This window comes from Myodes glareolus, chromosome 6 (assembly GCF_982192425.1).
Source record: "Myodes glareolus chromosome 6, mMyoGla1.1, whole genome shotgun sequence".
NCBI lineage: Eukaryota > Metazoa > Chordata > Mammalia > Rodentia > Cricetidae > Myodes > Myodes glareolus.
The window spans coordinates 21377782-21441927 of record NC_142031.1 but is presented as its reverse complement, the minus strand read 5'-3'; the positions used below and the strand labels follow the sequence as shown (position 1 = coordinate 21441927).

The window sequence follows — 64146 nt, the reverse complement described above, 5'->3', positions numbered from 1 at the left end:
CAATCCCAGGTCATCTGCAGGAGCAACAACTGCTCCTAACCCCTGAGCCATCTCTCCAGGCCTTCTTTGATATTTTTCAGATGTGTATATACATCTATGTGGTTTGAATGGGAATGGACCCCCAACTGGTTGATATGTTTGAATATTTTGTCCCCAGCTGGTGAAAGTGTTTGAGAAGGATTAAGAGGTGTGGTCTTGTTGGAAGATGCATGTCACAGGGGTGGACTTTTAAGTTTCAAAAGCCCATACTATTCCCAGTTAGTTCTCTCTCTCTCTCTCTCTCTCTCTCTCTCTCTCTCTCTCTCTCTCTCTTTCTCTCAGTTGTTGTCTCAACATGTGAGCTCTCAGCTACCGCTCCAGCACCACGCTTACCTATCTGCTGCCATGTTTCCTGCCATGATGGTAATGGACTCACCCTCTGCCAACAAACTCTTTCTTTCTCAAATTGCCCTGATAACGTGTCTTGTCACAACAATTTAAAAGTACCTGCGACAACATCTCCGTCGTGATACTACTTTCTGACCCTCTTGAGTCATTTAGATGCAGAGAGAAGCTGCGGTAGCAGAGAAACAATGCTGATCATTTCCTCAGCATTGCGGCCACATCTATGAAGAGCTAAGGTGGGTGCTGTTGTCCCAAGGGGTTCATAAGAACACAGCTGCCTGCCTGGGCTTGGTCCTCACTGCTGCAGAAGAAGCTTAGGGGCCGGCAGGGGGTTGCCACTGACTGTTCTTACTCTCCCCTCCATGACCTGGCAGCTCAGTAGGAACTGGCTCTTCGGCTTTGCTTCTGGCATGAAGACAACATAAACAGAGACCTAGCTAGGCTGAGGGCCACATAAATAAAAGCAGGACGGAGACATTTGTTCTGAGTTTCTGGGACTCAGGGATGTCGGTCACCACAGGACAGCACTGTAAGCTGTGTGTGGAGCAGCGAGATTTGCAGAAGAAACTAAGCAGCAATAGGCTAGCTATGATGTCTGTACAAGGAATAAATGCCGCCTCCGCAGGGAAGATCAAAGCCGCAGGGCTAAGGCTACAAGAATGGAGAGATGTGCTGTCAAAATGCTAAAACTAAAACTGAGGTGCCAATCAGATCTCCAAAGGCATTGCCAGGTGTGTGGTTGGATGTAGGATTCTGCCACTCAGACAAGGTGGACATGTGCAATGTGTGGAGCCCAGATTGACAGTTAGGAGCCGTGTACTGGGGAGAGAGAAAGTAGCCCGTTCAGTCCTCAAATGCAAGCTTTTAGAAATGCACAAAAGTGCTAAGAGGAAAGCATAGCTGGAGGTGTCTGATGTAAGGGATGGAAAGAAGACTCCTGAGGATGTGTCCCCATATAGTCCAGGCTGTCCTCAAGTTCACCATCCTCCTGCCTGTGCTCCCCCAAGCTGCTGTGAGTACAAGAGGTACCTCTACATTTGACCTAGGATGTTTAAGTTACCAAAAGAGAAACTCCAGATAATCAGGGGCTTGGAGGGTTGAAGTCTGCATAAGCAGTGGTTCACAGCCGACCTGAGAGGACCCTGTAACATACGACAGTGGGCTGTGCAGGTGATTTCTGTTTGTGATCCATGAATTGGTTTCCTATATTCACTGGTGATGTGCAGTAATTTGATTTAAAGGAGTCTTAATAATTCTACCTATGGCACATAAAAATATGCCACAAAAATGGAGGACTCAGTTATGACATGTAAATTCTCACTTAGTTTACCATGGGTCTGAATTTACCCGTACCTGGCAGAGAGCCCAGGGCTCCCTCTAGTGGCCAGTACAGCTTAGTGTGCCTACTCTACCCCATCTGACATCTTGCTTGAGGCAAGATGTCCCTTCCTGTCTTTCCACAATGGCTCTAGTAAGCGCTGTGATCATTTCTGGAAATGCCTCTGGCCTTGCTGACTGTCGAGGAAGAAGGGGCTAATGTGCACAAGCAAGTCAGCCGGAGCCTTAAATAGCCCACCTCCCAGTGGGACAATGTGTGATGGGAACTGTGAATTTGGGGAGACTAGAAGGAGAATGGAGAACATTTGGCCACTGAAATTATTTAAAAAATCAAAAACAAAAAACCCAAGACCTAGCCCAGGCTTTATGGAAACCAAGTACTCATGTGCCTGGCCTTTACCACACCGCAGGCTTTAGTTCCAAACCACAGCAATAAAACGAGCGACAGAACAGTGTCGTGTGGCCGTTTTTGGAGACTGTCATCTGCATCTCCATGCCTTCTTGTGGTCTCATCTCTATTTTTACTGGACGCATAGTTGTTGCACATGGGCAGTGTGATATTCCAACACTGGTCACACCCCCGTCCCTTGCGGCTCCCTCCCTGCCTTAGCCCCGTTCCTGCTGCCTTGCTTTTTGGTCCTGCCCTTAATGACTTGCTTGTCCAATGGATCAAGGTAGAAGTGCCATTCTGAGGCCAGGGTCTAAGAGGTCACAGCTTCTGCCTGGATCTCCTAGCAGTGGCTGGGTTAGGAGTCTGCCGAGGCTCTTAGTGACAGTAGCCCAGCTATCGCGAGACATCCAGCTGTCTCCAGTTAATTGACAGTCCCAGCTGGCACTGACTGCCACCCAAGGAAGAGCAGATTCACTCAGCCACCTGCCTAGGCTCAGAGCACCATGTTTAGGAGTGGTTTAAAAAACAGGAGGAGACGCCTAGAGGAACTGTATAAGGCCGTGGTTCACTAGCCAAAGGCTGCTGTCCTCAGAGCAGAGAAGTATAGCTCTCCCTTGGAGAAGCAGTAGACATTCCCAAGTCACAATAAGAACAGTGAATATTGACGGGGTACCAGTACACACAGGGTGCGCTCATGTGTGTATCCTAGCAACCACCCTTTAAATAAAATGAGTATAGATACCTCTTGCAGTCGCAATAACAAAACCGTCTGGAAACAGCATCAACTCGTTGGGTACATCCAGCTCCTGCCACAGCCCTCCAGGGAGGCCGGGAGAGGCTCCACGATGAGATCATTGGCAGGCCTTGGGTATTGGGAAATTTCCAGGAAAGTTGGAATTTTGGTGTTGCTTCTGAAGGACTGGACGTGTTCTCCTGTGCCATCGCAACGTCACGGCACACTGAGCTTGAGATAAGATGGCAGCAAAGGCTGGCTGCTCTGGTGGGTCTGGAAGGGAGACATCAAGCACATGCCAATGATGGAAGTAGTGGGGAAACGTAGCACCAAGTGAGCGAGTCACCTGAGCTCTGTGCCAAATGTGGCGGTAATGGAGAGCCACGTCGGTGCCAAGTGAGAGAGTTGCTTCAGTCCTGCCCATGAACAGCTGACCGTGGGCAGCTCTGCCAAGCCCTGAGTGCCCAGTCCAAACGGGCGATGACCTCCCAGGAGAAGCCAGCAGCCCCCAGGTAGGACCTTTCTGGCCTGGTAAGGGTCTCTAACCGCCCCTCCTCTACAGTTGTGAATAAATCACTGTGTTAACGAGTGACATTGGCCAAGGCAATGGTACCTCGGCCTATGGAGGGAAGACTTTATCTACAGGTGTTACTCGTCTCTAGTGAAAACTCCATTGTGCTCAGTGTGTAAGATTACAATGGCCTGACTCTGAGTCTTCTCCCCAAAGCCAAGGGGGAAAGAGTCTGTGTTAGAGGTTTGAACCAAGGTGGGGGAGGAGATGACATGTAAGACAAAAATAAAAGAAGGGATTTTTAGGTTTTTTGGGTTTTTTTGTTTGTTTTGTGTTGTTGTTGTTGACCCAGGCATGCATTTGTAGCAAGGGATGAGTGTGTAGCAGACGAAGTCCTGAATGAATGTGTGTTATTGGCATGGGCACAGCCGTGTCAAGGACCCTAATGTCTCAAACTGAGAGGAATGGCAAAGCCTTTCCCCAGTGAGGTTCAGAAGCGTGACAAAATCTGCCTCTGGTCCAAGTACCAGGATTTACAAATTACTGACCAGTGGGTGCAGAAACTAGCAGCTGTACTTCCCCCTGTAGGTGACTGCAACCTGAGACGGCTCCCCCACAGAGACCTCCTACTGATACTGCCTAATCCCTCTGTGCTGCTGTACATAATAAAGACTAAGTGTCTGGGTTGGGTAACAGTGCCCTCCATCAGAGCAAGCACAGGCCGCCCCAGCCCAGCTTTTCCGTTTGTGTGTCTGCTGTTCTTCATCCCTGCGTTGCCCTGGTCAGGTTTCCAGGACCATGCCAATCAGGACGTGCCAGGGACACGCTGAGGGGGAATAGGCAATGGCGGAAAGAGGTCCCTGAGCATCTGAGGCTGTAGAGTGGGCAGGAGGCTTCCTTTCCCCCTGGAACTTAAGTGAAGGTGAAGAAAAGGCACAGGTGGGGGCCTGTGCACATGCACAGACTCCTGGAGCTATGCCAGATCGGGGTACTCACCAAGCATCCCTGTGCACATGTCCTCTCACATGCACAGACTCCTGGAGCTATGCCAGATCGGGGTACTCACCAAGCATCCCTGTGCACATGTCCTCTCACATGCACAGACTCCTGGAGCTATGCCAGATCGGGGTACTCACCAAGCATCCCTGTGCACATGTCCTCTCACATGCACAGACTCCTGGAGCTATGCCAGATCGGGGTACTCACCAAGCATCCCTGTGCACATGTCCTCTCACATGCACAGACTCCTGGAGCTATGCCAGATCGGGGTACTCACCAAGCATCCCTGTGCACATGTCCTCTCACATGCACAGACTCCTGGAGCTATGCCAGATCGGGGTACTCACCAAGCATCCCTGTGCACATGTCCTCTCACATGCACAGACTCCTGAAGCTATGCCAGATCGGGGTACTCACCAAGCATCCCTGTGCACATGTCCTCTCACATGCACAGACTCCTGGAGCTATGCCAGATCGGGGTACTCACCAAGCATCCCTGTGCACATGTCCTCTCACATGCACAGACTCCTGGAGAATATACCAGATCGGGGTACTCACCAAGCATCCCTGTGCACGGGTGCTATTCCAGGAGCCAGTATCCGGCCTCGGGAGTCAGACCATGTCGCTCACAGGCAGTATCCTTTTCTTCTTCTTTGCTCTTTCTGAGATGTGGTCTCACTATGAAGTGGCTGGTCTGGAACTCACAATATAGACTAGGCTGGCCTCGAACTCAGAGATCCCACCTCCCCAGTGGAAGGATTAAAGATGTTCACCACAATGCTTAGTAATACCAGAATTCTTGCAGGCTGCAGGTTGTAGGGAGGGCGGTGCCAGGTGAACAGCAAAGAACAGAATCTGCATGTCAAAGCAGCAGTGTAGGAGGCCTCCCTGGGGATTCAGGGAACCATAGTTGAGAGGAGCCATAGAGGACCAGAGGGAGGAGACAGCAGCACAGAGCCCCGTGGGGCCCCAGGCTGAGCATCTGCTCTCAGCAGAAGGCTCACTGCCAGCTGCCATCGGTCAGAACAGATGCTGACCGCCATAAAACAGGAGAGGTGAAGGAAGAAACCATGTTTCATACTCACCTGGACAGGACTCGGTGCATCATGTAGTCCTTGCTGTTCACCCCTCACCTGTACCCTCCTCGCTATTCTGGAGTTTTCCAGGCCCTCTAAGCCTACTCCTGCCATGCTCTTTCATTGGGCAGACCCTTTTCCCAAGGTGTGTGTTTCCCCAAGTTTGTCTTTACCTGGGCGTGCTGTATCCTTCCCCAGGTGTGCCCTTCTCCAGGTCCTCTTTCACCCAGAGTGACCTCCACCCATACATACCGCCCCCCAAAGGCTCCCCCATCTGCGGGACACTTGGGTCTGAACTTTCTCTAGGATTCTGCTTGGCTCCACTGCCACGCTCTTCTCCCCACCTGCTGAAAGCACAGCTCCCATGGTCTTCCTGCCAAGTCCATGCATCCAGTGACGGTCTGCTCCTTATTCAGGTGTGGTCAGTGATAAAGTTCCTTAAGGTGCATTTTCCAAAAAATAAATTCTTCACTGTGTCTTCAAACTCAAAACAGTGCCAGCCCATCACGGTGCTCAGAGTTTATCCAAAGTTCACAGATCTGGGTACTGCCTGCCTCACTGCACCGAGCTTCTGGGATACAGGGTTCCACATCTTTCACAGTGGCTGCTTGTTCCAATGCTGGCGGAGTTTGATGGCCTATCTGCCACAACATGGCGACGCGACAACGGGAGTGATTCTCCCAGGTGCCTGCAGTCATGGGAAACTGGTGTGGGAGAATTGTCTGTATTCTGTCAATCTTATTTTAATAAAACGCTGATTGGCCAGGCATGCAGTATAGATGGGAAAGCCAGACAGGAAGTAGGGGTGGAGCAAAGAGACTGGGAGTATTCTGGGTCACAGGAAGCTCCCTCCGCCACTCCTGTGCAGAACACCGAAGCAGCAACACGTGAGCTGACAACTGAAAAAGGTACCAAGCCACAAGGCTAACATAGACAAGAATTATGGGTTACCGTAAGATGTAAGAATTAGCTAATAAGTAGCCTGACCTAATGGGCCAGTCAGCTTTATAACTTATAGAGATCTCTGTGTGATTGATTTTCTCTGGGACTTGCCAGCTGTGGGGTACTGGGCGGGACAGAAACCCCAACAAGCCGGCCCCTCATGTTACAGGGCACTAATTTCCTGCACCAGTTTTGTGTCTGTGAACGTGGTTTCTCTGGAGTGTGGAAGAACTGGACTTGTGCTCTGTGACCAGTAATGACATTCTATGAGCCCACAGTGCCAGTTCCAGAGGGAGCCCACAGGTTCCCACACAGAAGGAGTACCCATAGCCACCCTTACTGGAACAGCCTTAGAGCACAACAGAGCCTGGGTCTTTGACATGCAGTGGTGGTCACTCAACCTGAGTTACCAAAGCCTAGCCTGACTTGGAAACCCGAGCCTGCCCCTTTCCCTCCCTCCCTTTCTCAGCTGAGACCCAGCTTCCCAAGCCAGCAGGACCTACCAGGGGTGGGTTGTCCTGTTCTTGCCTAACTGGATCCTGCCTGCCAACCCTCATAGCTATGTGCAATTGAGAACATTTCAAATTGCTGGGACCCAGGGGGCTGTCTGGGGTCATGAATTTATCTATAGAAGGAATGAGTTCATCTCACTGCAAGCGGGGAATGCATGGGTGTTATGGAGACTGAGGTGAGCTAACAAACGTCCCTTTCTGGGCTCTGCTACAGGAGGGAGACTCATGAGTCAGGCAGCTAACAAATCCACAGGACACATGGCAACTCTCACTGTGCCTGTCTCCTTGGATGCCTTTGTTCTCCTCTGAGCTCCCTTTGCTGAGGCGGCAAAGTCTGAAAAGCCGGCTGCCTGTGAGGAGAGAGAGAGAGAGAGAGGTAACACAGGAATCCGCCCATCTTAGTAGCTAGTTTCCCTGCTCTAATCTGTCCTGGGGCCTGATTCCCAGGACAGTGCCCTTCCAGGCAATGGCTGCCTGCTGCGATGTTCTGTGCCTCCGCCACTTGCCTTTGGAGTGAGGGAGCTAGGGAATTTGCAGCGTTGGCATTCTCAAATGCTTCCACCTAGAAGGGACATTCTCAGAGCTGCTGGCAAAGACGGACTATAGAGGAGAAAGGCTTCCAGGGAGATATAAAAAAGCATTTGGGCTGTTGGGGTGCAAATGTCTACACCGCCGCCACCTCACATATAAATAAATATGTTAACACCTCATGGGACTCAAAGCGGAGGCAGACGGTGCCTGTGGAGGAGCTCCAGTGGTCAGGACAATGACACCCACAACGGGCACTAACTCCACACCTCTGACAAGAGTCCAAGCAGAGATGGCTTAGTGGCCTCTGAACTGTCCAAGAGGACCTCATATTGGCTATGACTGACATCAGTTTGGAGGCCTTTTAACTAAGTAATAGCTTTCTGTGGGATCAGTCCCATGACAAGCTAGCCAGTCCTTTTCTGTGGTCTCTGTGGGAGATGGGGTGAGCAGAAGGAGCCAACTGTACCTGTAGGGTGGGTTTGCTCACCCACTCAGAGATGCCGGGTGGGTCTGAACACTGACTAGCAAAGGAAAGGGACATCCACTCTGAGAGGGACAGGCCAGGAAAGACACTGTGAGGAGGGGCTGAAGGATCAGTGACATCGTGGAAAGGGGTCCTCAGGCCCCTGCCTCCCACTCTCTGTCCGATTTCAATCATCTGCCCCAGTGTGACCCTTGTCAGCCTCAAGGAATCGGTTACCTCATCCAGGGTTGATAGTGTCATCCACAACCACCCTTGAATTTGACTGTCCCACTTCAGCAGATGACTTCAGCAAGAACGTCCCAACAAAGATGACCTTCCTTTGTTCTTCAGAGAGAACAGAGAAACCATAAGGTAGAATCTCTTTTACCAACAGAAACGCAGACAAGGGAAAGCTACCATCCATCTTCATACCCATCCATGGTGGCTGGAAAGAAGACGATCCAAAGGGAGTGGCACTATTAGGAGGTGTGTCCTTGTTGGAGGAAGTGTCATGGAGGCAGGCTTGGAGGTCTCATACATGCTCAAGATTCTGCTCAGTGTCATAGACTACTTCCTATTGCCTATGCAAGAAGTAGCCCTCTCAGCTACCTCTCACGCACCATGTCTGCCTGCATACTGCCATGTCCCACCATGATGACAGTGAACTGAACCTCTAAAAATGTAAGCCACCGCAATTACATGTTTTTCCTTTATAAAAGTTGCTGTGGTCATGGTGTCTCTTCAGAGCAATAGAAGCCTCAGCTAAGATACCATTGCTCCTCCTCATCTCCTCCTGCCCTTCTTTCCTTCCATCCATCTGTCCATCTATATGAATTCACTCATCTATACATCTATTCTTACACTTGTTCTTCATCCTTTTCTCCCTTCTACCTATCCCTACATATCTACACACACATCCACTCCTTCCTCTTCCTTCCTCCCCCCTCCTTCCTCCCTTTTCTTCCCTCCCTCCTTCCTTCCTATTTCTTTCCTTTCTTCCTCCTTCATCCCCCATTCCCTCCATTCCTCCCTCCAGCCCTTTCTTCCTGTTCTGTTTTTTTAAAAATATTTTTATGGTTTATTTATTTTATGTGCATTGGTGTGAAGGTATCAGATCCCCTGCAGCTGGATCTTCAGACAGTTGTGGTCTGCCATGTGGGTGCTGGGAATTGAACCCGGGTCCTCTGGAAGAGCAATCAGTACTCTTAACCACTGAGCCATCTCTCCAGCCCCTCCTGTTCTGTTTTTTGTTTTTGTTTTGTTTTTGTCAATTTTACACAAGCTAGAGTCATCTGGGAACAGGAACCTCAGTTGAAAAATGCCCCATCAGATTGGCCTGACTGATGTGTAAGGGTGCAGTCCACTGTAGACAGTGCTAGCCCTGGGCAGGTGGCCCAGGGTTATTAAAGAATATGACTGAGTAAGTCATGGGGAATATGCCAATAAGCAATGCTCCCATGGCTTCTGCTTCAGTTCCTGCCTTGAGTTCCTACTCTGACTTCCCTTCATGTTGGACTGTGATAGGGATGAGTAAGCCAAATAAACCCTTTCCTCCCCAAGTTGCTTTTGGTCATGGTGTTTACCACAGTAATAGAAAGCAAACTAGGGTGTTTCTCCTAGTTAGTTGTCTGTTCATCCATCTATGGGCTTCTCTATCTATCTATCTATCTGTCTGTCTGTCTGTCTGTCTGTCTGTCTGTCTGTCTGTCTGTCTGTCTATCTATCTATCTATCTATCATCTATCTATCTATCTATCATCTATCTATCATTTTCATTTATTTTTCCTTCTACCCACCCCACACATATCTTCACTCTCCCTCCCCTCTCTCCTGCTCTCCCAGTTAAGGTGTCAGGAAGACTCCTCCCCAATCTCTCTGTTGATGGCTTCCCCCACCCCACCTCACCTCCACCCCATCCTTCTCAGGAGCTGCAGAGATAGCAAATTCTTTCTTTTCTTGTACAGCCAACTTTCCCCTCTCCATTTGGGTCTTTCCCTGTGGCTTTGAGACTCTGCATCCCCTCCTTAAGCCCATTCCCCTTCTCACTTGCCATCTCTTTACCTTCCCCTCCCAGGTCAGACACTTCAAAAGCACCCAGCCTCTGCACCGGCTCTGGTCATCAGTGGAACGCAGTTCCCTCTCTGAGGTTCCAGAGAACCTCCAGCCAGCCCTCAGGCAGCCACTCTATCCCCCAACCTAACCTGCTGGTCTCACACACCTACCTGCACACGGTCTCGGCACTCTCTCTGCCCCAATACCATACACTGCAGACCTCAGCTGACTAGGCTGACTGGTTTCCTTTGCCTAGCAGGTGGCTTCTAGCTCACTCAGCAACTGGGAATCTCTGGGTACAAGGACGAGTGAGCTGAATGGATGAGCTTCCCCGGACATCACATGCCAGGTAAATGCTGTGCCACAGAGCCGCATGCCAGATGCATGTCTAGGTCTGCCTGCACCATGTCCTCTCTTCCTGGAGTGTCCACGGATGAGCATGGCTTCCTGCTGTCATTGTCTCCTTAACTCTACCACGTGCCTGTCACTATAACATCACGTGAGCCTCCTTCATTGTGTCTCTGGGGTTGGGCTCCCTCCTGACCCTGACGCAACCTCTGTGCTATGTCCATTCCTAGCCTTCCCTGGGCATGTGCCAGGAGACTGACCTGCAAGGCCTGTGCCTGCAGCTGAGTCAAAGAGAAAGTTCTAGCTAGTCAGAGGAGGGAGGGAGGGAGGTGTGTTAGGCAGGCCGCCATCATAGTAACAAAGTCACTGGCTGACGAAGAGAAAGGGTTGTTTCAGCTCACTCCTTTGGATGTTTCAGTCGGTGATCACTTGGCCCCTTGTATGGGCTTTGGATGAGGGCAGCACAGCGTGGCAGGGGCACAGGAGAGCGAAGAGCTTCCTCGTGGGACAGGGAGCAGAGGAAAAGGCAGATACCAGGGTCCCACAGTCCCGTTGAACCAATGTCCCTAGACCTTCCACGGAGTCTGCCACACAAAGGTTCCTCCGCTTCCCAGTGTTACCAGTCTGAGGATCAAGCCTTGAACTCATCCTATAGCAGAACAGGAGGAGCTGGGGTGTCCCCTGGGTCCCCTGAGGCTGCGGTGTCACTTGACTGTGGCCACCCCATGTACTGTCCTCTGGGATCTAATGCTCCAGACTCCTGCTCCTCAGGGCCTTGGGGACTGGAGACCACAGCTCTGCCCCTGGCTCTGGGATGGGCTGCCATCCTGGGCTCCGGGTCTGGTACTACATCTTGTCTCGGCGTGCCGGGCTCCTGCCTCTACTCCTGTAGGATTTTATCACTGTTTCTGCTCCAGGGGTAGGGACACAAGGTCAAATGGATCTTTTATGTTTTTTCTTTTTAAATGCCAAATGGTTGGGTTATGAAATTGAGGTGATGGTTGGTGGAAACCACCTTTTCAGTTTTTGTTTTGTTTTATGAGACAGCATCTCATGTAGCCTAGCTCCCTAGGAAACCAAGGATGACCTTGAACCTCTAATCCTCCTGCCTCCATCACGTTAGTCATTTCCAAACCTCCTGTTCTCCACATTCAGCGAGTTCCCTGTTACGTAGTGGTTCCTGCCACCCATCACCCATCCGCTCACCCCTCATCCTCCTGCCCCCATCGTCCTGCTCTGCCCATCACCAAGGTTTTCCAATTTTCCAAGTTGAAACCATCCACTTGAAACCCAAGTCTCCCCAGTCCCGGCTCCACAAACTCCCCTCTTGTAACTCTGAGTGCTCAAGGGGCCTCACCTTTGTGGAGTCATTAGGTCCCTCTGATTCTGGCTTATTCCAGTATATTTTAGTTAATATGACTTAACCTCATTCAGTATAACAAGCTCAAGACTCATCCAAGCCATCACTGGACCGGATTTCCTTCTTTTTTAAAGTCTGAATTATATCCTCTGAATATAATTTAACATTAGATTCTCAATTACTTTTTCTTATATATAAGAAAAAGTAATTGAGAATCTAATGTTAATTACCAAGATGCTTTGTGAACTATCTTACAAAATCGTAAGTGTTATTACTACTGGGACACAGGGTCCAGTGACACTGTTGCCAGTGACCCCTGACCTTTCTAGCTCCTCTACTGCTGGCTGGTGACCTAGATTTCAAACTTTACAGCTGACCCCGCCCCTCCCTCCATGCACCCTGAACCTTCCTCTCTGCTATCCTGGCTGGGATGTCCTCATTTCTTCTTGATAAGTTTATTGCAGCCCTGCCCAACCTGTGATCCAGACCTCTCTCTTAGCAGCTCTCCTCTCTCCTCTGACCCCTGCTGTGTACCCCTGGGTGGGGAAGGCAGCACCTGTCCCTCTCTGTGTCAGACTCAGTGGTCATTTGCAGGTCTCCTGCTCTCTTGGGCACCGGGATGTTCAGAAAAACACTGAGATTTGACCGAGCATGGCCCACAGGCTCCGCCCACCGTTGCAGAGATATGGCATTACGAAAGACCTCGAACTTTCTGAACACACCTCATCTCTTTAAAAAGAGAGATGTTGTGTTTTCAGGTGGTCACATGGGCTGTGGTTCAAGGCAGAGTTACAGCGAGGCCTGAGGCCAACACCCATTTTACATTCTGTGTCAAACACATGGTGGGCTCTTCTAGGGAGAAGTGAGGTGGACCACCGTCACCTCTGGAGAAAGGTTCCAAGGAGTGGGGTGTTAGCTGTGGCTTACAAGGTGGGATGCCAGTGTCTGAAGAGAAGGTCCCAAGAGAGGAGAACTCTGCCCCCAAAAAGAAAGTTTGTAGCTAGGCTTGGTGACACACACCTGCAATCCCATTCCCAGAAAGCTGAGCTAAGGGATAAGTCTCCAGGTTCAGGCTAGCCTGGACGTACATGGTGAGACCCTGTCTCCACAAAACCAAACAAAGTTTGGGTCACTTACCCTGCTCACCTTGACTTCCCAAGGCCACAGTCCTGGTTAGGTTAATGTTTCCTCGTACTTGGTGAGTTCCAGAACCAGCTGAATCATGCTTATACAACAGAAAGCGAAGCTGGTCTGCCCCTCTACTCACCTGTGCCCTTGCCTGCAGCCGGGCAATCCCTCATAGCTACCTCAGGATTAAGCCGCAGCCCTTCCACCATCCCACCATCCCCTGCATCTCCTCACGCCTCCATCCCCTTACCCACAGCCTAGAAACAGGCCAGTACCTGCCATTCTTCCTGGGGACCTAGTCGCAGGGTCCGACAGAGAGCTCCAGCCCATCCACAGCCCCCACGATGCCTCTTTAGCATCCTTAACAGAGACGGTTGTTTAAGACAAAACAGTGAGTTCTTGCTCCCATAGACAGAAAATCGTTCTGGAACTCTGATGTCAGAGTGTGGTTTACGCTAGGACACATGCACCACCCCCAAATAACTGCTGGACACTGCTAGCATGGTGACCTGGGGTGGTCATTTGGTGAGCACCATACGGAGCAGGAACACGGGTGGCTCTGCCACTCTCTGACTTCAAGCCTGTTTCTCTGTCTGCCCCTGAAGACATGGATCCAGAATCTGCACAACACGCCGTCCACCGTTTTCCTTTGTTAGAAACAAGTCGGAACACCCAGCCCATACTCATGGGAAGACATGAGACTCCACAGGCCCTAAAGAAGGGGTTTCAAAGCTTTTTAAACTGCCATCGCCTATGTACCAGCCCCAATCATTGACAATTCCCCCATGGACAAAATCAACTCCCCAGTTGGGCACTGTGAGGAGAACCATAATCCCACAGTTGGGAGGCAGAAACGGGAAGAACCCCGGTTCAAGGTCAGTCTGGGAAACCTTAACTCAGAAAACAGGCATTCACCCGCCTCACTTCGCCTAAAACCCACTTAACCGGCAGTAAGTATCGCAGAGGCAAACCTGGGCTACTTTCCACAGAGGAGGATAGAGAGGGGAACGCCAAAGGGCAAGACCAAGAGCAAGAGCCGAATTCACCTCATAGCCCAAGCCCATACCTCGGAGGCTCAGATACACCCAGCCTCCTGGTGCAGTCCCTCAAGCGCGGCTCCATGGGGACAGGTCTAGCACCAGCGCTCTGTGCCTCCTGTTCAAATGAATGTGGAGGACAGCGAGTCCTGTGCTCTCGGTCATCTTTCATGACGCGTAGCCCAGGTTTGCATCTCTGATGCTTCCTGCCAGTTGATTTGGGGAGCCAACGGTATCTGGTGCTCTTGCTAACCCTGGACGTCCTCACTGAGCCTTCTCTCCGAGTCTCCTGAAAAGTTTATTGTCTCTTATGAACCTCATTGTGACAGCTGATCTCCATTGTCAACTTTATGGGATTTCAGCTCTCCATGGAAACAAACTCCTGGGCATATCTATGAAGGGGTTTCTTGATTCAAGTTAACTGAAGACCCACCATAAGCGTGTGTGAGTGGCACCATCCAGGGGCTGAAGTTCAGTACTTCGTAAAAAGGGGAGAGCGAGTTGAGCCCAGAATTCATCTCTCTCTACTTCCTGGCTGCAGATGCCATGTTACCAGTTCCCACATGTTTCTGCTGCCATGTCTTCACGGCCATGATGGACCAGCCCCTCAAACCATGGGCCTTAGCAGGCCCTTCTTTCCTTATGTGGCTTTTGTTGGGCATTTATGTAAATGAAAAAAGTAACATAGAGGTCCCTCTTTACTACAAGGAACTCTTCTTATGCCCCCCACTTCCACTCAGCACCTCTAAAAGGATGGATTCCCTCAGACTTCCTGGCACCTGGTTGGGACAGTCAGCTTCCAGGCTGCTCTTCGGGGATTTCCTGGCACCTGGTTGGGACAGTCAGCTTCCAGGCTGTTCTTTGGGGATTCCATCACCCATCCTTCTGCTGACTCTATCCCAGTTTCAGAGCACAGAGCTCATTAAGACCCTGGCGTTTAATCATAAAACCTGCAAGTTTTATGGAGCCCGTTTTACACACAAGCACGCCACTCAGTGTTGGGGAACTACCAGGGGGCCAGGACCATCTCATCCTCCTGTGGGTGGCATAAGATAGATAACACTGGAATTGGAGAATCATAAAGGAAAATTAGAGGCTTCCCTCCCCAGGGACTGCATCAGGAACGGCTTCCCTGAAGACCTGGTGTGTTAATGGGAGCATCCTAACTCATGGGGAAAGTAAACGGTATGCAAAAGTCCGTGACTCTAGGTTGGTTTATATAAACGACAATAGAGGCCTGGAGAACAAGGCCACAGGACTCAACCAGGAACCACCATGACCATGTCTGTCCATGCTGGTACAAGGGCAAAATACACACATTAAATCCCCTCCACAACAAGCATTTGTTGAGCAACTACTATGTTCCTGCCCTCAGAGAGTTTACAGTCTGGTGGGAGAGAGATATAGAGAGGACAGGGACCTGGTTATATATACAACCAGGGGGTGTGGTCAGTTCTTTGCGGGCAATAACTGAGAGTGGCTGGCATGGAGGAGCCCAGGAGGCTCCTTAGGTTGTGTGGAGGGGTATACTATGTTTGGGCTCAGCACCCAGAGCCTGATATTGGCTGGCGGAGAAGAGACAGGGGTGCCTGATATTGCGGTCTGAGGTTCTGCTCAAGGCAGAGCTGGCACAAAGGCTGTGGTTAGCGCGAGATTGGTGTACTGAAGTGGGGGGACTGGAGCTTGGGAAGAAAGGGCCTGAGAACTGGTTTCAGTGATAGGGCAGGCAATGAAGGGCACCCACGGAAGGGAGCCTTCGGAATACAGCTTTCGTCAGGAAGTGATGGGCATGTTACTGGACCCTGTATTTTCTTCTGACTTACCTCAACCGGGAGGAAAATGGCCCTGCTCAGGGAGGGGGTCTGTGGTATCTAGACAAGGCGGAAGGGCCAGCAGAGAGAACTCCTTTGAAAACCTGAGCTGTGAAGAGGTGGGAAGGGCACGGGATTCAGAACCTTGGGCCCACCAGAACACAGTCCCGGGTTCGCAGCCAATGGGTGACCTTGTTTGTCTCAATCCACAGCGCGGGGAGGCCTCTTGCTTATCACTCTCTTGGGTTTGAAAATGGCCCAGGTAATGTAAAGCCCTTTTAACATGCTAGGGATGCTTTATGTGCCCCGTGTCACCATCAACGCAAGAACCAGGCCACAGAGCCAGGGCTAGCCCTCTGACTCCCCACCCAGCTGGACTTTCCATTGGTCCCTCCCCCAGCAGGTTTGGCCTGAGATTGGTGGGCCCCGCCTCCTTGCCTCCTCGAGCTCTTCGGTCCAAGCTATCTCCATTCTCGGGACAGAGACTCGCTGAGGTCCCATTGCGTGGACTGTGGGTGACCAGCTGGGCTCCGGAGATTCCCAGCTTGGAACCCAAGCCTGAATTGGGGGCGGGAAGTCTCCAATCCAGCTAGGGATACTCAACCTTTTGAGATCGACCCGGGGCAGCACGGTTCTTTGTAGGCGTTGGTGGCCCATTTTGCAGAAGAAAAAGCTGGGGCCCTCCAGGAAACGAGGCACCTGCGAAAGGATCGCCTGTTCAGGTTCCCTAGTCCACTTTCCAAAGCCCTCGCCCCATTCTCGGGATTGGGGAAGGATCCTCTGATTGGTCAGATCTAGGGGCCTGGCCCAAGGGCGTCCTGTGATTGGAGGGGTCCGGGCTGGGCGGACCCCGATGTCCGCTCCTCCCCTGTGCGTGGAGTAGGCGTGCTGACCCCAACCAGCTCCACCCCAGACTAGAGCTAGTGCACTGGTCTGGGAGCTTCGCTGCTCAGTGCGGACCCTCTCGCAGCTAGCTGGTACTTCTGGCTTCCAATCCCAGGACTCCGAGTCGGTGACCTTATTCTCCTACTCTCCCTCATTGACCTTGGGTAAGTTTCCTTTTGCTTTCGTTGTTTTGAGCGGGGCACCCCGAGCCTCTCCCCAACAGGCAGGCGCTGAACCTTGGAACCACAGCTCTTGCCCTGGGAAGTTTCTTTTTCCTTTTCTTTTTTGGAAGGAGGGCTTCCCTGAATAACCCTGACTATCCTAGAACTTGTTCTGTAGACCAGGCTGACCTCGAACTCTAAGATCCGTCTGCTTCTGCCTCCGGAGTGCTGGAATTATAGGAGTGCATCACCACGTCTGACTCATGCCCTGGGAAGTTTCTTAAGCGCTACTGAATCTTGGCTTCTTGATGTAAAATGGGGGGACAGGACACAACAGTGTTACAGTTCTGGCCCTAGGCAGCTGGTGGTGAGTGTTGACACTGTCTTCTGTCTAGATAAGTTCTCCGGGCCCAGAAGACAGCATTGTCATACTTTACAAAGGCATTTGAGACCCAGGGAAAGTGACAATTCACCCAGACCTAAGTTTAAGTCTGCAGGCTTATGAGATAGGTTGTCCTACCTTACCCTCTAGCTATAGAATCATGGAAGTGTCTGATTGATCATGGCGCCCTGAGGGACATACCCATTCTCTGCCTGGAGCCACAGCAAAGAGACCAACATATGAGAGGATCAGCCTTGGGCAGTTGTGGGTGAACCTTGATAGCCACCAGGTCTGCTCCAGCCTGGGACTGCAGTAGGTTATGAACAGAGGGCCCCTGCTGCTGTTCTGCTGCCTTGAACCAGGAGCTGGAAGTGGGGACATGCAGAACAGGAGCCCCCTGAGTCCTTGAAGGCCTGATGCCACAGCAGTCCCTGGGGGTGCCCCAGCGTAAGACAGGGCTGGAAAGCCACACCATATCCTTGGGGCTCAGAGGCTCCCCAGCCCCTCCCATGTTATCTCTGTGGCCAAAGGCAAACTTTAAGTGAAGGACCCTCACTTTGTGTTCCTTCCTCTGCCTTCCTTCTTGTCCCTGAACTGTGATATTGGCAGATCTGCAGCAATCCTGACTGCCCCCCTTCAGCCAAAAGTGGGGTTTGTTTTGTTTGCTTGTATTTTACTCCTTTAATCTTTCTGCAAGAGATGTTCAGCAGGGGATGGAGGCAGGTGTGCTAGCACAGATCTGAAACCTGGGCGCTCAAGAGGCTGAGGTGAGAGAATGAGAAAGTCCAGGGCAGCCTGTGCTAATGCACTAACACTCCCTTGACAGAAGTCAACAGACACACAGAGGTAAGTGCAGACACACAACACACACACCACACCACACACACACACACACACACCACACACCACACACACCACACCACACACACTACACACACACCACATACACCACACACACACTATACACACACACCACACACACCCACCACATACACACACCACACCACACACACACACCACACCACACACACCACACCACACACACACACACACTATACACACACACCACACACACACACACCACACACACCACACACACCACACCACACAGAGAGAAAGAGAGAGAGAGAGAGAGAGAGAGAGAGAGAGAGAGAGAGAGAGAGAGAAATTGCAGTGAGTTGTTAACTCCTGGAGCATCTTGGTTTACATATTCCCAGCCAGCAACAGTTTGCTGCATCCTAATGGCATGGTTTATGCACTGTCACACCGTGGTGTAAAACCCAGCAGTATAAAACGCCCCGGTTGTCCCCTGGTCCCCCCATGGTTTATAAGAGAGACGCCGAGTCAGGGCTGAGCCATTTTTCATGTTCCCTGCGAGAATTTCCCCTTGCTTGCTGCTTTGCCATAACCTTGCCAGTGCTGGGTACCGTAGTATCTTCAAACCTGTCAGTTTCATGGGAGGAAGGTGTACCGTGTTTAACTCTGCATTTAGAGAAATGTTCCAGTTTCCTATAACCGCACCAGTGCTGGGTGCTCGTAGTATCTTCAGGAACTGTCAGTTTTACGGGAGGAAGGCATACTGTGTTTGACTCTGCGTTTTAGAGAAATGTTCCAGTTTCATTATTTGTGATTGGAACATGTTTTTTTCTATTGGCTGTAAGTTTTTCCTCTTAATAAGGTGCTTTATGTGTGAAAACTTATCATGTTTAATGTGCATTCCATGGTTAGAGTCAGGTCTGTAAAGCCCACTCTCCACATAGTCCTAGCATAGTCCTCCTCTCTCTCTCTCTCTCTCTCTCTCTCTCTCTCTCTCTCTCTCTCTCTCTCTTTTCCCCTGCTTGTCCTCCTCCCCTTCCTCTTCTTTTAGGGTCTCAGGTAGCCCAGGCTGGCCTCAAACACTTATGTAGCTGAGGATGGCCTTGAACCCCACACTCCTGCTTACAGCCTGCACCACCACACTCGGCTTCTGTGGAGCCAGGACGGGAACCAGTGCTTCAAGCACCCTAGACAGGTGCTGGATCAACTGAGCTACCTACCTCCTAATCCTTATTATGTTTTCTTCCTGTTCTGGTGTAAAAATATTTATTTTTAACTCACTTGTACTTTGTGGAGCAAAATGTAGGCCGGAGAGCTATATTTGTTCCATTAAGTTAATAATCAACCTTCAGAGTTTGTTTTAAGTCTATGCCAAGCCAGGTTCCCATATATTCATTCTGTCCATGCCTCCCATTGCTAAACATTTACCACACTGTGTGAACTGAACCCAGGGCAATGTGATGACCTCAGAGCCGTGTCCTGTGTGATCTTCATGTTTGGGCAGTGTGTAAAGACAGGCATCCACTCCTGTAGTCTTAGATGCCATGAGTGTTCTCACCTCAGCCCTGGCAGCTGCTCATCCTTTCTTTGTCTCTGACTCTCTGGGTTGACTCTTCCGAGTGCCATGCGATGGTGATCATAGCGGGTGGCAGCTTTGCAGACTGGCGTCTCTCGCTCAGCAGTTTGCATTGGGGTTTCCTGAGTGTCTCTTCACAACTCCCTAGCGCATGTCGTCTCGATTCTGGCTTAGGTTCCATTATCTGAACCCCGTCACCACAGGTTGGTGTTTCTCCATCCACTCACTAATGGTGTCATGACTGCTTCCAGTTTTGAACAGTTCGAAATAATGCTGCTGTCAACATTCGTGTGCGGACATGAATTTTCTGCCCACTTGAAGAAATGCCTATGAGAGTGTGTCCTAGTTAGGGCTACCATTGCTGTGATGGAACACGGTGACCCATAGCAACTTGGAGAAGAAAGGGTTTGTTTGGCTTACGTTTCGTCATCTCTGTTCATTGTCTAAGGAGGTTAGGAACTCAAACAGGGCAGGAACCTTGGAGGCAGGAACTGATGCAGAGGCCAGGGAGGGGTGCTGCTTACTGACTTGCTCCTCATTGCTTGCTCATCCTGATTTCTTATAGAACTCAGGACTTCTTGCCCAGGGGTGCCTCCACCCACAATGGGCTGGGCCCTCTCCCATCAATAACTAATTAAAAAAATGCCTCACAGTCTTGCCTATAGCCCGATCTTATGGAATCATTTTCTCAACTGAGGATCTTCCTTCTTTCATACTCAAGACTTGTGTCAAGTTGACCTAAAGCTAGCCAGTGCAGAGTGGTTTCTGAAACTGGTGATTAAAAGGAGCTTGGCATTAGAACAAGAATGCTGAAGGCTGGGAAGGTGGCTCACTGGTTAAGACCGCTCGCTGCTTTTGCAGAGAACCTGAGTTCTCTTTCTAGCGTCCAAGCGGTCTTAACCAGTGAGCCACAACCTCTTACAACTATAGCCCCAGGGGAACCCGACGCCACCTTCTGGCCCCAATGGGCACTGCAGGTTGATGGTTTAGATCTTTAGTTCACGTTTTAATTGTATTTCCCCCCTCTGACTGAGTTTTGAGAGTCAGTTGTTCTTTCTCAGGTCTTCCAGTTTATGGAGTTGCATTTTATTTTCTCGATGGAGTTCTTTGAAAGTAGAAATATTAAACCGAATGAAGTAGTACTTAATTCTCCTTTTCGTGAGCCCTCCTCTGCAGTGCTTGGAAAGTTATTGATGAATGCAAGGCTGTCCACATTTCTCTTTTATCTTTGAGAGGTTTATAACCTCAGGTCTGTGATCTATTTGGACTTGATTTTTATAAATGCTGTGCAATGCTTGAGTCAACATGGACTGCTGTGACATATTCACACACTGACCCCTGAGGGTTCACGTGTCGACAGGCTAGCAAGGAGAAGGGAAACAGACATGGGTTGGGGCCTGAAAGGCATATGTGTGAGGTTAGCCAAGACAGAGAGAAGCCGCTGCTCTGTGAGAGGTCTGGGTGTTTAGTGACCAACAGCGTTTCTGGGTCACAGCAACATGCTGTATGTGGGGAGATTCATGAGGCTACCACACATTTGACCTTTCTGTACTTCTGAGTGTGTGAAGTCCGCACTGCAGACTTTCCCTAAACCGTGCATATGTGGTAAATAGACAATCTAAGGAAAAATACCAGCAAGTACCTCAGGGTTTACAGATACGAGTGGCAGGAAGTGCTGAATTTAGTAGCCATTGACACTGAGTTCTCCATTCCATCTGTCCCTCTCCTTGGCCTTTCCCATAGGTACCCCCTCCCAACCCAGTCACCCTGTGCTGTCACTAGAGACTGGCATCAAACAAGGCTTCTTTTGCCCCTCTGTGGCTTCTAGTGCAATAAGCCTGGTATGCCTCAAGAGAAGTATGATAGTTTTTTCATTAACAGTGAGGGGACAGAGGCTAATGTGACTGGACCAAGGTCACAGAACTGGTCACGTGACCACTGTGTGTTCTAAAATGTCACCGAGGACTGACACCAGGTCTGTGACAATTTTCAGGGACTAATGAAGGGACCCTAAAGCTACAGCCGCCGTCTGATCCACCAGCCACCATCAGAGTCTCCGCATCCACAGATGTCAAGGTTACCTGTGTCCATGACCCCCAGCCCCTCACACAGTGGCATTTCCCTGAAACAGCCTGCTATTCATGGAGTCCCCAGGGTGACCAAGGCAGGGACATACTGACTGGAATCTGGATGGTTTCCCCTGACTTCCGAGAGCCCTTCCTAACTCTGTGGCTGCCCCTTCAACAGGTGCCTTCCAGCCCTCTGCTGCCATGAAGATTGCGGTAATCGGGCAGAGCCTGTTTGGTCAGGAGGTTTACTGCCAGCTAAGGAAGGAGGGCCATGAGGTGGTGGGTGTCTTCACTATCCCAGACAAGGATGGGAAAGCAGATCCCCTGGGTGAGTGACAGCTCAGGGGCAAGGCGGAGGGTGGGAGGAAAGCCCACCTGCTGGGGCAGAGGCGCTATAGTGGGCAGGTGGGTAAAGTATGGGGTCTCACGGTGTAGCCCTTGGTAGAGCGCACTTACGCTCCTTACGCTCTGCATCCACACTGATGCCAAGTGGCTGCTGGACCATCCTGGAATAAAGCAACCCACAGTTGACTGTGGGGTAGGATTTGTGTTCTGACCAAGGGCCATGGAGAAGCCCAGCTTGTCCTACAAACTACTCTTGAACTTCTCTGATCCAAGAATCTAGGCTCTCAAGGGTTGGGGGACATGTTTCATGTTGCCATTTCTGGGGCTCTCTTAGCTCCAAGTGCTCAGCCCGCCAGAGGGTTCCTGGTACAGTGAAGTGAGTGGAGCTGAGAGGTTTCTGGAGGAGGAGCCACTTGAGACTCACAGTCCTGAGTGAGGCTTGGAGCAGGCAGGTGCTCAGTACACAGGATGCTGGGGCCTCCATATGATGAATAGGTCCTCCAAACCTGATGGTGAAGGACTGTAGGGCATGACTTAACGATGGGAAACAGAGATTAGGAGGGAGGCTTTGAGGGACCAGCCAGATCCAGGGCAGAGCAAGAGGTCACAATCTGACCCCTGGACTCTGCTCTAACGCTGGACTCTGCTCTAACGCTGCTGTCGCCTGCCTGGCCTCAGCCCTGCACCTGACCACAGCATGAGATCCAAAACCCACAGTCTGAGCTCTGCAAACAAACACTAGCTTCACCTTGACCTCGGAAGACCTGCCGGACTGTCTCACTGGCCATAGTGAGGCTGCTTTAGAAGTACATTCTGATCTCACAGCTGATCACATTGCGATTGAATCAGAAACAGAGATGTGTCCTGGTGCTCAGCTGGCTTCCTCCCCCCCCCCTTTATTTAGCCTGGGACCCAGAACATGGGATGGTGTTTCCACATTCTGGGGTGTCTCCTCTTTTTTAGTTAACACCCTGGAAACACCCTCCTACTGATTCCAAACCCAGTGACCTTGACAATGAAGATTGTCGTCAGGACAGGTGGCAGAGATGAGGACAGTCAGCAGAGTCAGGCCAGTCCAGTTGTCTCGAGAGACTTGCTGAGAAGAAAGCCCTGCAGGGTTGGGGTTGTTCCTTCCAGAGGCAGCTGCTACCACCAGGCTGGGGATAGGAGGGGCTGGGGCTGCATAGGAAATTGAGCCTATGATTCAGGCCTGTAAGGAGGCAGGAGGGGCCCTGCACGCCGGGTCTGGGCCTCTGGGCTACAGGTGTGAGAAGCAGAGTGTACACGCTGGGGCCAAGTCTGCAGACTGAGAATGGAGATTCAGTTGCTGCCCTGGGTAGGAACTCCTGTGGCTGGGGTGAGGCAGCAGGCTAGGGTGGTGACCAGAGGACAGGGTCCCCACAGGAAGGACCAAGCCCGTTCCCACCTCTCTTCCCCTCCCCCTGGTAAGGAAACAGCTGACAGGGGAGAAATTTGATTCCCAGGGGCCCCAGTGTCCAAGAAGAGATCTGAGGAGGAGAGGGGGTGGAGGAAAAGGAATGGAAGAAGAGAGAGATAGTGAAGGAGAGGAGAAAGACAGTGTTGGCCCTGGCTGGGCCTTTGGAGAGGACTGTGAGCACAGCAACTTTGGGGGAACTATGGGACCTGAGCAAGGAAGGCACATGGAGGCCTTGGTACTCAGCAGGAGGCAGCATCCAGGCAGCGAAGTCCCTGCCCACCACTCACCCTTGGTCAGTAGCCATACCCACATCCCGGTAGAACCTTGCTGGGCAGTGGGGACAAGAAGGGAAAGGGCACCAAGAACAGGCCGTGAGCCACGTTCTGGGCAGGCACAGCTGACAGTGTGTGCATAGCACAGAGAGGACAGTTTCTCACCTGCTCTCCCCACAGGCCTAGTGGCTGAGAAGGATGGTGTGCCTGTGTTCAAGTTCCCTCGGTGGCGGGCTCGAGGACAGGCTCTGCCCGAGGTGGTGGGCAAATACCAGGCTCTGGGTGCGGAGCTCAACGTGCTACCCTTCTGCAGCCAGTTCATCCCCATGGAAGTGATCAATGCCCCCCGGCATGGCTCTATAATCTATCATCCCTCACTGCTACCCAGACATCGAGGGGCATCAGCCATCAACTGGTAAGACAGGATCCACCCCATCTGCCTGGCATGTCACCCTCCTCAGCCTACAGCATCCCTCTAGGGCAGTCGGATGCATTGCACAGGTGCCTGTCCTGCTCTGCGGGTGTCACCCCGAACCACAGTCAGAGAGCATTAAGACAGCATGCTTGCTAGGCGGTAGTAGCTCACACCTTTAACCCCAACACTCAGGAGGCAGAGGTAGGCAGATTTCTGTGAATTTGAGGCCAGCCTGGTCTAGAAAGCAAGATCCAGGATGGCCAGAATTGCACAGAGAAACCCTGTCTTGAAAACAAACAAACAAACAAATAAACAAAGGCAACATGCTTTGCAGCAGAGGGGACAGGAGCAGATGGTGTCACACCTGCAGCAGGACAGAGGGTGCGAGGGGATTTGTACTAAGACAGGGCTCTGTATGCTCACCCCAACCTGTCATGGGGCTGTTCCCTAAGGCAGCACAGCTTTTGGCCTGTAGCTGGCATGGTTGGCAGTCACAAACACTTTCCTCTCTTCCCCTTCCTATAGCAGCAGGTGTCAGCTCCTCCTGGAGGGTGGCAGGGGGGCAAGGGGCAGCTGCTAGGGTGTCCCCTATGACACTTTCTGTCAAACTGACATCTCCCTCCTGCCCTACAGGACCCTCATTCACGGAGATAAGAAAGGGGGCTTCAGCATCTTCTGGGCTGATGATGGCCTGGACACTGGGGACCTTCTGCTCCAGAAGGAGTGTGAGGTGCTTCCGGATGACACCGTGAACACCCTGTACAACCGTTTCCTCTTCCCGGAGGGCATCAAAGGGATGGTAAGGCTGAAGGCTGGCCACACCTGCTCTCCCACCACACTCCTACCCTGACATAGGCTCTCTGTTCTTGTCTCCACTGGCCTTCCCTAGATGTAGGTACTGATTCCTGCTGGCCAGGCACCCCACCCCCAATTTCAGTACTTGTGAAAGAAGTGACTCACTCTTCGGGGTCTCAAAGAGATGGAATAGTGAGCGTGAGGGAAATGTGGTCAGAGCGGGCAGAGCCCAACTCAAGAGGGCATTAGTCATGGGCCATTGACCAGGCAAGTCCCGAGGCAGCATGGACCAGGTGTGGTTGAGCCCAAAAGCCACCTCTGTGTCATTGGGTTATCCAAACCCAGTCATTACCCAGGGTAATAAAATGCTGATTTGTGGAGATCTCTGCAAACACCACAGCCAGCAGAGTGTCCAATGACACTTAAGCCATGAATACATTGAAACTCTTTGTAAGTACATGTGCTACCGTCCATAAAGATGTGTTCTATAGACTGGACATCCAAAGAAGGCATCAGATTCCCTGGGTGTGGAGTTACTGGGGGTTGTGAGCTGCCACATGAGTACCGGGAATCCAGCCCAGGCCGTTCTACAAGAGCAGCCTGAAGTAGTACTCTCTCACCGGGACCACCAGCCGCAGATGATGACACGGAGACTTCTTATTAATTACAAAAGCTTGGCCTTTGGCTTAGGCTTTTCCCCAGCTAGGTCTTTTAACTCCTGTTAACCTGCTTCTGTTAATCTGCGTTCTGCCACATGGCTTGGTGTCCTCTCCTCTGTACTCTATGTTTGACTTGCTCTCAGTCTTGCTGGCATCTCTCCGCCTCTCTTCTTCCGGAGCTCTCTCTCCCCAGAAGTCCCGCTTATCTCTCCTGCCTAGCTATTGGTCATTCAGCTCCTTATTGAACCAATCACAATGACACATCTCTACACAGTGTAAACAAATATTCCTCAACAGCAGCCAGAGTCTCAACTGCTGAGCCACCTCTCGAGCCCCACGACACGGTGGGTTGTGGGCTCCTCACCTCTCCTCAGTCTGGATCCCAGAGAAGCTACTTCGCTGCAGATGCCCAAGTCCACATCGGGGCTCGGGATCTATTCTCCTTCAGGACAGTTCTAGACAGCAGCACACAGGCTGCACATCTATTATTCCTGGTGGGACTTGGCAGCTTCCTCACCTAGAGATCAAAAAGTCCATAGAATCTATGACCATGAGGTGTTGCTGAGGGTCTGTGTGTCATTGCACCTCCCAAACCCTGTCACCCATACCCTGTATCTATGCTGTAGGGTTCCTCGGGTGCCTGCAGGGCGAGGACCAGGGCTGGATGTGGGCGGGACCCCAATGCTGGGGAAGCTGACTGTAGAGTCCCCTGCAGGTGCAGGCTGTGCGGCTGATCTCAGAGGGCAAAGCTCCCCGCCTCCGCCAGCCTGAGGAAGGAGCGACCTATGAGGGCATTCAGAAGAAGGAGACGGCCAGGGTAAGTAGCAGCCCCAGCTGCCCGACGTGCCTGTGAGTAGCTGGAGGGCAGAAGTGGCTCAGCGAAGCAAGGTACAGCTGACAGTCACAGAAGCCGCAGTAGAGGGTGGGGTTACAGCAGAGCATCAGGACATGGAGGGAGCAAGGTCCTGCTTCTCTTTAAGTAGAAGGAGAAAACATCGCTCCATGGAGAACTAGAACTATGGATATATATCATCCTTAGTGTCAGAGTCCCCAAGATGTTGCCTGAAAGGTTTCTTGGAACCTCAGTGGGTAGCAGTCCCATGGCTGCCTCTGCTTGGGACTGGTTATTTCTGCATGGGCCCTGTATACATAAAGATGCTGTGGTGGGGCTCTGCAGGATGCACACTCTTCCTGGGGGCTCTGTGGGACCTCCTTGATACCAGTAGATAGTGCAGCCTGAGAGAGACCCAGGGTCAGAGCCCCAAACCAGGGCAGCCACTCTACAGTCATGCCCATGTCCGGGAGGAAGCCCAGACCCTCCCTGCAAGACTAGGCCTATTGTGCAGCAGTCCTTAGGGAACTAGGAGAGGCTAACTGAGGATACAACATCTTGATCTCCACAGATCAATTGGGACCAGCCAGCAGAGGCCATTCACAACTGGATCCGTGGGAATGACAAGGTGCCAGGTGCCTGGACAGAGGCCTGTGGGCAGGTATGTTTCCATGAAGTGGGGGTTCAGTGGGAGACGCTGTATGCCTCCACCGTGCCAGCTGGAAAACTGCCCACTAGGTTTAAAATGCTTGATACATTCTATAGCCCTAATTCTGCCTCCTCCCAGATGCCCCAAATCCAGGTCTAGGAGATCCTATACTGTTCAGAGCTAAAATAAGATGTCTGCTGCCATTGGTGGTCCCCGGCACCTGCTGCAACCCTGGGCCCTGCTGAATTGGCTGTTGAATGGCTTGAGCCTCACCCCTATGCTCTCAGATGCCACAGGCCCAGCTCTGACTTTGCCCCAGGGAAGAGACAACTTACTTTGAGCTGGGACTGGGCAGCAGCCAGACTTATGATAGGGAGGTGCTTGTCTTGTGCACCCCTCAAAGTCAGCCAGATGCTCATATGATCTGCTCTCTAGTTCCCTGACCCCCCAGCTCACTGTAAAACCACGCCAACAACTCTTCTCTTCCTTTGCTGATGCATGGCTCATTGCTTTGCTGGTTCATCTTCAGCAGCGGCCAGCAGCTGCCAAGGGTTGGTGGGCTCATGGCATAACTTGAGAAGATTTTCCTGGAGGTCTTTGCCTCTGAGGTCTGAGGCTCAGAGTCAGTGCAAAGGTCTCAAGGATGCCTGAGATTTGAGGTATCCAGGTCCTCGGATTTTCTGGGTCTCGTCTATGGCCCCAAAGACTGGGTCTAGGTCCTACTAAGCCTTCTGTGTAGACTGCAGTTCCTCCAGGTCTCTCCTGCTCCCCCTGGGGGCAGGTCTTATGCCCAGTCAGCCTTGCACATTCTAGGGTCATACCAGCACCCCCTCCCCTGTACCCCACTCCACCCTACCCTCCTGTACCACTTAGCTTCTCAGCCCTGTGGAGTTACAGCTGGGCTGCAGGCAGCAGGGCTTCATCTAACATGTTGTCTCTTGACGTTTCTGACTCCATAGAAGCTGACATTTTTCAACTCAACGCTCAACACTTCAGGCCTGGTGGCTGAGGGAGAAGCTTTGCCCATCCCAGGAGCCCATCGTCCAGGCCTGGTCACCAAAGCAGGGCTCATCCTCTTTGGGAATGATGACAAAATGGTAAGGTGACAAAATGGTAAGCACACTGCTGTGAGTCACTTGCCTGCATCAAGACCCCAGGCTTCCCTAGAGGAAACAGAAAGAACTAAGAGCCAAGGGAACAGCCGCAGTCTGAACACAGGCTGGCTGTGTGGGGTGGGACTGTGCTATCTGTGTTAGACTGGACACCCTGTGTGACAGAAATCCTGTCCAGTAGCCCTGGCCTTGGGCTTCGCATGTTATCAAGACCAGGTCTTTAAATCCCTAGGCCTCAGTTTCCCTCTCTCTGAGTGGGAATGGGATAGTCACTGGTACAGATGGCTGCTGGCTCCGGTAGATATTACTGGGCTTTGCCCATCATAATAGTAGCTGAATTGAATGAAGTGTTCTTAGGCACCAACCACTGTTCCAAAGCAATGAATAGGCCTTACATCTCATCTTCCAGAGCCCTATGAGATAATCATAACTACAGCGCAAGACTTGAAAAGTTTGCCCAAGGTTACCCGAGATAGGAGCAAAGCTGGGTTTCAGATCCTAAATCCTGGCTCCAAGGCTGTTGTGGCCCTGAGACTCCACTGACACGAGATACTGGGTTGAAGAGAGACAGAGTCTCCACACTTAGCAACCTTGACTGTGTGAGCCTGGGTAGGGTGGAGTGAGGAGAATTGTGCTGACTGTCATGGCTCTCATCGTTCACATGGCTGACGTGAGGGAGGCCCTGGGTCACACACACCTCCAGAAAGGTCAAGGCTGTGTGAAAGCCGCCATTTAATAGCAGATGGGCACTCAGATGTGCACAGTGGATGTGTGCAGACTGGTGCTATCTGTCATGTTGTGGTCCCTAGAAATAACATCTAAGAGTGACATTTCCCCCAAAATAATTATTCAGGAACATTATGGGACAACCCCATGATACTGTGAGGGACAGGCTCAGCAAAGTCATGAGTTCAGGGTGGGCTCGTCTGACCCAGGTGTCTCTGAGGATTCGCTGGCGTTGCCTCTGCCCTGCACATGGAGCCCGTGGCCTCTCTGTCACGGGTGCTTCCCATCAAGGGCGCCTGAGGGGAACGTGCAGGAGGCTTTGGGTGACCAGTTGCTTGCAGCATCTGGAGACCAGGATTAGCATTCAGGAGGGGTGGGTTCCCAAGGGCCCTGGCTGCTTTTGCCACTGTAGCCATGCAAACAGCAGAGCACAGAGCCTTCAGGAAGCGTGTCTCAGGCTTGCTTGCTGGGTCCAGCTGGCCTTCTGCTTGCTGAAAGTTCTAGAACATCTCCTAAAGCAGTTGGATTGACTCTATCGGCCCTGCATCCAGTGCTGGTTACCCGGATTATGATAGGCACAGAATGTGGCTCTAGAATATTCTTATAACTACCTCAGATTTGTCAGGTTTTATAATGTATAGTATAAGTTATTTGAACCATGTCAGCTCATAGATAACTGTTTAATGAATTAGAAGGGGGAAGACAAGGTAAATAATTTTGGATGAACTGGCAGCAGGCTGGCATGTTTCCCTTGATAAGGGTGAGTCTAGGCATTGCACACTCTCCACAAGCTCCGCAGAGCCGGAGCTGGACTCTGCCTGGAATGCTGTCCACAGGAGTGTAGACTATAGGCTTCCAGGACTCTCTTTGTATTCCTTCCTCTCTCCACTTGCGTCTCAGACAGACATCTGTGCTCTAGATGTTTCTGTGGGCTTCTGAGAGTGATCGCATGATTAATGATTTGTCTGTTACTCGGTTGACTTTCACAGTAGCTTTGTAAGCATTTTGTTTTGTTTTTCTGATAAGAAGCTGTTATTTTAATAGAAATAACATCATTCAACAAAAGAAAGCACACAGCCTGTGGCACGCAGTGATGAGGGCCTGCCTGACATGAAGGAGGCCCTGGGTCACACACATACACACACACACACACACACACACACTTGCACATACTTGCACACATGCACTACACACACAGAATCTAGAAAACAAGCAGCAAGCACAATGTGGTAAGTGATTGGCAGTTAGGATAAAGGACAGGCACAGGTTATGTGGTCTCTTCCACAGCCCTAGGACAGTGTCTCAGCTCCGAACATTCCCGTAATTTACCTGGGCTCCCTGCTTTCTCTTGGCTGTGAGGGCTGGAGGAAGAGTGTAAGTGCCCTACTCAGCTCCCCATCCTGCCTTGGTCCTACTGAAGTTCTCCCTTTTGCAGCTGCTGGTGAAGAACATCCAGATGGAGGATGGCAAGATGTTGCCAGCCTCCCAGTTCTTCAAAGGGTCTGCTAGCAGTGACCTGGAGCTGACAGAGGAAGAGCTAGCCACCGCCGAGGCTGTGCGGGTAAGAGACACCATCAGTGGTACCATCCTGTCGGACAGATTGCACACTGCACGTGCGTTTTGTGTGTTCACATCCCCTGGAGCTGGGGATATGTCCTGGCCTTGGAGATAGCCTTGGCTGTCCTCTCTTGGTATTTTCTGATGCCCCAAGACCCTTCTTCCTTAGTTCCTGGGCCCCTAGATTTGGGTCCGCTGAATCTGGCTTTTCTAGGGGCTCACTCCCAACAGTTAACAAATGAAACTGTCAGCTTTGTTAAGGGAGGTGGGGGCTTAACCCAATCACCAGTGATGAGTGTGTGGTCTGGAACTGGTCTAGAGGGGGCACTAACACAGTAGCACCCAAGTGGTGACCAGCACCAACTCATGGTCAGGTTCCCCTCCAGCTCAGTCCCCACATGATCTAGAGATCGCTTCCTTCTCTGAGCTTGGTTGCCTATCTTGAAGCTGGGTCAGTGACCACTTTCCAGGTACTGTTTCTGGCCCTTCACACTCTGTCTCCCTGTCCCTAGGTCCGTGTATGGCACTGAGCCTTGTTGAGCACATGATGCTGAAGGGTTTTGGTTTACTTCTCCATCTAGTCAGGGGTTCAAGGACAGGAACTCCTCCTCCTGGGATGGCTCTTGCCAGATATACCCGTCTGGGAGCCAAGCCTTGGAAGTTGAATCTGTGCTTAGCTCAGCAGCAGCATGTGTGGTGGAGCATGTTTGGTGTGACCATAGGAGCTTAGGAACACTCTCTGAGCTCCTCCTGATTGACAGGCAGTGAGTGGGAGGGGCAGGTGAAGCTGCTGTCCATATAGAACTTCTAGGGGAGCAGATGGTGAGACAGCTTCGGGAAACACTATGGACAGAACAGGGCAGTGAGACAAGGCCTCAGAGCTGGGCTCAGCCTTAGATGGAGGGAAGCTGAGATCTGGGTACAGAGGAAAGATCTGGAAAAATCTTTGGGCAAAGGATCATAAGTGCAGGGACACCACAGGTGCAGGGACACCACAGACGCAGAGGACACCACAGGTACAGGGACACCATAGGTGCAGAGGACATCACAGTGCAGGGATACCACAGGTGCAGGGATGCCACAGAGGCAGAGGACACCACAGGTGCAGAGGAACATAAATGTAGGAACATCACAGGTGCAGAGGACATCACAGGTGCCGGGACACCACAGGTGCAGAGGAACATAAGTGCAGGAACACCACAGGTGCAGGGGACACCACAGGTACAGAGAACACCACAGGTGCAGGGACACCACAGGTGCAGAGGACACCACAGGTGCAGGGACATCACAGGTGCAGAGGACACCACAGGTGCAGACACCACAGGTGCAGGGACAGCTCTGTTTGAGGAGGTCATCATTGCCATGACCCAGGAATAAGAGAGGGAGCAGAACGGAGGCGGGCAGGGTCAGGTCACAGTGAGACCCTTGGTGTTATAACACTGCAGAGTAAGACTCTACGAGAGACAGACGTGAAGTCTGTGGTCCATACAGCAGAGAGCCAGCGTCTTCCCTAGGAATTCTGGGCACTGTAAAAGGGAAGGGAGGAGGGAAGGAGGAGTCCCATATTGCTAGCTTTAACCCCTCCCTCCAAAACACAAAACAGAGCAAACAAAGACATTTCCAGAATATTCCTGGGGCTGCTGTGACTCTGGCCCTGTTTTTGAGCCTGCCTGGGGTTACTGAGCCAGCTGGACCAACAGACTCCGGGCCAAGATGCTTGCCTACGATGGCCACCATGGAGGCCTGTGTCATGGGGTGGAATCCCTCCTGGAGGATGTGGGAATTGGATAGTTCAGCCTAGCATCTGTTAGGTACAGCCATCTTACCATGACCACTGGTTGGCCTTCTGTAAGTAGGAGTGATGGCTGCCGGGCTGGTGGCCCTGACCTCTCCTTACTTGCCCAGTAGGTCAGTAGCTGGTTCTGTGTTGCTTCAGAGGTCCCAGGTCAGAGGAATACTAGCCAGCCAGTGTCTCAGAGCAGACGAGATTCAGGTCATAAGGCCCTCACGGTGCCTGGTCTTCTGTCATAAGCATCCCATGCTGCCATAGCAGTGCTGTGCTGGGATTACCGGGACCCTGACAGCTGCACGAAGGCCAGGCATGAACCTTTCTATTAGCGCACCATCTTCCACTGCCTGCTCCGTACCAGGAGACCAACCATGTGGCAGGAGGTCAGCAGCCTAATGTCATGGTGGCCAGAGCTGAGGCCCACTCTGGGCCCTTGGGTAGCAACAGCGCCTCGAAGACTATAAAGGCAGAACCCTCAACCAGTTGGGAGGATGGCACCCTACTTCACCAAGCACCTATGACTGTCATGGCCTTTGTATTTCAGAGCACCTGGATGCGAATCCTACCCAACATCCCACAAGTAGAAGACTCCACAGACTTCTTCAAGTCGGGGGCTGCATCAGTAGATGTTGTGAGGTGAGGCCGGGGGCACCGGGGGTCCTTCCCAAGTATCCACTGTGGGCCCACTGAGGCCACTGTTGCTTGTGCTCATGTATCATGCATGAGTTGATCAGAAAGGGCCCTATGGGCAGACCTGAACCGCTGTAGAAGCTGCACCCAAATGTCTATCCTCAAGTTGGCCTCTTATCCCAGGAGGGCTGCTGATGCCCAGCTGTCACTGCTGTCCCTTGGCTGATGCTGGCTATGACAGACTGGGGACTTGGGCTCACATGTAGTGTAGGAGTTCCTTCTGTGTATGTGTTGCTTTCATTGGCTAATGAATAAAGAAACTGCTTTGGGCCTGATAGGGCAGGTAAGTGGAGTAGACAGAACTGAATGCTGGGAAGAAGGGCAGAGTGGCAGACGCCATGGATCTTCTGCCTGAGAGACACTGGTTAGAATCTTGCCAATAAGCCACAGTCACATGGCAATACATAGATTAATAGAAATGGGTTAAATTAAGCTGTAAGAATTAGCCAATAAGAAACTAGAGCTAATGAGCCAAGCAGTAATTTAATAAATACTGTGTCTGTGTGGTTATTTGGGATGTAAGCTAGCCGGGTGGCCAGGACGGAACAAGGGCCCGCTCTCCTTGGAACAGCAGAGGGGTGAAGAAGACTATGAGTCATGAGAAGTGGGTCACATGCCAGATCCATTTTCTGGGTAACTGGTCACCCCCAATCATGATTTAAACTGGCACCTCTTATTGTCTCCTGTCTTTAGGTCAAAAGTTTGTAGTAGGTTCAGCTGGCTTGGCTAGGTTTGGTCAATGTCGCAGGGCCCATGTACTGGTCAGCTGGGGATGCTCACAGAGACCCGTCCTCACTGTTCCTCGGCTGGTGACAGAGTCCCAGGAAGGCCAGAAGTGTGAAGTGTTCATGGGGACAGGGTTTAGTGTGGATACATCATGTCCCCATGTTCTGCCAGCAGAAGTGTGTCCTAGGACCTCTGCAGCTTCAAGGGCTTGGGAACTCCCTAATGGTAGAAGATTCCATCAGTTAGTGGAAGGGTGAAGCCTCAAGGAAGGGAGAGGACGTTAGTGAAGGGGTGGGGCTTCAGCACTGCCTGTTCTGTTCCACAGTCTACCACATGTTTTAGACATGAATTGGGTCTGTGTGCTTGGCAGAGTTGGTAGTCTTGTGTCTTGTGGAAGGTTTTGTGTGTGTGTGTGTGTGTGTGTGTGTGTTTAAAGGGATTTGGACTTCCAGCCTTGAAGAATGATTCTTTGTTTCTCTATTGCCTTGGTCAGGGCTCCTGTGGCTGTGATAAACTCCACGCCAAAGAGCAGCTTGGGGAGGAAAGGGTTACAGGGCAGGAACTCGAGAAATCCCAGAAGGGAACTCAAGGCAGGAGCCTGGAGGCAGGAACTGATGCAGAGGCCATGACCGAACACTGCTTACTGGCATTATAGCACCCAGGACAACACGCCCAGGGGTGGCACTGCCCACTGTGGGCTGGGCTCTCTCACATCAATCCATAATCAAGAAAATATCCACACAGACTTGCCTCCAGGCCAATCTGATAGAGGAGTTTTCTCAGCTGAGGTTCCTCTTCCCAGATAGTTAATGCATCGGTTTTTTTTTTCCTGTGGCTGTTATAAAAACACCCTGACCAAGGCAACTTACAGAAGCAAGGTTTATTTTGGGCTCTCTGTTCCAGAGGGATAATAGTCCATGGTGGTTGCACAGAGGCATGGTGGCAGTAACAGTGGAGAGCTCACACCTCAAACCACAAACAGGAAGTAGAGAAGGCTAGAGTCTTTTAAAACCTCAAAGCTTACCTCTGGTGACACGCCTTCTTCAGCAAAGCCACACTTCCTAGCCTTCCCCAAATAGCTCCACCAACTGGGGACCAAGTATTCAGATGCCTGAGACTATTGGGGGCATCTCATTGAAACCACTACAAATGTAGTTTGTGTCAAATTGACAAAAAACAAACAGAAACTAACCAGCAACCTGTGATGCTGAGTATGGAACCCAAGGCCTAAAGTAGATCAAGTGCTCAGCCCACCCCAGCTGCATCCTGGCCACGCCTTTTCTTTTGAAACACTCTGCCTCGCTTTGACTCCTTGTTGTTCACATTGCCTAATGGTGTCGAACACCTCGCCAGGTTTGTATCTGCCCCACACTGCTGCTCTGGTCAAATCCCTCTGGGCTTCAGCTTCCTTCTAACTGGTCTTTGCTTTCCAAGGATTGGGTGTGCAAGTTCTCTAAATATTTGGAGCCCAAGTCCTTTATCATCTACTTGATTTGGACATACTGTCTCCCAAACAATGGTCATTAATAATCTATTAGTTGTCAGCTGTCATTCAGTGTGTTTGTTGTCTCATAGAGACACAACAAAATTTGAGGGAGGGAGGCTGTTCTGTTATTGTTTCTGCTTTGTGGAAGATAAAATCGAAAACTCAGATGAGTCAGCCCTTTGTTCAGCATCAATGGCTGGTGCCCGACAGAGAGAGAGAGAGAGAGAGAGAGAGAGAGAGGAGAGAGGAGAGAGGAGAGAGGAGAGAGGAGAGAGGAGAGAGGAGAGAGGAGAGAGGAGAGAGGAGAGAGGAGAGAGGAGAGAGGAGAGAGGAGAGAGAGAGAGAGAGAGAGAGAGAGAGAGAGAGAGAGAGAGAGAGAGGAGAGAGATTGAAACTGAGACCTTCTGAACCCAGCGCCTGGGTCTGCACCCTAGTTCCAGGCTCATGAACCCCACTAAGTGACTGTTCAGACTACCTCCACTTATAGGGGATCCACAAGGGTCTGCTGAAGCTCTGCTCCGCTCTCCATCCTTCTTTTCTTCCCCTCAGGCTGGTGGAGGAGGTGAAGGAGCTGTGTGATGGGGTGGAGTTAGAGAATGAAGATGTTTATATGGCTACCACCTTTAAGGACTTCGTCCAGCTCCTAGTGAGGAAGCTGAGAGGGGAAGACGAAGAGGACCAGTGTGTCATTAACTACGTGAGTGTTGCCCTGGGCCTGGCGCTCCCCCTCCTGCTTCACCAGCCCTGGGTAACATCTTCCGCAGAGACTACTGCTGTCCAGTGCACAGAGCGTAGGCAAATCCCACATCGCAAAGCTCTAGAGGGCTGGAGAGGAGAGGAGGGCAGGCAACCCTGTGCATGCAGCTTGTGCAGAGCGAAGTGAGCCACAGTGGTTGTGAATCCCTTTATGTAAAAGATCTTGAACAGTCTCCCTGAGGGTAGCTGGGCAGTCTAGCAGACCCAGAGGAGTGGGCTTCTGGGTGCTTTGTTCACTGGTGATTCGGAACAACAACTGGGGAAGTACAGGTGGCCACGGTGGATATCAGGTCACCTTTAGGACAGTGGACAAACAGCTAGGGAACAGATTTCAGGATGGGGTTGGTGTCTGTGGTGTTCAGAGTGGAGAAGTCAATGTGGTAGTGAAAGGCACCATGTCTGAGGGTGAAAGGGCCTTGCCACCCTTAGCAAACTACCACCCAGAACCCCACACACCTCGCCCAGTGTCACATGAGGACCAGGCAGAGGTGGCCTCCAGCCCTGACACTGCCCGAGTCGGTACCGCTCGGTGGCCCCACTGTCTAGAAGCCTCAGCCTTCACGTGGTCGGCTGTACATCCCTCTGTGTGTCCCTGGGTGTGTGCCTGTCACAGAAGCCTATGTGTGGGGGATCCACCATAACCAAGCCTGTGTGGGGTCCGCTGTAACCGAGCTTCCTTCCCAGGTGGAAAAGACAGTGAAGAAGCTGACTGTCCAGATGCCCTACCAACTCTTCATCGGGGGCGAGTTCGTGGATGCCGAGGGCTCCAAGACCTATGATACCGTCAATCCGACAGACGGAAGTGTGAGTGCATGCCGCAACCCACCCTTCCCACCCCCTCCCACCTGGCTTCTAATGCACGGACCGGGGGTCTGTGCTTGGATGTGTGTGTCTTTGTTACAGACATGAAAGGTCCCAACCTAGGTCACAGGAATGGAGGAGAGCAGGGCAAGGAGGGAAGGGGTGAGAGGAGGCAGGAAAGCACTGAAGAGCCAGAATATGCTTTAGAGACTGAGGATGTTTAAGAGCCGTCACTCCCCTCCGTGGTGCGGCTGTCCCTCTTGCATGGAGGGCACTATCAGCAAAGTCTTCTTCAAATATAACACTGGTTTTTTTCTTTTTTTATTGAGATATACATTTTTTTCCGCTGCCCTCCCCTTCTACCCTCTCCCATGGTCTCCATGCTCCCAATTTACTCAGGAGATCTTGTCTTTTTCTACTTCCCATGTAGATTAGATTCATGTATGTTTCTCTTAGGGTCCTCATTGTTGTCTAGGTTCTCTGGGATTGTGAATTGTAGGCTAGTTTTTTTTTCTCTGTGTCTAAAAGTCTATGAGTGAGTACATATGATTTTTGTCTTTCTGAGTCTGGGTTACGTCATTCAATATGATGTTTTCTAGAACCATCCATTTGCCTGCAAATTTCAGAATGTCATTATTATTTTCTGCTGTGTAGTACTCCATTGTGTAAATGTACCACATTTTCCTTATCCATTCTTTGGTCGAGGGGCATTTAGGTTGTTTCCAGGTTCTGGCTATGACAAACAATGCTGCCATGAACATAATTGAGCACATGTCCTTGTGGTACAATTGAGCATTCTTTGGATATATACCCAAAAGTGGTATTGCTGGGTCTTGAGGAAGGTTGTTTCCTGGTTTTCTGAGAAGTTGATATCCAAAGGGGCTGTATCAGTTTGCACTGCCACCGGCAATGGAGGAGATATAACACTGTGTTTGCCAGACATTCTTGACCGTGACTCTCTCATATCATGACCAACTGCGTCTGCTACACCACACAAAAGGCCACATACCTGAGGCTCTCCTTGATGAGACCTGACACAGGGATGACTTTCCGTCTGCTGGTACCCACTCAGTCCCACATTTTGGGCAGCTTAAAATGGATCATTTGGGGGAAGTTGACAAAGTGAATCCCAAGGGGCAGATAGGATGGATGGTGCCCTCGGAGTGCCAACCTTGCAAGTGTGACGTGGACAGGCCTCTGCCAGGCTCCAGGGCCTTGGGTGAGAATGCCAAAGCTGTTCATGGGCGCCTACAAGGAGATGCCGCCTCATCCTCTGCCCAGTCCTTCCGACTCCCCTTGGCTACTGCCACATCCCGCAGTACCTATCAGGCCAGGAAAGGAACTGGGACACGGATCGAGAATCCTGCTGTGTAGAAGCCTCTCTGGCTCAGCTCACTGCGCCAGTGGATCTCGGCTTCCCATGTGAACAGCGCTAGACTGCCAGGGCTCCTCAGATGTGGCTGGGCTGTCATCCCCACTGGGCTCCATGCTGATGTGAGAAGGAGGGGACCCTGCCTCTGGGTAGCCCCGGATGAGGCAGGAGCCAGAAGAGGCTGTCATGTCTCTGTTCCTTCCACAGGTCATCTGCCAGGTGTCCCTTGCCCAGGCGAGTGATGTTGACAAGGCAGTGGCGGCAGCGAAGGAGGCCTTTGAGAATGGACTGTGGGGGAAGATAAACGCACGTGACCGGGGCCGGCTCCTGTACAGGTGAGAGCTCGGGAGCACCTGGAGGGGCAGGGGCAGGGTGGGACCCACCAGTGGAAGTGGTCTGGGCACTGCAGCCTAAGGCTTAGGAGATGTCTTGTGGAAGAGGCAGGCGAGGTGTCCACAGCCAGCTGTGATCTTAAAGGAAAGGTGCTGGGGTAGGAAGCTGCATTCCAGGGGAGCTACAGGCTGGGGTGCCTGAGAGGCTCAGATGTGAACCAGCAAGGACTGGGGCCCCCTGCCAGCCGAGGGCAACAACGGGGAGATGTGCCGGGTCCTATCTGCCTCTTGCTGCTCAGCCTGGCTGCTACAGCTGGGACTGCCTGGTGCCAGCTCCTCTTTCAGGATTTTTAAAAACTGTTGCTATTATTATAGTGTGTGGTGTATGGTGTGTGTGTGTGTGTGTGTGTGTGTGGTGTATGGTATGTGTAGTGTGTGCTGTTTATTTATGTGATGTGCGTAGTGTTGTTAGTGTTGTATGATATGTATGATCTGTATGGTGTGTATGTGGTGTGGTGTGAGTGTATAGTGTGTATGATATGTGTGCTGTGTGGGTGTGGTGTGCATGTGTGTATGTATGTATGTGATGTGCGTGGTATTGTATGGTATGTATGGTATGTGTGTATGTATGTATGATGTGCGTGGTATTGTATGATATTATGGTATGTGTGTGGTGTGTATGTATGTATATGATATGTGGTGTTGTATGATGTGTATGGTATTTGTTTGTTGGGTTGTATGTGTATGTGTGTGCATACTTAAACCACAGTGTGCACCTGGAGGTCAGAGGACAGCTTTCCAGAGTCAGTTTTTACCATGGCTCCCAGAGATCAAACCCAGGTTATCAGTTTGCTCAGCAAGGCTCTTAGCTGCTCAGCCATCGTGCAGGCCCACATCTTCCTCGTAATGCTCTTTAATAAGAGGAAGGGGCCTCTCTCTCCCTGTGGTGCCAGCTAAGTCTTGCAGTTCTGGTCGTTTGACCTTGTGACCAAAGGATGCAAGTCTGAAGGAGCCACGATGAAACCCTGTGCCCCTAGAGCCATGGGCCATGGTGTGGGGACTCAGGGTCCCTCTTGTTGATACAAAATATATCTGTCATTTCCAAAGGGACAAGAGGGCTAACAGGGGTGATCATGGGGAACATGCATCCAGATACCCCAGATAACATGTTCCAACGTGAAAGCAGTTCCATGAATTTTTAAAAATGTTTGTGTATGTATGTGTATGTTAGTGTCTGTGCATGTTCCTGAGTGTGATGTGTCTGTGGGTGCAGGTCAGAGGGCAACCACAAGTGCTAGTCCTGGTCTTCTGCCTTGTTTGAGACACGGTCTCTTGTTATTTCGTGGTTGCATATGCCAGACTAGCTGGCTCCCGAGCTGCTGGGAACTCTCCTGTTTCTGCCTCTCATTTCACCTCAGTCATGCCGGGATCCCACCTCACCTCGTGCCGGGATCCCACCTCACCTCAAGCTGGGATCCCACCTCACCTCATACTGGGATCCCACCTCACCTCAAGCATGCCGGGATCTGAACTAAGGTCCTCATACTTGTACAGCAAGTGGTTTATGCACTGATCTCTTCATAAGGTATTGCAGCTACACCACAACAGAAAGCCATAAACCAAGACATTTATAAAGGTACAGAAATAGAGTCAGACAGATGGCCCTACCATTAAAAGCACATGCTGCTCTTGCAAAAGACCCCAGTTCACTTCCCAGAGCCCGTATGGCAGCTCACAACCATCTGTAACTCTGATTCCAGGGGTCTGGTGCCTTCTTCTGGCCTCTGAAGGCACTGTACACACATGGTGCTTGCAGGCAAACATACACATAAAATAAAAATAAGTAAGTCTTACAAGAAAAAAAAAAAAACCCACAGCAGTAGAAGCGATAGATGAAGTGGGTACAGCAAAGGGGGAAATCTCTGTTGTAAGTCCCAGATGAAGAAGTCCTGAAGAAGCCATAGATTTTAGGGAAGAGTCAGCTAGTGACCCCATGGTTCCCAGACCTGGCATTGGTCACCAGCTGTGAGACATCCAGACTTCCTTGGGCTTTTAAGACCTGGAAGCATCCTCACTGAGGTGATCTGCTGCCGCCTGGTGGCCACTATTATAATAACCCATGCTTCCTCATGGTAGCAGTGCCAGTATTAAGAGGAAGCTCAGACCCCGTCTCTAGCGATCCCTGATGTGTGTGTGCTCAGTCTAGCCCAGCTGGGCAGGCCTGGGGCGGGCAGGACAGTCCTTCTGGAGAAGCAGCTGCAGAGTAGCCCCAGGCTTGATGTAGTGCCCCTGGCCAGGGTCCTGAGGTCGGAGGCCTGGGTCACCTGAGCAACAGACAAGGCTAGCAGGAAGGGGCAGGAAGCTGGAGCCCTGAAATGAACTTGGTGTAGGATCTCAGGGAGACCCTACCACACATAGACTGTGGCTTTGTCTGAGCGAAGAGGGTGGCTGCAGGAGGATGTCGGCATCTGTCAGGAACGGCCAACTGCGCAGAAGGGGCAGGGTAGAAATTGCCCTACCAACTTTGGTCAGTGCCTCTGCCAGACTGAAGCCTTACGGGACACCCTCCTGTCAGTGAAGAGACAGCATTATAAACCCCAGGCTGCTCACAGTGGCCATCAGAAGCAGAGTAGCCAGGTGCTGATGAACACAGACTCACAATAGCCCAAAAGGCGCCTTCCCCACTTATGTCTCTTACTTACAAGGCTGGGGCCACCTCAGCCTCCAGACCTCAGCCTCAGGGACATGACTGAGTTGAGCTACCCATCAGGTTGGATTACTTTCTCTCTTTTGAAGCTATCAAAAACAGGAAGGACAGTGGTCTCTTGGCTGTTAGCCACAGGCACATGAATACCTCTTCAGAGCAACTTCGTGGGGACATTGTAACGTTGTCAGTCTATAGGGAGAGGAAAGGAAGGAGACAGAGGGTGCCAGTCTCACACCCATCCAGAAAGGTAGACCTTATTTTCCCATCTTACAGATGGGAAAGGTGAGTCCAGTTCATATGAATGACAGTTCTGGTAGTGAAGGGCAGAGTCCTCTACTCCATAAGAAATGGCACTGGAGAGCAGCTAAGATGATGGCACACCTAAGCCAGTCTCCCGCCCTTCTCTTGACGTCGGCCAGGTTGGCGGATCTCATGGAGCAGCACCAGGAAGAGCTAGCCACCATCGAGGCCCTGGACGCAGGCGCTGTCTACACACTGGCCCTGAAGACGCATGTGGGCATGTCCATCCAGACTTTCCGCTACTTTGCTGGCTGGTGTGACAAAATCCAGGTGGGGTTTGGGCTCCCGTCTCCAGTGTGTGCATGCCTGTGTGTGCAGGCAGGTTCCAGGGGAGGTGGCAGGAAGGGTGGTGTCCTGCCAAGCACGCTGCCAAACAGCTACCATGGTGGCGGCTTACAGCATGGGCAACTCACGATTCTGCAGGTGAGAGCCCAGCAGACTTGGCCAGTTTCGTACCAGGGCCTCACAGTATGCCCCAGCGTTCTGTCGCAGCAAGGAATACCTAGAGAGTCAGCTTGTAAAATGAATGGGTAAATTTTGGCTCACGGTTTGGAAGGTCCCCAGGCCCAGTCTGTTGACTGTCGGCACACATCAGGCTACAAGAGTGAGTGACAGAGCCAAAGAGGGGGATATGGGGTGGGGAGTTGACTAGCTCCTTGAAGGACACCCCCAAGACCTAACCTCCAGCAGCTAGGCCCCACTTCTTAAGAATTTCTCTACCTAGTACTTCCCCTTTTGGGGAACAAGCCCTTAGCATGCAGCTAATAAAATCCAGCTATGGCAAGTGCATGGAAAGGCTGGGCCTCACCTTGAGGCTCCGAGGGAGGTTTGTTTCCACGACCATTCAGGTGTTGCCAGAGTCTTGTTTTGGGGATTACAGGGGCCCTGTCTGTGCTGGCTACAGGCAAGGGCCTCTCCCCCTAGTCCTGGCCTGAGGCCTCCATCTTCCAGTGACACGTCATCTGTGAGTTTTGGGTCTCTGCCACTGTCTTTCTTTTTAAGATTTATTTATTTATTTATTATGTACACAACATTCTGCCTGCATATATGCCCTATGCCAGAAGATGGCGCCAGATCTCATTACAGATGGTTGTGAGCCACCATATGGTTGCTGGGAATTGAACTCAGGACCTCTGGAGGAACAGCCAGTGCTCTTAACCGCTGAGCCATCTCTCTAGCCCTCTGCCACTGTCTTATAACCGTGGAATGTGGTCCTAGGAGTTCCTGTGGAACCTCTAGGCCCATGCATGCTCCCCTTACCTCCTGAAGTCCCCTGGGAGACCTTATACATACCCTGCCTTGGGATCAAGCACACCATCTTGGGGAGTTCCCCAGGGAGAGGACGGCTCAAGGCTCTTCTCCCGCTAGGAGCTGAGAACTATGAAGCATGGTGGTCACGTGAGAGGTGGACTACCGGTCATCATCCCCATCCTGTCTCCTGTGACTCCTCTGTAGCCACCTCTCCTTGGGCCCCCTGGTTCTAAGGGCAGGCTGGCCTCCAGGGGCCTCCTCAGTCTTGCTTTCTGCCCAAGGACTGTTCCTGACGAGGAACTGTTGCTTTGCTCCTCTGGGTGCCCAGCCTGATGCCTCTGAACCCCTACCATGTCCCTGTCAAGTGTAAGCCGGCAGCTCAGGCCTCCCACCCAGCTCCTCATGGGACAGTCAGTGCCCAAACAAGACCCTGGGTCTCCTGGGTCTCCTGCAGGGACTGGCTGACCCCACCCCCACCCCAGTGACGCTGCCGTGTTTCTTCTAGGGTGCCACCATCCCCATCAACCAGGCTAGACCCAACCGCAACCTGACCTTGACCAGGAAAGAACCTGTTGGGTGAGTGACAAGGCACAGTGACATAGGGTGACAAGGTGTGTTCTGGGATGCCACACACCTGCTTGCAGCTGGTAGTATCCCTGTGTATATCCGTACATGTCTAAAGTGCCTGCTCTGTCGGGCACTGCTGTAGTCTCTGTCTTTTATTTAAATGTACAGTAACTGTCAGTCTGAGCCATGACGGTAAACAGGGAGCTATATCTTGACCTCCACTGTTAGTTTCCCTAGCCACAAGGCCACCTGCAAGCTGGAAGGCCAGGGAGACAAGAGCCACTCTGAGCAGCTGGAAGGCTCAGAACAGGAGTCCCACATAGCACAGCCCCCCAGCCTAGTGGATGCTGCCACCCACATTCAGGGAGCGGCTTCCCTTCTCAGTTCCCAAAGACTCCTCGAAGTGTGGCTTAGCCAGTCTCCTAAGTATTTCTCGGTCTACTCAAATGGAGAGCCAAGGTTAACCATGGCAATGGTGCGGGACAGAGCTCAGTAGGGCAAATGCAGAAGCAGATTGCAGAGGAACCTGGCCCTCAGCGTCTCATCTCACACGCGGAGGACCCCAAGGCACAGAGGAAAAGAGAAGGCATGGTGGGACACCTTGACCATACGTATCCAGACTCCTCGTGTCATAAGCATGGGGACCCCTCACAGGTGTATGGGGGACTTAGGAGCCCGCATATGGCTCTGTAGGAACAGGGGCTCTATCAAAAACCAACTGCCATGGTCTTAACACATTCTCCTGAAGCCCGGAAGTGGGAGGGAAGGAAAAGGGAGGGAGGACTCAGATCCTGCAGGGCAGCTAGGATCACTGCGTGAGCCAAAGGTAAGAGGCCTCCCACCCAGAGTAGCCACTAAGAGTTGCCATGGCTTAGACATTAACCTGATTTGGGTAACAGAATGAAGAAATGATAGCACACATACAAAAAGGCTGGGATTGGGTAGGTCTTGTGTCCTGATGTAGACTTGCCAACAGTAGACCGGAAACTCAGTGTACTTATTTCATACATCTGAATTGAGGAGCTGGGTTTATGATATGCAGCCGAATAAGAAGGTGGGTTTTAGTTCATCTCAGTGAGGGGGAAGGTCTCTGTAGGGGACTGACCGCAGGGGTAAATGTCCTAGACGGGGAAGCTATAATTCATATTTGTGCACATGCTGTCAATGTTTTATGCGCAGACGAGGGGAAGGCTTTGCTGTTCCCATGGTAAAGGCACATGGCCGCTTGGTCCCATGGCTTCAGGCCTGTGACCACCCAGCATCATCGCAAAAGCACATGGCATAGGAAGCAGATCATCTCATGGCAGCCAGGGACCCTTCAGCACATGGGGACACGTGAAATCCAAATTTCACGTGGCTAGTGGCTGCTGGCTGCTGACAGCCTTCGGCATTTCTTACATAACTATCACCCTGACCTCTCCATCACTATGGCTATGCCACATTTCCTTTGTGAGTCTGGGTGTGTGGGTTTGTGAAGGGGGGCATAACTACCCTATGGCAGGGGGACTCTTCTGACATTTCCCTTAGTTGGGTTCCCTAAAGCCCTGCTTCTCCCCATAGCCACGATCCAGCAGCCTCTGTCACCCACCTAGACCCTCTATTATGCTGGGTATATGCTGGGCAAAGGGATGCAGCTTTTCCACTCCCAGGGTAATGTGCAGACTCCCAGTTGACCCTGTTCCATGCGGGCTCTGGCTGACACCTACCATGCCTCCCTTAAGATACCGCACACCCTTCCCACCGGCCTCTGCATGTGCTTTCTCAATACCTGGGCCCAATTAAGAAGTCTCCTTTCTGGTCCCTTGATGGTAGTGATGGTGACCCAGGAGCCCAGAGAGGCAGAGCCACACAGGAGTAAGCTGTGACCAGCATGCCTGCTCCCTACCACACACCCAAGTCACACTGGCCTGAGTGTGAGGCTCACACACCAAGCCAGAGTTTCTTAAGGGTGTCTGACCTCCCCAGACGTCCTGCACAGGCCCCGTCTTTTCCTCTTGGTGGATTGGCCTCCAACCTGACGCTTAGAAGGACCATGTCCCGGGCCCTGCTGGTCCATCTTATGACCTCCTGACCTGAGTGCACACCTGTGTCTGCTCCCTGTTCCCGCACCCTGCTTCCCTTCCTCCCTAGACACTGACCTCGCCCCAGCCAGCAGTATTGGAGGGATGGGCTGCCTCAGCAGGGCCATTGCCTTTCCTGGAAATCCTGGCTTTGACAGCGACAGCTGGGCAGTCCACTCTGGGCAGCTTGGCTGAGGAGGGACAAATACCCTCTGCTGTTATTTGCAGGGTCTGTGGCATTGTCATCCCCTGGAACTATCCCTTGATGATGCTGTCCTGGAAGACCGCAGCCTGCTTGGCTGCTGGGAACACTGTGGTGATCAAGCCTGCCCAGGTAAGCACATTCTCTACCAGCTTGCGGCCCATGACGGCGATGGGGAGCTCACTCTGTCAGGAGACAGGGGACCCTTAGCCTACACCACACTGCTGCTAGGAGCTGGCTCTTAAAACTCAGCTTACCACGGATGGAAATACGTATCAGGGATGGTACTAGATGGTGGAGAGGACCGACCAGCTACTGCTAATGGAGCCCTGGAGATGGGGCTGTCACATGTCCCTGCTCAGTGGGCAGAGGACAGAGTTTCTGCATCCACTCTGGATCTACACCCTGGATCTTGTTTTGTGTCCCTTGCCTGTCCCGTGCTCAGAGCAGACCAATGGTGCCAGTAAACTTGGTTCATTGTCTCTTTCTGGCTTCAGAAATGAGAAGTCCTAGAAGGAGGTAGTGTGGGCAAAGATGTTTAGGAACCTTCCAGCTAGGCTACAAATGATAGGCCAGTAGACCTGGGATTTCATGGGTCACAGGTGCCCTGCCACGCGTGATGACAGCATGCTTAACCTCAGTTTCATCTCTGCACTGATAGCCATTCATTCACTGCTGCCTCCTGGAGGAACCGGACACCAGGTGTCATCTTAGGAGTGGCCAGTGGCCCTCCAGGTCTTTGAAGCCTGGAGGGCAGCAGCATAGGAAACACTGAAGGTCCTAGACCGTGTGTGCCGGGGTCCACTCTCCTCCGGCTTTTCACTCATCGATTTGATTTTTTATTTTTGTTTGGTTCCCTTTAGTTTCCCGTTTCTCAGGCTAAATATAGTTAGATTGAATTACAGAAGTAATTGGACAGTTAAAACTTCCCATTTGTATTTTATTTTTGGAAATATCTTTTCATAGTGGTTTGTTTAAGAAGATTGCACTTGGGTCAAAATAAATAAATAAATAAACAAACAAACAAACCTGTCCTCTGAAAATTAGACACCAGAGGACGAAAAGACAGTTGTGCTGTGAGGTAGAGCAACAGTTTTTAAAAACATTTGCTGCTCTTCCAGGGGTCCTGGGTCCACTTCCCAGAAACCACCTCAGGCAGTTCTAGAGGCTCCTACACTTTCTTCTGGCCTCTGTCTCAAGTCTGTCTGTCTGTCTGTCTGTCTGTCTGTCTGTCTGTCTGTCTCCCCCCCCCTCTCTCTCACACACACACACACAGAGAGAGAGAGAGAGAGAGAGAGAGAGAGAGAGAGAGAGAGAGAGAGACTCCAGCTCAAGTGGGTGCTCACCTGGCTCTATTTTTTTCTTTGCTTTTTTTTTTTTAAAAAAAAATTACCTTTTAGCAGGTCTCCTTTTGCCCAGGCTAGTTTCTACATGCTATGTTGCTGAGGAAAATTTTCAGCTCCTCCTCTTTCCACTGCTGACTGCTGGGACTCCGGGCATGGGCCAGCACACCCAGTTTCTCTGTCCTGAGGATGGAGCTGTGAGCTTTGGAGACCCTAGGCCACCAGTCTTCCCCCTTTCCACATAGGCCAGATCCCCAGCAATGCCTTTCCTTGTTTTCTTTCCCCAAGTTAATTCTGTCTATATTTATTGTATGTTTATTATTTATTTACTTATTTTTGGTTTTGTTAAGACAGGATCTCTCTATGTAACCCTGGCTAACATAGTCAACAAATTAGCTTTTTACATGCCCCAACCTATTTAGGCTGATGAAAACCCTCCAAGGTAGACCTTAATTCTCTGATAAGGGTGTGGTGCTATAGGCAAATCTAGGTCCTTGTTTTGGTTCAGGTAATCCTCACCCTTAGGTAAACTCTGTCCTGAGAAAGGCCACTGACAAGGTCTGAGACCCCAGAGTCACAGCTAGTCACCCCGCCAGGGTCCTATCGGGGATGTGAAATGACCTAACTTTGACTGGAAGAACCACTGAACCAGCAGTTTACAGGAGCCAGAAGCAAGGATGAATGTTAGGAACTGGAAGGGCTGGAAGCCAACAGGGAGGCCAGAATTACACAGAAGCATGGAGAGCTGGTCACCAGGGCCCTGTGGCCGTCCAGTTTCATGAGGGATCTCCTCTATAGGTTGGTGCCTGCAGTTCTGTGGCAGAAGCTGGTCTCATGCTGAGGGGCTGCTGAGGGTCACCTTGCTGGGGGAGCTGAGCCCCCGTGGATGGGCTCCTAGCCTGTCCCTAACACTGCTGCTTCAGGCCTCAGTGTAAACGCACTGAGAAGAGACGAGCATGGGGTGGAAAGTGTCTGAGCCTGGCTGAGGAGCTGCTAGTAGGGGAGTGTAGCATGCTGGGGATTACATCATTCCTGGGAGAGGCTGGGATGCTAGCTGGGTGGGCAGTGCCTATGGTTGGCCATGAGCGTGGCCTCCCTATGGTCATCCTGCTGTTCTACGCACTGCTCCCCCTTCCTGCTTCTGGGAGAAAGACTATGAAGGGAGGGCCGGCTGCACCCTACATCCAAACTCTCCCACACTCAGACTTGCGCCCTGTTCCCCCTTCAGGTGACCCCACTCACAGCCCTGAAGTTTGCAGAGCTGACACTGAAGGCCGGCATTCCCAAGGGCGTGGTCAACATCATCCCTGGATCAGGTAAGTCAGGCCTGGGGAAAGGGCTGGGGTTTAGAGCATCAAGGCACACACATGATCAGAGTGGTGTTGGGAGGGTGGTGCCCAGGATGACCCTGTGGTGGGAGGAGATGCACTAGGGAGACACAATGCCTGGACGGGTCTTAACTTTCAGTACCTCCCTGGATGCTTTCTGTTTTGTTCTTGAGTGTTTAATCTACACTCTGGATTATCTATGTGGCTAGGGAATTGTCTGCCTTTGGACGTAAAAGAGAATTCATCTGTAGAACGTTCTAGGCTTAGAGCACTTGGGGATGCAACGTTATGTTAGCTTCTTAGTTTAATGGTCTAGTTTATCGGTAAAATTGTATCCTGGAGATTCAAAACCTGTTGGTAGGGGGCTGGAGAGATGGCTCAGAGGTTAAGAACACTGACTGCTCTTCCAGAGGTCTTGAGTTCAATTCCCAGCAACCACATGGTGGCTCACAACCATCTATAGTGAGATCTGGTGCCCTCTTCTGGCCTGTAGGCATGCATGAAAGCAGAACACTGTATACAGAATAAATAGATAAATCTTTAAAAAGATGCATGTTGGCAGAGATGTAGATGATATTCTTTTGTCATTTTGTCTCCTTTTACTGTGATTCCGTTGTCTTTCCCTGCAATCCGTACCTTCTCCTGCTCTGGTGTTGGTAGAGGTGCCTATGATTCCATGACCTTTCTTGCCTACACGTTTATTTTCAACCTGTTCACACCTTTGAATCTTAAACATGCTCCATGGGACAGTATGTGTGACCGAATCTGGGGCTGTTGTTCTTTCTTCCAGTCTTGTATTCTTTAATTTTAAAAGAAAAAAATGCTTTTATTTTATGTGTATGAATGTTTACCTGAGTGTATGTTATGCACCACATGTGTGCAGGGCCTTTAGAGGCCAGAAGAGAACGTTGGATCCCCTGGGACTGGAATTACAGACAATTGTGAGCTGCGATGTAGGTGCCCAGGATCAAACCCAGGTCTTGTGAAGAGCAGCAAGTATTCTTAATTGCCGAACCATCTCTCCAGTTCTGTTCTTTGCTTTTTGATAGATGGCTTAATCCATTTATGTTTAATGCTATTTTGCTGTAGTTAGATTTGACATTTTACCTTTTACTTTCTGTCTTCTCTCTTTACTCTCTGTCAATCTCTCTCTTACTGCTTTATTGAACGGTGTCATATTTTAGATTTTTATATGGAATCTTGCTATGTTACTAAAGATTATCTCAAACTCCTGAACTCAAGTAGTTCTCCTACCTCAGTCTCTCTACCACACAGCCACACATCTCTAGACATAGTTGCATCTCTTTACATACAGATACATATCTTCCTTTGCATACATACATCTCTCTACTACACAGCCACACATCTCTAGACATAGTTACATCTCTTTACATACAGATACATGTCTCCCTGTGCATACATACATCTCTATACATAGTTACATCTCTTTACATACAGATACATGTCTCCCTGTGCATACATACATCTCTATACATAGTTACATCTCTTTACATACAGATACATGTCTCCCTGTGCATACATACATCTCTCTACTACACAGCCACACATCGCTAGACATAGTTACATCTATTTTCACACATTGCATTCTCCACACAGCTACACACCCTCACACTTCTTTGCACAGCCACATCTCTCTCCACACAGCTGCATTCTCCACATAGCCATGTACTTCTTCCTACACACACACACCTCTCTTCTGTTCAGCTACATCTTCTGTGTCTCTCTACCCACTCTGCTACATGTCTTCACCTCTCTCTCTCTCTCTCTCTCTCTCTCTCTCTCTCTCTCTCTCTCTCTCTGCAGATTCAGCTACAGCTCCCTTTCAGCACACACACACACACACACACACACACACACACACACATGTTTCACATTTCTCCTTCTACACCAAAGCCTCTGGACAAATTTGAATCAGACTTTCAGGGCCACACAGCACTTCTTCAGCAAACAATAAGAAACAGAGCCAATACTGATCACAGTTTCTCTCCAGCTGGGGTGGTCATGCTGACCGGGCAGTGAGTAGAGTAAACACGTAGCTCTGACTGGTCAGGGTTCCCAGAAAGAAAGTGACATTGAAATTCAGGACTTAAGCATTGAATAGTTAATTGGCTGAACCTTGAGGTTAGGAGTATGTACAGAATTCAGTTACTGTAAGGGGTTATGTCTACTAGCGTTGCTTCATGCCTGATCCTGAGTCAGCAATGAACACCTGGGAGTTTGTCCTTGTATATTCATCTCTAGGGACAACCAGTTTGGTTTGAATTAGTTCTGAAGTCTAAAATTAGCTGCCTTTGTGACTGAGAATGCTATTACTTTTCTTTGTTAATCTGAATAATGAAAAATATCCTAGTATTGTTTCTATACAGAAATTATACAGTTTAGCAGAAATCATCTTCCTGACCCTCCACAGCTATATGTGTGACCAGTAGATGGAATATATTCACAAGATAAACACACAAGCAGTAGGAAAAACCAGTCATTTACAGACAGTGACCCCACGGACTTTTCCAAGTGCAGCTTCCCATCATAGAGTTATGTCTGGTAGGCTAACTGTTGAATACTAGTTGTCACCTTCTGTATACCCCCACACCTCTGGCACTTTTGTGCTGCTACCTTTTGTATATATACACATGGATAATGTGTGCAGTTCTGTGACAACTAACATAGCTACCGATGCTTCTGTCTGTCATTCCATGTCTGATAACGTGAAGAGGGAGAACTGCTGCAGATCTTGTCTGCCCCCCTTTTCTCTCCCATGGCTCTGAGTCTGTCTGCCATACCTTTTCTTGTTTGCTTCCCCTGCTTCTGTTACTGGTGTCTAAAGTGGCTTATTTCTGTCTGCTTTAGGCACAACAATGAAACTTTCTGTGGTTGCTTTTAAATCACTTAAAATATGAAAGAGAAGTGAATGTGCATCTTGAGTAACTGTATTCTTGGCTCTTGCCTCCACCCCCTCGCCCCCCCCATTCCCCACCCTCACCCCATCACACCCCATACCCCTACCCCACCCCACCCCCATCATGCCCCACCTCTTCACACCCCACCCTCTTCACACCCCACTCCATCACACCCCACCCCATTACACCCCACCCCATCACACCCCACCCCTATCACGTCCCACCCCCTTCACACCCCACTCCTGTGAATTCTAACCACTGTCAGATACTGATTCTAATTGCTGCTTTCCTCTCTGAGAGCTTCCCTCAGCATTTCTTCCACTTGCCACAGACCTCTCAGTTGTTATCTGTGTGGCGATGCTCTTCTTTTCCTCTGTCTTTTAAAGACCTAGATGGCTTTGCTAGGTGTGAAACTGCTGGCTACAAATTGGGCTTTTTGCAGTGTTTTCAGTATGGTATACCCACCTGCCTTCCTGTCTCACCCATAGGCCTTCTTCCCGTGTCACCCACCTGCCTTCTCGTGTCACCCACCTGCCTTCCCGTGTCACCCACCTGCCTTCTCGTGTCTCCCACAGGCCTTCCCATGTCTCCCACCTGCCTTCTCGTGTCTCCCACAGGCCTTCCCGTGTCTCCCACAGGCCTTCCCGTGTCACCCACCTGCCTTCCCGTGTCTCCCACAGGCCTTCCCGTGTCTCCCACAGGCCTTCCCGTGTCTCCCACCTGCCTTCCCGTGTCTCCCACAGGCCTTCCCGTGTCACCCACCTGCCTTCCTGTGTCACCCACCTGCCTTCCCGTGTCTCCCATAGGCCTTCCCGTGTCTCCCACTTGCCTTCCCATGTCTCCTACAGGCCTTCCCTGTGTCATCCCAGGGTTCTAGGGCCTGTCCTGGAACTAGCTCTTGTGGACCAGGCTGGCCTCAAACTCACAGAGATCCACCTGCCTCTGCCTAAGTGCTGGAATTAAAGGTGTGCGCCACCACCGCTGGGCCCCACGTGTCTTTTCACGTCACCCATGTACCTTTCCTCTCACTCCACGTGCCTCTGACCTCTGGTTTCTGATGCTACTGAAATCTGAGGGGCGGCACAAACTGTAGACTCGGTGCCTGCTAGGCTGAGCCAGGAAGTTTGCTTTAAGTTTGAGATCACCCTGGGCTACACGGCAAGACCTTGCCAAAAGCAATGTTATTGTTTCTTCTGCTTGCTTGCTTTCTGTATATCAGGGAGTAATCTCTGCATATTTACCTGATTTTTAGTGGATCATTTGCTTTCTTATTGTAGTGGGTTGGGGTTTTTTTGTTTTTTTGTTTTTGTTTTTTTTTTTTTTACTTTTGCATAGTTTGGATATGAGTCCTTTGGTCACATACAACTTTGCAAACATTTTCTCCCCTAAGTAGTGATTTAACAGGACTGTCAAAGTGGAATTAACACTGAGGTCAGCAACTACCGGGTTCTCCTCTTGGATATTCTTGCTGCATGGAGTGGCCAATTTACCATAGTAAAGCCCTGGGATTGGGGGCAGGGGACAGGGCTGGAAATGATTAAAAGCACCTCTTCAAAGGCATTGAATGTGAGAGGCCCTAAACCATCCAAGAACGAGGCTGGGGGTGATAGATGGTCCAGACTCCGGGGAGTTTGACAGGAGGTGCAGATTTAGGAGATAATGTGTCTAAGGGTGCCCTTTGGAGGTCTGGCCATGATCAGCTGAGGAAGCCCTGTAAACAGAGAAGTGTGGGCCTAGAGCCAAGCTAGCCCTGGTTGTTTCAGTGTTGCAAGAATGGCTAAGATGGGAAGGATCAGAAGCGAGAACATGAGAGCAAAAACCATTGTCAAGAAAGAACCTGGGGTCTTGGGGGAGGGCTTTCTATTGATCCCGAGAAAAGGCAGCTGGAGGGTAACCCTCCCTTTGAGCTCACAGAATCAAGGACTGGAGGGATATCAAGGACTTGGCCATTGGTCAGGCTGAGGGGGTAGGAATGAGGGAGGTATAGTGTGGGGCGGGCTGGAACTCAGCACTCTAAGCAGAGGTGGCAAGACTCTAGACCAGCAGCATCCTAAAGGTGGGGCTTTTGAGTCCATGATGCTCCTCCATGGACCATACCCGGTGTTGACTCTGACATTTGAAAGCCACCAAGTTTAGATGACCTCCAGTCACCCCTGATGTCCACACTTCATGCATACTGTGGTTTCTGGTACTGGCATAATGAAGTGTCAAGCCTGGGGCTTCCTCATCTGACAGCTGTGACTACAGCCCTGGGTGCTGTAAGTCAAAGAGCAAGAGTTGGCAGAGCAGCATCCTTTGCTGCCTCTCCCCCTGCCTAGGACATGCCATTGTATCTGTTCCCCGACATGGTCAGCCCTCTGTGTAGATCTGTGTCCTGATTACCTCCCCATATAAGGACATCAGTCACATAGGGTAGGGTCCATCCTATGACTCCTTCAGAGACCCTGCCTCCAGGGGCTCTCACTTTCAGAGGCTCAAGGGTTAGTACTTTAGCATTATCATTTGGAGGGACAGGTATCAGTGCATAGCAGGGCAAGGCCCTGTGAGCCCCATCATGGGGCACCATGTAGACAGCATGATATAGCACCCTCTGGTGGACGTGCAGGGGACAGGTGACTATGCCTTGCCCAGACCCCAGAGCTTGACTTCCTCATCTATCCTACCACAGGCTCATTGGTTGGCCAGAGACTCTCAGATCACCCTGATGTGAGGAAAATAGGGTTCACAGGTTCCACGGAGGTGGGAAAACACATCATGAAAAGGTAGGTGGGGTAGAGGTCTTCCAGGCCGTGGTGTCTGGGTATAGATGATGCATCCCATAAGATGGGTCCTGCTTCTTGGATTTTGGTGAGCATAGCTACCTCCAGCAGTCATGTTAAAGCAGATGCTGAGTTTTCCACAAGCCCTTGAGAGGCCTGTGGGGCTGCTTAGTGGAGGTCACACAACCCAGGGTGTTCCAGTACCATGTCACTTCCTACCCCAGCAGTGCTAGAAGTTAGCGGTCCTGATTTGAGATTGCATGAGTAGGAACTAGACACCAATTTGAAAAGCTCACTAAAATGTACTTATTCATAACTTTTATATTGCTTGCAAGCTGACCTGGCGATGTTTCTGATAAGTTAGATTAAATGGAATCCATTACAATTGGCTTTCTGTATCTAGCTTCCACATGGCGGATGCAAACAGCTGCAGGCTGGAAATATTTGAGAAAATCAATTTTGCCTGTGCTGAATGTGTAGAACCTTTGTTAGAGTTTCCTAGCCAATGTGAGTATTCACAGCCTGCTTATGAGGTGTTAGACCTTGACATCATGTAGAGAGCTGTGGGAGCAGGTGAATGAGTGTAACTTCTGTGCGTATACATGCTTGTTCATTCAGAGTCTCAGCATGAGGGCGCTAGTATCCATGAGGCTCCTCTGAGTCCTGGTGGGCAGTGCTGGGGCAGAGGACCCATACCCTTGGGTGGTCCAGAACAAGACAACTTCTTCTCTCAGGTCATGCTTGGTGCCTACTTGAGGGTGGTGGCATCACTCAAGTAAGAGTCTTGCCCGTGGACACATTGTCTGTGTTTCCCTGCATCTCTCTGCTTGGTCACTAAAACCCTGAGCTATCCCTCTTTGGCCACAGCTCCTCCAGCGGAGGGATTATTCTCTTTAGGGTTTACTCAGTCTGCATTTCCTAGAGCACCGATTGTGTGCTAGGCACTGGGATGCCATAGGAACCAGACAGATGCATGCTCTGTGGAAGGCCTGCCTTCTCCCGGGTAGAGTCTTTCATAACCATGCAGTGGGACTCAGTGGCCAGCAGACACAGGGAGGTGGGGGTTTTCCATAGGAGGATCAGAAAATGACACTAAGAAGGGGACAGAGTGGAACAGAGGGGGACACCAGTGAGTGTGAAGGGTCAAGACTGGCCTGGGTGTGAGGGGAATAGGAATGCCCCCCTGGTAGGATGTGGGAGTGGGTGGTGGGGAGAAGGTGGGTCTGGTTTGCACTTTGGAGTCCAGCACACTTGGGACTTGTCTTGTTCACCACCTACAAGCCCCTGTGATTCAGGCCACGTGACACCAGCCCCAGCCCTCTGTTCCCTGCAGCTGTGCCCTGAGTAATGTGAAGAAAGTCTCCCTGGAGCTGGGCGGGAAGTCGCCCCTAATCATCTTTGCTGACTGTGACCTCAACAAGGCCGTGCAGATGGTGAGATAGGGCAGGGGTGGGAATAGGTGGGAGGACGTGTGGGAAGCCCTGGGCCAGAGGCAGAGGGATAGCAGTGGGGGATCTCTCGGCTACCATGGTTAACCTAACCTGGTATAGCCATCCATGATATTATCACAAGTATAGGCAGCATCGCAAGAGACACCCGTGGGCAAGGATGATGCATGCCCTCCACAGTGTGTTCTCAACATGTCCTAACTGTCATAATGCTGAACCAGCTGGACAGATTGTGGACATGAAAAGGCTGCCTGCCTTGGCATGGGTAAAAAGCAAAGTGTCCCTGGATCTCTCGGGCATGACCCGCTAACAGCCATGACCAATGACCCTGTGCACCCATGCCCAGCTTTCCGCCTACACTCTGGGCAGCTACAGGCCAGGCCTGGGCATACCCATGTGCACAGGACCAGAAAAGTACCCATTTGTGGTGGCCTCAGATTGGCCTGAATGAGGACTCAGAACAGTGACAGCATGTGGCAAATGCCGTGAACGTGGAAGTGGTTCTTGCCGTAGGTGTTGTCACTTGATGCCTTGGTCCGCTCTCCACTCCCATGGGAGCAAATGAGTCAGATCCGTTCAACCAGGTCTCCAACTGTCTTAGCAGCATAACCAAGCCTCATTCTGCCTTGGAGCAGGGCATGACACCCAGCAGAGTCCTGAGAGGGAGTCCAGGACCTTCCTTCTTCATCTCCCCCATGAACCCAACAGTCCGGGATCTTGGTTCAATTCAAAATGTGGCTGCTGCTCCCGAGCCCTGCACATAAGTGGGGGCCTGTGCCAACTGTTGGGCTGAGTCATGCAGACTAGGAGAGCTGGACTAGACTCTGCACCCCACCCCTGGCTTCCTGCTGTCGGCTTCTTGGCTCCTAGCGTGTCTGAGCAGCTTTCCTGCACTCCTGCATGATCTCCCCTAGAACTAGGGCTGTGCCTCTCCGTCCTGCTCTCCAACCCTGTTAACGTGCAGTCTGGTACCTCTACAGTCGGGTCCCACGGAGACCTGGCATCTTTTGGGCCACCCAGTGAGTCTACCCATGGGCTGAGGATCCAGGAAAGCTCAGACTCACCCGATATATTTTTATCCATTGTTTGTCATGTGAACAGCATCCTTATGGTGGGAATGAGGTGTCTATGTGACTCCCTCTTACCATGTGGCCTTATGTCCTCATTCCCACTGCCACCTCTTGCCTCTGCAGGCTGAGGATTGCACAGGACCTATGTGCCCAGTGCGGGTCAAGCCTGACCCATGGGAGGAAGGCAGGATGCAGGCACGCCCACTCTTCCCTGAGAAGAGTTAACAGTCCTGGTGGGCAGTGGGGCAGAAGCTCTTGGAGATATGTGACCTGGCATTTCTGTGCTTCTCTGAAGGGCATGAGCTCCGTTTTTTTCAACAAAGGGGAGAACTGCATTGCAGCGGGCCGGCTCTTTGTGGAGGACTCCATCCATGACCAGTTCGTGCAGAAAGTGGTAAGTTCCAGGCTAGAGTCTGAGCCGGAGGGGCAGGCTGCAAAAGAGGCAGTGGTGCAGAGTAAAGAGGGCCTGGGCTCCTCTGGTTGAGTACCATCCACTAGAGGATCCTTGGAGAACTCTCTTGAGTCTTCAGCTCAAACTGACATAACCAAAGGCTTTGGTCTCATTCTCTGAAAGTAGAGCCTAGGATAAAGACCAACTATACAGGATTCACAAGGGCTTACCCTCTTAAGTGAGGCCATAGGAGGCCAGGAAAGGACAGGGCAAAGAACAGAAGAGCAAAAACATGGCCTCGGGACCCCTAGCAGCATCTCTGGAGTGGGAAGTACCCTATGCAGGTGCCCAGAATCAAGAGTCTAGACTTTGCCCAGGCCCCTAATGCTAGGCAGTGGTTTCTGCAAGCTGGCTGTTTGGTGAGGGGGGCAGCTTCTTCCACCTCTGGGGACCCGACAGGTGTCAAGCAGCAGCTCCCACTGGAGTTACTGGGTAACGTAACAAAATCCCAAAGGGTAGACTGAGGCTAGCTCCAGGAACAAATGGGTCTTCTTGGCCCCATAGGACTGTATGATTTGCTTGTTGTTTGTTTGTGGTGCTGGAACCCAGGGCCTTGGCTAGTGAGATGATTGCTCTGCCACTGAGCCCCAGCCCCAGCAAGGAATGTCTGTAATTCTTGACTTTGGGGTTCTCTATGAACTGGCGTCATTGTGACCAGCCTCATCCTGTGAGGTTGACAGGTATAGATGGACATTTTTCTAACATAAAACCAGAGAGGGACAACTTTCACCTGTTAGACTAAAGTTATGGGAGGGGCCCTGGTTGCCAGAGACCCCACCCATCCTCAGTCTAGACAATGGTGTCAAGACCATGGCACCTGAGGCTGGAGGTGTCCCTGTGGCAACGCTAAGCCCCTCCTGGATCATGGCGATCAGGCAGGAACCCAACAGAAAAGTTCAGGGATGCTGAGAGGTGGCGGTGGTGAGTCTGTCTGTCACTTTACCTATGTTGTGGCTAGGACACCCTGAGAAAAGGGTGGGGTAACATGGCATTTTGGGAAAGGTCTGTGTTACCGATGACAGGAGATAAATGATTCCTATGGAAGCAAGGTTTGCTCCAGCTCACAGTTTTGGGTACGTGGTACTTGGCCCCATTGCGCTGGGCTTGTGGTGAGGCCCAGTACTGTGGCTGAGTGTGCTGCAGAACAAACGCTCTCACTTCATGGCTCTGGGAAGCAGAAGAGAGGACGGAACCAGGGTCCCCATATGACCTTCAAGGGTACTCCAGGGACCTCATTCCTCCTGCTGTGTCTTATCTCCTAAAGGTCCCCCCACATCCCAACAGCTCCCCCTCTGCCTGGCAACCAAGCCTTCAACACCAGGACTGAACCAGAATAGTCAGGATTAGGTCTAAGTGTGAAAGGTGACAAGGACAGGAAAGGACTGAGCAGCTTTGCTATGTGACAAATGACATGTGACACCCAGTAGCCACTGAGTTTACCTGGTTCACCATCTATCCAGACTAGGGTGAACCCTAAAGTGAATGAGGGTGAACACAACTTTGCCTGATCCTAAGACTCCAGCTCAGGAGCCTGGGAGCCAGGCCATACGAGAGAGGGACTGGGGCCCGCCTTCCCAGAGGCCAACAGATCTGTCATTGGCTGTTGATTGACCAGTGATTGATTGGCCATTGATTCTGTGCAACTGTGTTTTCTTTCTACATCCTATATCCTGATTCATTGTTTTAAAAAGGATTATTTTATGTAGATATGTGTTTCTCCTGCATGTGTGTATGTACACTTCATGCTTGGTGTCTGCAGATGTCAGAAGATGCCATCGGCTCCCCTAGAACTGGAGTTGCACATCTTTGTGAGCCTCTTTGTGTCTGGAAGAACAGCCAGTGCTTTAACCCATGAGCCCTCTCTTCAGCCCCCAAACTCATTTTCTGTTCTCCTGACATCCAAACTCCAGAGTCATTAGGTCACCTCCTCTGTCACTCCCCAGTGATACCCCAGTAGCATCTTTACATTCTAAAGCCTAGGCTTACTTTGAAGGTGGCAGAAGCAGAGGGAAGGCTTCCCATAGGGGGCCACTCCCAAAGGATCTGCTGAAGCAGAGGAAAATGAAAGCAGCGGTAGGTAGACCTGAGCCTTGGACCCTTCTCTCTGTTCAGTGTCCCTCTGTCTGTCACTGAGACTCCTGTAGTACATAGGTTTGGAGTCAGACTGGGAAAGCCCCATTAGCTGGGAAATGGCTCCCATACGTTTTTCAAGGACCTCTCAGTATAAACCGCAGAGGTGGGAGCTGTCCCAGGACTGATTGTGGCACTGAGCATGACCTGACCCGAGAACTTTCTGCAGGTGGAGGAAGTGGGGAAGATGAAAATCGGCAACCCCCTGGACAGAGACACCAACCATGGCCCGCAGAACCACGAGGCCCACCTGAAGAAGCTGGTGGAGTATTGCCAGCGTGGTGTGAAGGAAGGGGCCACGCTGGTCTGTGGTGGGAACCAAGTCCCGAGGCCAGGTCAGTCAGGTTCTCCATCTCACTTGGGTAACCTGAGGCAGCAAGTACTAGACCCCTGGTTTTCAACCAACCCTAACTGGACATAGCTGAAGGCCAAGTATGTGTGTGGTCAGGATCCAGGCCTCCAGTTCAAATTGGGATCTCGGATGTAATGGCCCTTGACTGTTTGGTCACTCTCTAGACCCGGGTCTGGAACTGGGCAGGTGAGGGAGGAGTCCAGAACATTCCTCAGTGCTGGTGTAATCTGCTGTGCCGGTGTTGCTATTGCATCTCTCCGTCATGGCGTCAGTCTCCTCTGACTTGACTTCAAGGTTCTCGCTCTTTGGTTTCTCTTCTGAACAGTTGTGTGTTGTGTGACTTCTGGGAAGACATGAACCAATGCCTACTCACCCCAGATAGGGCACCAGTGACCACCCAAAAGAGATGGCCCTGTCCATGTCTAGTTTAGTGAGCCAGTGAGTTTATTGGGGTCACTCACAGGAGCATGAATGGCTCAAAGGCACAGAGCCTGGGTGACGACTCCCAAAAGCTGCATCCTGGAACACCCCCAAACAACTTGGAGACGTCTTCACTGCCATCTTGTCTCCCTTTTCACTGCTTAGTGAGTGGGTGGCAGGGGCCTTATGTATCTCAGGTCATTTGCTTGAGTGTTGTGAGCCTCCTTCCTCCCTCCAGGGGATGCTTTAGTTGCTAGGCAACAGGTGGAAATGCCACAGTGTCCCACCACTGGTGGCCAGCTGCCCTTAGCTAGGAGTGAGCCTTTGCCTGGAGTGGGCCATCTTTGAGATGGTGCAGATCTGATAGCTCAGGTCACCCATCTAGAGCTATTGACACAGCCAGAATTAGATACTTCTACCTGAATGGCACCAGGCACTTGGCTGAAGGGTTTATTGGGGGCTTACAGATTCAGGGGGTGAGTCCATGACCATCATGGTGGGGAGCATGGAGCAGGCAGGCAGTCACGGCACTGGAGCAGTAGCTGAGAGCTCACATCTTGAGATAACATCTGTGAGGCAGGGAGAGCTGACAGAGAATGGTGTGGGCTTCTGAAAACCTACAGCCTGCCCCCAGAGACACACCTCCTTACCGAGGTCACACCTCCTAGTCCTTCCCAAGCAGTTCCACCAGCTGGGGACCAAGCGTTAAAATACATGAGCCTGTAGGGCCCATTCTTATTGAAACAAGCAGTGTCTGACCCCAGACACACTTACTTTTCTGGAATCTGCTCAGTTCTAGGCACTTAAACCAGGAGAGCAGAAGCCACATGGATGGAGCCTTGTGCTGCCTGCCCACAGCACTGCAGCTCCACACCCTGCCTTCTTTTGCTGTCTGCTTTTTACACTCCATTAGGAGCCCCACACAGGGGAGGCTCTCATTAACTGAAGGAATTGAAGAGGGCAAGAAAGGACACACCCCTCTTTCTGACCTCTTGATTTTAATCCCCTTCTGGTTCTGTTAAGTTTGACACCTCCTTTATACCTTGATTCTCCTGCATCCCTGCCACCTTCTGTAGCTTATCCTGCCAAGTGTCCCCGTGAGTCATTGACCCTTTGTTTATTCACCCCCTGAGAGTTCTTGGGTTCCAATGCTCAGCAGTGCCCTCCTGCATCAGGAGCAAGTTCCCTGACTGCCTCCATGGCCTCATTTGCCCTTAACCCCCACCCACCATCTCTTGCACTCTCTCTAGAAGCTTCTTATCTTCTGCTATCTGTATTTGCTGTTCCTAAACTTGGCAAACAGCTCCCCAGTGTCCCAATCAGAGAGCAGCTCATCATTTAGATCATGTGAAGCAAACGTCCCTGAATCACCAGTGTGGAAGTTCCCTACGGCTGGGGACAGTATGGCAAGCTCTAGCAGCAGGTGGACTGCAAAGTTTGGGGTAAACACTGTTCACAGAGCAGAGAGAGGGATCCAGCGAGGCTAGCACATCCCCCAGAAACATGAGGGCAGCACATCTATTCTCTGAACAATAGGGTGGGGAATTTTCTAGAGCCCAATCAAGAATAGGACAGATCAGGGATGATTCTTCTTGGACAATTCTACCTGAAAGACAGGATGAGGTGCCTGGGTCTATAGTGAAAAGAGTGTTGTGTGAGCCAGGTCCTGGCTAGAATAGGGAGGAGACCGTCAGGGAGCTGCACCTCCTACATGCCTCAGGCCACTGTCTCCCCTACAGGTTTCTTCTTTCAACCAACTGTCTTCACCAATGTGGAGGACCACATGTTCATTGCTAAGGAGGAGTCCTTCGGGCCCATCATGATCATCTCTCGGTTTGCTGACGGGTATGTGATTCACCACACCTCTCAGTGTAGATGGAAATTTCTGTCCCTCCTGGTCCTACAGCCATTCAGTCCCAAAGAAATACATAGGGGCTTATATTAATTATAAACTGCTTGGCCTATTCGCTCAGGCTTATTATTAACTACCTCTTACAATTTAAATTAACTCATAATTCTTGTCTCTATTTAGCCGTGTGGCTTGGTATCTTTTCTCAGTGAGACAGTCTCATCTTGCTTCCTCTGCATCTGGGTGGTGACTGTGTCCTTTTCTCTTCCCAAAATTTTCTTATTCTGCTTGCCCCACCCATAGTTCCTGCCTGGCTGTTGGCCAATCAGCATTTTATTAAACCAATATGAAAGTGTCATTTAGTTTAATAAATTTTTATAGTGTACAAAAGCATTATCCTACAGCATCTCAGGGCTTTTTCTCTGTGTGTCTGGAGTCTTGACAACAACTGTCAGAGATGGTCCATGAGAAGAAAACTGAGTTAGTGAACTGTACACAGTGCCTGGGTTGCCTACATAGGCTTCTTGAAGAACATGGGGCTCCCTTTGCCCTCCCTCTCCTGGGCCAGAATGGCCTCCAGGCCTAGATGAATAAAAGGTGATTTCTTTGCATGTCCCTGCTTCCCTGTGTTTGTCCTCCATTTCTGGTATTACTTACAGCCTACTGGGCCTTGTTCTTATAGTGTCCTGCTGAGAACTAAACTGGTCCTGTCCAAATGGCCTGGAACCACTGTGGCATTGGGTCTTAATCATGAATGAGTCCATGCTTTAGGTTGGTTGGATGGAGTGAGCCTGTCTCAGCTCTGTGCTACTTCTGGACTTGCCCCGTACAAAGGAAGCAGCTCTGCTCACCTGGGTTTGGGCTGTCTCTCCATGGCAGCCTCAGATCACTGGCCTGAAGCCCAGGTCTCATAGAAGCCAGCTGGAGGCAGCAAAGACCCTCAGGAGCTAGCCTCGGAATGTACCCCTGGCCCAAGAGCCGTCCAGGCCACCAGGTTAAAGAGAAGGAAGGGTCCACACACAGTGGAGGAACTACAGCTCTGTGGACACATTTGACCGGCCACACCCTTTCCTGACTCATTTTTCAGGCAAAGTAACACTTTTGTCTTCACCTTTTTCAACCAGTTGTCACGATGTGACGACCATCACATCACCAGCTTATGCTGACTATAGTAGACAGATTTCACAGTCTCTGCCAAGCAGACACGACCCCAGCTCTTAGGTCCACCTGCTCAGTCTACCTCTGCCCAAAACTGTCTCTCTGGGCTCCTTTCCTGCATGAGGCCCCCTGCGTAGATCTGCTCTGTGAAATACTTACCTTACGCCCCCGACCCTCCTCGTCTTTCTCTCTGCTGCCCCTTCTGCAATCTCAGCACAGGTCTTTCCTTTTGGGGTCTCCTGGCCAAGGAACATGGGCTTAGACACTTTGGGGAAGCAGATTCTGATTTTCCCTTGTCCCCAGTCCAAAAATGGGTGCTTAGAGCATCTCTCAGGGAGTTCTTGGACTTCCCCTACAGGGACGTGGATGCTGTGCTGTCTCGGGCCAATGCCACAGAGTTTGGCCTGGCCTCTGGTGTCTTCACCCGGGATATCAACAAGGCCTTGTATGTCAGTGACAAACTCCAGGCGGGCACTGTGTTCGTCAACACCTACAACAAGACAGATGTGGCCGCACCCTTTGGAGGATTCAAACAGTCTGGATTTGGCAAAGATCTGGGTAACTAAACCCTGTCAGTGGGGCAGTTTTCATGTATTCACTCAGCAAACACCCGTCAAAGGCCACTAAGTGCCAGGTTCTGTCCCACTGCTGGGGTGTCTTATTGGACCAGATAGCTGGTAGCTGCTCAGTTCTTGCTGGGAGGGAGCCCTTTTGGGGCCAATGTCATTGCTGAGACAGTAGGCAGGAGTAGAAAGAAAATATACAGGAGATTCCAGTCACAGGGTGGGCAGGAAGACAACTTCTTGGCTGCTGGTACCCATCGTACCTGCTTTACCATTACAATGTGGTAGGGAGGCAGGAAGGGTACTAGAATGGCTGCCCCAGATTGGTTCTGCATTCCCTTGCACTGGAGTCCGAACCTATAGCTTACTACAAGGATGACCTGGGTTGGGTATGTGGCTTCCCTGGGGCCTTGGTTTCTCATCTGTGAGAGAGCGAGGCTGCCCACAGGTGTGCTCGTCTCAGGGATCCCCAGTAGGTTTACCAGCGGTGTGTGCTGTCTTGCAGGAGAGGCAGCCCTGAACGAGTACCTGCGGGTCAAGACCGTGACTTTTGAGTACTGAAGCCAGGTCTCCATGGTGCTTCCGTATCCTGCTGGCCTCCCCTTAGGGACCCTGACCCCTCCCTGTCTGGTGGCTGAGAACCCTTCTGTCCACAGCACCGCTCCCTTCCGTCTCTGGAGCTAACACCCTGCACCACTGCTGGTGACAGGACACCCTCGGAGCAATCCGAAGCGGCTCCAAGTGGAGTGGCAGTCAAGGCCAGGATGAATAAAGATGTGAGCAGGGGTAGCTTGCACTTTGTGTCACCGCTCTGTCTGTGGGTGCTCCAGATGGTCCCAGAAGGAGCAGTCACCCTGAGTCCGGGGCATATAGCATCACTTGGCCTGCAGAGACTGAAACTTAGCGGGTACACAGAAGGAAATGCGTGTGTCAGCACACGCCTCCAAAGGCAAGAGCTGAGAAGGGTGTGAGAGGCTGTGGAGAAGGGTAATGCCCCAGAAACAGGAAATGGGA

General features: G+C 51.2%; 1 protein-coding gene and 1 long non-coding RNA gene across 2 annotated transcripts; one reads left to right on the top strand and one right to left on the bottom strand.

Moving 5' to 3' along the window:
- Nucleotides 1-13141: 13141 nt before the first annotated feature.
- LOC125388552 (uncharacterized) lies at nucleotides 13142-16355 on the bottom strand. Its single transcript, XR_015738069.1, has 3 exons — nucleotides 16220-16355; nucleotides 15628-15724; nucleotides 13142-13479 (listed from the first exon to the last, which is right to left on the bottom strand). It is a non-coding gene; the product is annotated as an uncharacterized LOC125388552 (long non-coding RNA).
- A 151-nt stretch (nucleotides 16356-16506) lies between these two features.
- Nucleotides 16507-63928, top strand: Aldh1l1 (aldehyde dehydrogenase 1 family member L1). The gene is made up of 23 exons (XM_048416683.3): nucleotides 16507-16664; nucleotides 21683-21832; nucleotides 23740-23974; nucleotides 24608-24773; nucleotides 26144-26245; nucleotides 26832-26921; nucleotides 27869-28006; nucleotides 30183-30308; nucleotides 32638-32729; nucleotides 35545-35692; nucleotides 36436-36555; nucleotides 38132-38259; nucleotides 41383-41533; nucleotides 43020-43090; nucleotides 45370-45475; nucleotides 47915-48002; nucleotides 53601-53694; nucleotides 55025-55124; nucleotides 56505-56603; nucleotides 58960-59125; nucleotides 61302-61407; nucleotides 62928-63127; nucleotides 63638-63928. The coding sequence occupies exons 2-23, from the start codon at nucleotides 21706-21708 to the stop codon at nucleotides 63691-63693; spliced, it is 2709 nt and encodes a 902-aa protein (XP_048272640.3). The 5' UTR covers nucleotides 16507-16664; nucleotides 21683-21705; the 3' UTR covers nucleotides 63694-63928.
- The last annotated feature ends 218 nt before the right edge of the window (nucleotides 63929-64146 follow it).

What these genes read in the sequence shown, in the direction of transcription:
- Aldh1l1 (XM_048416683.3), top strand. Translation starts at nt 21,706, where the DNA reads ATGAAGATTGCGGTAATCGGGCAGAGCCTGTTTGGTCAGGAGGTTTAC. An exon ending in TGGGAAAGCAGATCCCCTGG is followed by an intron (nt 21,833 to 23,739) that starts GTGAGTGACAGC and finishes CTCTCCCCACAG; the next exon opens with GCCTAGTGGCTGAGAAGGAT. An exon ending in CGGAGGGCATCAAAGGGATG is followed by an intron (nt 24,774 to 26,143) that starts GTAAGGCTGAAG and finishes AGTCCCCTGCAG; the next exon opens with GTGCAGGCTGTGCGGCTGAT.